This window comes from Eucalyptus grandis, chromosome 1 (assembly GCF_016545825.1).
Source record: "Eucalyptus grandis isolate ANBG69807.140 chromosome 1, ASM1654582v1, whole genome shotgun sequence".
NCBI lineage: Eukaryota > Viridiplantae > Streptophyta > Magnoliopsida > Myrtales > Myrtaceae > Eucalyptus > Eucalyptus grandis.
This window is the reverse complement of record NC_052612.1, coordinates 36,404,806-36,474,367: the sequence shown is the minus strand read 5'-3', so window position 1 is coordinate 36,474,367 and position 69,562 is coordinate 36,404,806. Positions and strand designations below refer to the sequence as shown.

Below are 69,562 nucleotides of genomic sequence, written 5' to 3'. Positions count from 1 at the left end.
TAATTTGAAATTATGTACGCGGTTGTTTACAATAACAACTTAAGCTATGAGAGTATTGCACTTAATATTATCCGTCTTAACACATATATCAATGAAGACCAACATTAAACTCAATATATAGTAATAAATATTTATTTCCAAAGTATGTAATCTATGGTAACACAATAGAGAATTTATACTATGGCACAAGGAAATGCATATTTCTTTTAGAAATATGAAAAAGGAGGGAAGTATAATAATTCCACTCGTCATTAAAAAAAAAATCAAAACATATAGAAGTCATTGTGCTGACTTTTGTAAAAGCATTAATGTCCTTCAACAAGTGGAATGTCAGATAGAGGCCGCAATTATTGACCCGCACGAGATGTCGAACCGAGCGCGAGATGAAGTGGGCAATTGTTGGTTTATGTTTAATCGTATTGTTTCGAAGGTTTGACATGACGAACAGATGATTAGCATTTATAAGTCAACTGATGGAACCAAAATAGACATGGACAACTTTCTTTTTCTTTTCTTTTTTTGTAGAGATCAAATGTCGTCAGAACCAGCTCTTGCATGCCTCGATTGGTCCACGTCCCCATAAGATTATAAGGGCGTGCCCTGCATGGATGTGGTGATAAAGGTTAAATTCAAAACTGTAAGGAGATGAGCAAACTTTCTTATCATCTAAGCCAACACTTCGCCGTGAATGACATATTTAATCGAGCAGGCTTGAGAAACAAAATATTTTTCAGCAACCTTAGTTGCCTTTTTTAGCACTTCATGATCCTTTACTATATACCACTAGCTACATTATAACATGAGAAAATTGGTATTAATTACTCTTGTGATAATACCATGATAAATCTCAAGATGGTGCAATTGTTACAAATGACACTCAAACTAATTTTTTGACTATCAAATACTCCAAACTAATACATTTGTAACGAATTTACTCTCTATTAATTTTCTTAAAATTTTACCAACAAATTGATGAATTGAATGGCACATAATAGTTGATGGGTATACTAGGTTGTGATTTTTTCGTGATATTAATCCAATTTAATGGAAATTAATGGGGATAAATTTGTCATAAATATATCAATTTAGAGTTTTTTGTAATAAAAAATTAATTTAAAGTAAATTTGTTACGAGTATACCAATTTGAGATTTTTCCTGGTATTAACCAATTATTCTTTTACTTATTTATTTGTTAAATTGTCCAGGAAGCGCTTTTCAACATAATCTATAAAGGAATTAAGTTCATGATAGTCTGTAGGGTGAAAGGTTCTTTGTTCTTTTTAAGTAACTCGTGGATTTTTTCCTGAACAATCCTAACCTAAATTCACCATACACTTTTCAGCGTCGAATTTGACCATAGCTGTCGTCATATCTGGTGTTTTACCAAGTGCAAAATAGTACATATCCTCACAATTTTTACCGTATCTCATCCCATCATATTATATCATAATCAAGCTTGAAGGAAATTATTCACGGAGAGAGAGAGAGAGAGACAGACAGACAGACAGACAGAGAGAGAGCTCGTAAGTGAGCCAAGCCTAGCAGAATAAAGTTGCAGCTTGATTTCTAATAAAAGGATATGATGCCACCACCCATCGTTGCAGCGTGGATGGTAGGGCTGCTGGACTCCACGCAGGAGGTCCCAGTTTCGAAATCCCTGCGAAGCAGGGAGACTGAAGCGTTGCATGATGTCTTGCCCGGGATGCGTGGGTGGTGGTTTCTTGCGTGCCTCCCCAGGGTTTATTCCCCGGCTGTCGGCCATGCGGTGAATTCCCTGGGTCACAAAAAAAAAAAAAAATATGATGCCATGTGCTAATGTACCGTATTCAGTAAGCTCATCACTGAGCTGGATCTGACAGAACCAAGTTGCAAGATAATTTCAAATAGAAGTACACGACGCATGCACTGATGTACGCATGGTACTCAACCTCCAACGCCGAGCAGATTCGCTCGCTGACCAGTACCTCCCGATGGACGACTATCAACTGCAACAAGGCAAAGGAAAAACCTTCAAACGAAAGAGAATGACAAACAGAACGAAGGAATAACGAGGTTATGCAGTTGTCGGCAAGGGAAAAACCCGGAACGTCGAAATTCAATCTGGCGCAAGTTAAAAGAAAAAAAAAAAACCGTGCCCGTTGCTTATACCAATCACAATTGTTTGTACTTTCAAGGGCATCCCGCGTGTTTTTTCTTCCTGTTTTCTTGATTTCTCAGGTCGTTTTCTGCAACGCTCTGCAGCTTCAGTTTCACGAGACTCGTGTACTGGCGGTGGACCATGCGTAGTGTCCCTCAGCTCTCTCATCCCAGTGCGTGCAAAGCAACAGTACGCACGGTAAACCCTTTCCTCTTTGCATTTTTTATTTACTTTTAAGAGCCCGAGAATGTAACGACGCCTGATCGTGCCAACTCGATCGCATCTTGGTTTGCACCGCATGGAATCAGTTACATGCGAGTTCGCGGCATACAAAACTATGTAATCTCCAAATATCTACAAAAATATATCGGGGTAAGTACACGAAGTCTCTCCGTTTGGTTTTCTGATCAGTCGGTCACGCGTGCAAAGCAACAGATCAGTTTATGAAACCGAAAGGTCGTGATCATGTTAACGCTGACGGCACGCCAGCATTGGATCCTATTTCTGTGGTGAAAATGGGAGAGTACGTTGAGATGGACAAACGCGAGAGTGCGCGAACAAAGGGCGCCCCAATTATGGTGATTTCAAGCGATGTGAAACCGGTTGCTTTTGAGCTAATCAGATAATGAGAATCCATCGTAATCTCGCTCGACGAGTGCGAGGAGGGGTGTCGGTTCCTATATGGGACGTGGAGAGCACAGCTAGTGCTGTCTCCTTCGCAGGAGAAAAGCTGGAGACAACAATGTTGACCCTGGCCTCCCTCTCTCTCTCTCTCTCTCTCTCTCTCGCAGCGTCGGTGTCGAAGCTGACCTGTCTTCGAACTTTTTCTCGCCTGTTTTCTATTGACATTCGCAATCCCGACAGGACGATTCAAGTCGAAGAAACAGCTTCTACAGAAAACGGGCGGGCTTTGACTTTTTCTTCCTCCCATCTTTTTTTTCTCTTGGACGGAGAAAGCCAGCTACGATCTTTTAAAACCGGGTGGCCAATGCATGGCGTCCGTTCGAGACACGTCCCTCGCAGGCGTTCTGTACCGTCTTGTCCTACCTAATGCCTCGTCGGGAATACAAAAAAACACGTGGTGTGTATGAATCGACCTTGGATCCCCCAGAAAGATGTCAGTGATACAGGAGTCGGTCCGCAAAATCGATTCACAGAGTGACATGAGCGTTTCAACGTGGCCAGGAGATTATTTGAGTACTATAACTTAGAATTAGTCGCGCGCCACTTTATACATTAACTTATCAAACTAGTCTTGGCATATGCTGCAACTTTAGCTGGGGATCCAAGGTCGATTCCTTTGGTTTTGCTTCGGCCTATGACTCGTGAGGTTTTGGTCCAACTCAAAAAAAGGAAAAGACGGCCCAAATCTTGGAATAAATGGACTAAGACGAGTATTGTGAATTGGACGAAGGGGAAGCACGAGGCCGATACTCCATTCCGGACTATAGGCCAGGCCAAATTTGACCCAACCCACGAGAAAAGATGGTGCCCCGAGTCAAATTGGAAAAGTGGGGTTTGTTTCTGTGTTTTGATGAGTAAGCGCAATTGATCGATCGAATGGGCTAGTAAAATTATAGGAACCACTCTCTTTCCCTCGTTGTCATTCATCTCCTTTCATAATGCTACAACTACTGTGTAACACGATAATTAGCCTCTCGCCCGTCGGTGAATGATTCTTTGACCATCTATGATTATGTATGTGTAACGACATATATTATCTTAATTTTTACAATACAGAATGTCATTGTATGAGTACTTCCCAAGTATTCAAATGATGGATTGAGATTCATTTGCCACCAGCGAGGAGAAAAAATTGTTCAAAAATCTTAAATTTTATTTTATCAATTCAATTATAAATCCTTCAATGTTACTAAAGTCCCAAACATTTTCACTTTTTCTTAATTGAATCCATTTAGTCAATTTTGTCTAAAATTTGCTGACGTGGATATTGACCATCCTATGTAACATGGCAACACTAACGTGGACAAAATTTATTACTTTTTAAATATTTTTTCGAATTTGTTTCTTGTCTTTTTTTTGCCCTCTCTCTCTCCCTTCTTCCTCTCTACTAGTTGCCCAACCTCTAACAACCGGCTAGAGGCTACGATGAAGGAGGGTCAACCTCGCCAGCCTCACACGAGATTGCCCTTATTGAGATCTGGCAAGGGACAACCTCACGGCCTTAAGCGAGGCTTGTGGCCGGCAAGGCCAATCTTGCCCTCACTCAAAGTACACGAGGGTTGGCCTTGCCAACCATAAGCAAGGCTCACCCTTGTAGATCTAGTGAAGGCAAGCCTCATTCAAGGCCCGTGAGGTCATCCCTCACCAGATCTTGGCAAGGGCGACCTCACGTAAGATCGGCAAGGCTAACCCTCGCGGGCCGACCTTGCATGAGGAGCTTGCATGAGGCCAAGGTCGACCCTCGTTTGTCACTAGAGGCTAGGTGATCGGCAGAGGGGAAGAGAAGAGAGAGAAGGAAAAAAAAAAAAGACAAAAGAATTTAAAAAATTAAAAATAATAAATTGGATTAATACTACTGAAAAACCTAAATCGGTATACTTGTAACAAATTTACCACAAACTATTTTTGACCACCAAAAACCTCAAATTAGTATATATTAGACAACTTTACCCCAAAACTGGTACATTTGTGACAAATTTACCCTATATTAGTTTTCGTTAAATTTTATTGTCAAATTATTAAGTTGTTTGATTGGTATACTAATTTTGGATTTTATGCTCAATTTGTCACGGTTTACAATTTTTTTGATTTTTTTGTGGAATTAATCAAATTTAACATAGTGTATATTTGTCACAAATTTACCGTTTGGGGTTTTTTTTGGTTGAATAAATTAGTTTAAGGTAAATTTGTCATAAATGCACCCGGTTTAGGGTTTTATGGTCGGTCGGGGTAAGTTTAGGGTTTTTATGGTCGGTCGGGGTAAGTTTGTCACAGTGTACCGGTTTGGGGTTTTTTATGGTCAAAAAAATAGTTTTGGATAAATTTGTCACAAATATACCGGTTTTGGGTTTTTCAAGGTATTAACCCTAATAAATTTTATCCTTGTTAATGAATTCCCGCCAAAATTGGTCGAACGGATTTAATTGATAAAAAGTGAAAATGTTTATAGCTCAATTAGTAAAATCGAAAGGTTTAAGACTCATTGGGCTCTATTGATCAACTCATGTTGATTCTACATGCTAGTTATCGATGTGCAAGAATGATCGCCAATTATGTGGGAAAGCTATCAATTCGACGGATAACTTGTCTATTTCTTGATTGTCAATTGACAACCTAAATATCGATTTACAAGTTTACTGTCGATTCCAAGACTACTAATCACCTACCTAGCAACTGGAGATTGTTTTGGACAATTTCCTTTGTTGTTTGGTGATCATTCAAGATGTGTATTCTTGCCCAAGCTAGAGAACAAATTTAGAGTCTAAGTATATGCTCAAATGTCATTAGTCCTAATTTTAAGAGTCTTAATCGTGTTTTAATGTATTTTCTAGTTCCGACGTCTTATTCTTGCTTTCTAGTTCCCATGACATGGATATCATCATGCAGCACCCGTGTCTTCAATATTTAGTTTATTTCACATGCAATAATCCCTTTATATAACAAGGCAAATTATCAAATGTAAGACAGCTGAATATTAAGAATATATGAGATATGTCTTTATGTGAGCAAATATCGATACTTAAGTCTCTATAATATTGGAAAATAAATTCTTCCTTGGTGGTGAGCCAAAAAGCACTATATCCTCAATTGGTGATTTTTTGTAAGCTATGTTGGTGATTTTTCTATCTGAAGTCTTGTGTCCCTGTCGATTGGTTTGTACCCTAAGTCTCGGTGGTGAATTTCATCAATCTTAATTTTGATTCTCGGTTGGTGATGGGTCCTATATGCCTTGATTTTGATTGTACTCTATCCTTCATTTGTTTCTACCCATGACATCTATTCCCACACACTCTAATTACATCCATTGTCACTCAAAACAACGCTCGTCCACCCCACGCATTCATCAACCGTGGTGGACCTAGGAAAGTTCTTCATGATTGGAAATAATGTTTTATATATATATATATATAAGGGTGAGCATGATTCCAGGGTAGAACCTAGAACTTAAGAACCAGATCGTTAGGAACCTATAGGTTTCAAATTTCAAGGTATGTAGGATAGGTTTTAGATTCCAAAAAATAATGAACTTATTTCAACGAGATAAGTTCCAAGTTCTTGGTTTGAAGAATCTGGAACTCGTAACATAGAACCTAAAATAAGTTTTAATATTTTTCTTGATTCATGCCTTCATGTGATCTTCCGATATTCCATGTTATTCGATAATGAATCTATAATCTGGAAGCATCAGTCTGAGTCTCCATTTTATAGTTAAGATTTTTACTTTATTAATGTTCATATTTTTCGTATATCTAAATATAAGTTATGATTAATGAATTGTAATCTTTCAAATAATAATATAAGTGAGACTTGAGTAGACCTTGGAACCTATGACATGATAAGTTTTAATTTTAGGGTATGCAATGGTAGATTTCAAGTTCTAAAAAATGAAAAACCTCTTCCAAATTCCAAATGAAAACTATACAGAACTTAGAACCACTCATATTTACTTTTATCTAATTGAATTCCTTGTCAATAATTCATTTTCTTCTATTAATAGCTTTTTTTTTTTTTGACAAGCTATTATTATTGCTTTTTTTGTTAAAAAAAAAAAAAAAACCTATTAGATCTTAGATTTTAAGCGAAACTGATAATGAATTCAAAACCGCTCACCCTTAATATATATTAAGCGGTATGTCAAATTTTTTTTTTACCAAGTATAAAATATGGTGCACTTATTTAACTTTACCAAAAAAAGAAAAAGAAAATATGGTGCACTTATTTAAACGTTGACTTACGCGACGCTCTGTCGTTCGAAGCATTTTGATTGCAGCTAGCTGTCACTGGTTGCTTTTGTCTCCTAGCGTTCGAATGGCAGTGAGAAGTTGAATCCAACGAGGCAAGGAGCGATTTCCCGCGCAGCGTCAGCCTGCTGATCCTTCGCCTCCTCCCCTCCCCTCCCTGCACGTAACTCCAGAAAGAAAGCCCGTGCATCATCATCAAGATCAACGACAAGAAAGCTATGCGCACGTACCCGAATCCCGATGAGAAGGAAGAAAGCTTTGTCTTTTCTCCTGTCTTCGAAAGAGAGGTTGAAAAGGCAGACGTACCTCTTTTTCTTGGATTCACATTTGCCACATCTATTGCATCGTCTTTTAGCCAAGGCAATTCAAATCGGATTGGTACAGTTTGATATTCAAACTCGACTCGATCCAAAGGTTTAGCGCTCAATATGGCTTGAGTTTGAGCTCTTGATGGTTTTGATTTTTTCAAGTCATGACTTGACTTGAATAGATTTTCGATTAAGTCGAACTTGCCTTAATTATGTAAGTTAGAATGAGCTAAAGTCTAAAGCTAAAATCCAACCCCAGCTCAAATTTTTGCCAATGCACTACAGTTGGAAAAAGGCTATTTTTTTTTTCTTACCATGTGTGTACGTACAACAAATTAATTAGGCTCGCAAACTATTCGGATTGAAGTACATTTTATGTTTGAATTTGATTCGTTTGTGCACTCAGCTCGAACTTGAAAAGAACCGAGAGTCGCATCCAAGTCGGATTCGTGTGGGCTACCGATTGAACAAGAACATCTTTACAATGGCGAAATGCTAGGCTCATATTTATGGGGTGCAACGAAAGATTTCGATTACAGAAAGATGAAGCACTCCAACGAGACAAGAGGGTTGTCAACGGACTCGTTGCCCTGCTTCGAATCGCCGGTGTCTCCTCCCTCTCCGGCCGTGTCCGAAACCTTCTCTTCCACGTCGCCGGCCGACGTGGCCGAGGACGCGCCGCCGGCATTCCCGGCCTTCTTCATCGGGCTACCCCCGCCCCGCTCTTCCTCCCTCCCCCGCCGTTCCTGGTCGCCGGCGACCTCGACCGCCGACCGAGGCCATCCCTCTGGTCTCGACGCAACGCGGCGGTTGTAGTCCCCATGCGGCTCCGTTGCTGCGTCGCCGGCGACGCCGTCGTCTTCTTCGCCAGCTCCGGCTTCTTCGCCGGAGACCTCGCCGCTCGCCTCGCCGTCTGCTCCCCGGAGTAGGGGCGGTTCCTCTGCACCTTCATCGGAGATCTCTTGATCACTCTCTGCGTGACTTCTCCTCTATCTCTGCTCGTAACTTCGGTCTCCCTCTTCTCGGCGACGGTAGTAGCGGTGGTCGCCGTGGTGGCACTGGCGGTGGAGAAGCTCTCCCCGACGCTGCACAGCTCGGAACACTCCGAAACGACTTCGGCGACATCCTCTCCCTCGTTTCGGGTCGGAGTTCGAGCTTCCAGCGCACGTTCTTCAGGCTTAGGCGAGAAACCAGCATCGGCTTTTGCGCTGTCGTCGATCGTTGTTTGAGGCGGAGGGAGAGGCTTCGGCAGAGGCGTTTCGGAGAGAACTTCCTTGACGGTTTCCTCTTCCTCCTCCTCTTCTTCAGCGAGCGGGGCCGCGGCGCGGGTCACGCCGGTGTTGCTGCAGCATGGCCTCGCTGGAGGGCGTGGCGGAGAAAGGTCGGGTCTTGAGGGGTTTTGGGCATGTGGGTCGCCGCGCTCGGCGGAGCTGAAACAGCAACCCATCTCTCGGGGAGGGCTCGCGAGAGCGTTGCTGCGAGCGTTTGGGGAGGAGGGTGGACGCGAGAGAGAGAGAGAGTATAAAGAAGAATTCAAATGCGAAAACGGTCAAGAAAGGAGCGCCATTAGGGTCGGAGTGATTAGGAGCTGAACATGGGAGACAGACAAATTGACCGGTGATTCCGATTATTCGGACGAGGAAAGAGAGGCGGTCCGAGAGGGGGAAAGGATGGTGCTTGAGAACGTTTGAATTCTGCTGGAAGCGACAGCTTTTTTGGGGGTTTGATAGGCTTTTGCTCTAGGCAGATAGGCACCAGGTGCTGCTCATCTCGTTGCAATACTCTCTGGCGGACGGGATTCCGTTCGGGCCCAAGCCCATTTCTCTTCTTTTTCCTCTCTCGAAGTTTTCAAAATGGGCAGGCTTCGGTGCTTCGGAAGATGGACCACAGAGAGATCGCTAGCTACCGAAGCTGATCGTCCGCCCCCACGGCAGCCGCCAAAAACAGCGCCGCTGGTGAAGGAACTAAAGCCAGTCTGGCTCTGTCTTTGTCTCTAGCTGCGGATATTTATGTGATTCTGCACCGGAAAGCAATTCTTCGATTGGACCTCTTTCTCCTTTGTTTTTGTTTCTATAGGATTTGATATGTTTAGTCTATTGTAAGAATCTGAGTGAAAGAGTATTATATGCAAGAGAAGTTAGTAACGTGGAGCGACGTCTAATATTTATGTAATATAGCAACAAGAAGCGAGGGATAGTTGAACAAGGTCAACATCGTTATAGTTTGGTCCGGCAATACTATGGTAGTTAGAGTTTATTCTCATCGTGTCACACGGCATGACACTTGGGAATGGCTGGGGAGTTAAAGCCACCATTGGATGACTCAACTTGAAATTGCTTTTGAGGAGTACAAGCTTTAACTATTAGACCGTGCAACGGGATTGAATTTCAGAAACACTTGCTGCGGGCTTCTAAAGAGGGCCCGGCCGTAAAAGCAGTCCGTATTGAAGAAAGGGTACTAGGAATCGAACCCGTGAACAATACGATTCGGACTGATTTTCAAAAGAGGACCAACGATTCGAATTGGCTTAGAAGCGAATAGTACTCTAGTCAATCCGTTGGGTCAAAAGAGTAACACGATACACGTTTCTTTTTTTTCTTTTTTTTAAGGGGTGACACGGTATATGTTTTTTTAAATCGCAAAAAGATTAATCCAATAATTTTTAACCCTTCCTACATTGGTAAAGGCCAATCCCAATCTGGTTCCACTTCCTGGAGGCAACGAGGAGAAAGTGACAAAAGGCTCAAGAAGTGGCAGCCTGGAAAGTTAGATCTTTTTCCTCGTCGCCATGAAAAAGAGAGCTCCTCAACAACGACGCTCATAATCATTCCTGTCTCTCTCCTTGTCGTCGACCCTCTTGCGTGATTCGACGATGATAATCAATCAGCGGACGGTGTAATCATTCCAGAGATATTTATCGTGCGCGATTGATCTGCACAGTGCTCCTCCCATCGCCATGCACCCATCAATCAGCTCCACAATCATGGTGGTGCTCGTTATTTTCCACTTCCTAGGTAGGGGCTTACGGCCCGATTGAAAAGGACAGTTCGTGCACTCATTTCCATGGAAGCGCTCGCCATGATTTTATAAAATATGATTAGGGTGACCATCCTTTGTCCTTTATTCGACTGTGCTAATGTCCGAAAGGCAAATTGATGGGTGCAGTTAAAACTAATGGAATGGAATCTCCAAGCCCGACACGGCGTTGTTTGGAAATTATCTCCTCTCTCTTTTTCGTTTTTGAGATAAATGGGAATTTCCTAGCCACCCGATTTAACTAAGCTTGAGAAGAAGGGATGTGGATTCACTGAGTATATCAATTATCTTAAGTTTCAAGCCTAAGGTTTCGCATTTCATTAAGACCTCCTCATCAGTGTTTCCAAATAGTTCGAACTTTAAAAACATTTCCTTAATATCGATATATCGCAAAAGTTAGTTTCGAGGTCCCTTTTTTCTCATAAAAATTGTTGACACTAAAAGCTAACCCGTGATATAACGAGAGGCGTTGGCGTTAAGTTGTTGATGGGATAGTCGGGTGGCGTGATTGAAAATCAATTAGTAGCTGATGTGAGATCGGCGTCATGTGACTTAAAGTGCTATCCACGAAGAGTGACGGCAAGCCAACGAAATTTAAACAGACAACGATAGGCAATCAACCACATCAGGAGAAAGTCAAGCTGGAATAAATCTTGAAAGTTATAATTGTTTATGGATAGGATCATGCGATTGGAGAGTGAGCAAACATCGACAATTACACTTCATGTGAGGCTGCATATGGACGAGTAGAACCAGTAGAATCATTTATAAGGAGTCCACGATCAACAACACTTGACAAATTTCTATGGTTCAATTGACTAATTTATCATTCTCATTTGCAATTCTTTATCCTTTCAGTTCAGTTAGCATTAGTGATTTATTTTATACAAATTGTTTCTTGTCTTTATTGCCAAGGGACCCAATTCACTTTTAAAAAAACCAAAGATCGTTTGTCAACAAGCATATTTGTCAAAAAAAAAAAAAAAAGGAAAGTATCGTCCTCTCCATGACTATAAGATAGGATGCCAAGAAATTAGTAAGACTTGCAGGCTTATTTATTTCATGGAAAAAAATTCTTAAATGATAATTGTTTATATCGTTTGCAAATGAACAAACAAAAAATATTTCCATCGTTCATAAAGATCTTTAAACGTAAATTGTTGTTGATACAAAAGCATTTTTTATTAAATGACTATTTCAATTAATACAAGCGAATTTCATGAAAAAATATATTTTAAATTGTTCATTTCTCTCAAAAGAACTTGGCATGGTAGACATAATCATTTTGGTAAGAATATGGCAGACTTATTGTAAAACTTACAACATCTCACACTTTATTACAATGAAACGTCGTAAACATTGTAATAGAAATCATAAGTGACGAGGCATCATTATTATTTTTTCGCTAATTTCGTCCTTTACAAAATTATTCAAGAAGAAATTTTTCCTTAATTTTCTCTTGTGATGAGAAAAATTGAGACACTTACTTTGAGCAATGCTAGGAGCTAGAAAATTCGGTCTAGTGCTAGTGTAAACAACCTTTTGAAACATGTATCATCGAACAAGTTAAATGTGTAGTTAGATATAATTTCATAATCACATCCATCAAAACGTCATTCATCCAACGGTGAATATACAGTTCTCTACATCGACAACAAACACAGTATTAATCAATTTCCTCCCCATACTAAATTCGCAAAATCATATAAACCATATAGTTATTCGTAGTTCGAGCCGTCCTCTGTGTTTTTTTTAAACGTAAACTATCATACTCATTTTAAGGATCACATTCAAAATGCTTATCCGAAAGGGCTTTAGGTAGGTCTTTTTAAGAGGTCAGATTCCCGTGAAGGAAACGACAAGATGTTGAGTGATGGCAATGCATTATCATCTTAACGTAATAAACTTCAATAACTTTGCTTGGCGTCGTTAATTTAATCAGTTCCCCTCCAATCCACCTAACCGCAACGTAGGCGTGCCTAGCAAGAGGCAAAACACAACATAATAAAAGTGAAAAAAAGGAAAATGTCATTTTCGGCTAGGCAATAAGCATTTCGTTGCGAAGTCAAATGAGATAAAATCAAAAACACGTCTTTCGTGCCCGCTAAGGATAGAATACAAAGAAGATGATGCTGCTGCTGCTTCGTCAGGAATTGGGAGTCCGATGATGACTTAAGCATCGGTCTAGATTCGATGTTTACTTAAACTAATGATTTCGCACATATCCCCACGTCATGCCCGCTCGGCAACCCGAACTTGTTCTCTTCCACCACACAATCCAATCCTGGATTTTTCCTTCTTCTTCTTTTTTTTTTCCTTTTTTTATTTGGGAATATTCAAATTGGTAATCTTTGGATAATATTCTATCGAGAATTTTTCCGGGTAATGTCCAAGTACACAGATCCATTCGCTTTCCCAGTATTTCGGTAATATTCTATTGACTATGAATATGACTCTTTTCTCATCCTCACTCTTGTTTATTCTGTGCCATCGCCTCAATTTGAATATTAATTTTTCTAATTTGAGTTAAAAAAAAATTACATTAGCAATATAGGTCGGGTTGAGCATGGATAAAATCGAGCACAAGTTACTACATTTTATTACATAAAAATGGGTCAAAACGGGTCAAATAAGTCCTATTAGATCAAATCATTTTTTACTCGATCCAAACTCAATCTGACATACCTATTGCAATTGCCTAGTACATGGGTGCATAGATGGCATCGTAAGGTTTCACGACCGATTAGCCTAGGGGTGAGATATTCCAAGTTTCATTCTACTTGAAATTTATCTATCCAAAGAGGTTTTCCATTTTTTGAAATCGCAAACCTATCCTGACATAGATCCTAAGATCTATCTCGGAAATTGGCCATTTTTTTTTTTCATTTTTAGTTAAGCCTAATTTGCCGTTTTTTTTCTGATTTTAACACGAAAAAGGGCTTAAGTTATCCAGTTTTCCAATTTTTTTAAGTACGCAACCACCAAACTAGAACTCGGTGGCTATATCATAACTTTTTGCTTCGACTTCAACAAATCAATTCAAGTTTAAGTAGCAAAAGAATATTTATAAATGTGGATGGACAATTATAGGTTCTACTAAAATCTTATTTGCCGGAATAAATTTCTTATTTTTTAGAATTTAAAACCTACTTTGTATATCCTAAAATCGGATCAACCAATTTCTAGCAATCTGGATTTCTAATTTCAGATCTTACCTTAAAATCATAATCATGCTCATCTCAAAATTAGCCAAGGTCAGGATTCCATTCGGGACGCAATTGGAAAAAGGACCGGGGCAAAACCGCATCGCCCCTGGCCCGAAGCGACGCGCCTCCACGGGTCCGTTCTCCCACGGCCACACGGGGAATAGTACGACCCGAGAACGTGCGCCTCTGAGCAAGCAAGAGGTCAGGAAAAAGCCATGGGCTGACGCGAGGGAGGGAGGGGCCCGCGCCCGCCCGCCCGGGCCCCACGGGAGACCGGGCGGGCTCCACCGACAACCCTCGCATGGAACAGCGCACTAAGGAAAAAGATTCACTCGGTTCCGACACGCAGAATTGCCCACCGTCTCCCAACGGCTCGACGAGAGCGACACTCACCACCCACGAGTCACGACTGCAACTCGCGAGGACTGTCGAGTGGCTGACCCCCGCGGGCCTTTTCGAATTTATTATTATTCCTTCCCCCATCTTCGAACGCCCACCCCCCGCTCTCTTTTTCCAAAAGGGCCTCATCCTGTTACCAAATGACCTCTCGAGACGAGAGAGACCGCAAGATACGATGCTTCGGTTGACCTCGAACCTCCGTGGCCGCCACGCTTGACGACGACGTCCGACCCAACCGCCCGGGGTCCGTCCCGTTCTGCCCCCGAACCCTTTGCGAAAAGGCCTCCGTCGCGGACCTATCTGGTGCAGTCCGATTGGCGAATATAAAGATCATGAGTCCAGCTAGGCGGGGGGTGCTTTTTCGCGGGATGGGTTGGTGCGGTGAGGCTAGGATGGGCAGGGATAAGGGGGGCGATAGCGAAAGGGCCGCTTCTTTTTCGAACCGATTTTTCCTCCGCCGTCGAAAGGATAACTTAAAGGAGGGGGAAATGTTTGTTTTGTATGCCTCATGCCTTTTCCAAAAGCAGCTTTTTTTGGGGCCAAAAGGGAATTTTGACGAACGGTTTTTTTATCCAGAACGAATTATTAATTTTGCTAAATATATCTCTATTTTCCACATTTGAAATACCATTTTTGTGAAAAGACGAGGTGATGTCGATGATCACTTTTTTTTTTTCTTTTTCGGAATTTATTTTGTGACGTTTTCGTAGCATGTGTAAGAGGGAGATGATTCTATTGATTGACGACGGTTAAAGGAGAAGATTAGTGGTTGGAAGACCTCGCAAATGTCTTGGTCGTCCCAAAAAACCAAAACAAAGGGGAAATGAATAAATTAAGAAAAGGTGAACTGGTAGGAATCTGGGAGTATTTTTAGTTCATATATGAGATTGGGGAATATTCCTAATTAACCGAAAAAAGGGCCCCTTTATTTATGGCAAAAAGATAAAAAAAGAAAAGCACAATTGACAAATCTGAGGCTACCTTTCAACGGAAAGAAGAAAACGTACCGCCTTTTTCTTTATCACCAAAAATTTAACATGGCCTTTCAAATTCATAAAAGTAATATACATCATTTAAACCGTATTACGGAAATTACATATTTCGCTTATAATCGAAAGGTCCAAGCATTTGTTTTAGGAAGATAATCTTTCGACGTGTGCTTCGAGAAGACAACATGATTTTAGTGTCGATGCGGCACCATGAAATCGATATTAAGGTGCAAGTTATGTTTGAAAGATTAAGAATATGCCATTACTAGTTGCCTATAGCCGTGTGGGTTGAAACTGAGGAGTATTAGATAAGGCTATTTTTGTTATAATGGTAAGTTGCTGTGTATTTTTTGGCACGTTTCAAAGGGCACGGATAATTTACCATGTCGATTTAATATCGTGTTTGTCGTATTAAATTTATGTTAGTGAATTTTTTTAAACTTTATTCTTATCTGGTCAGGACGGAAAAAAAAAAGAAAAAGAGAAGGTGGGTAGGCTCGCGGTAAGAAATGACCGTTCATTGGAATAATCTCGCACGTGATGATCCCCTTTTTTAGACGGAACCCGCAGCTATTATTGACAAAAACGAAATCTAGTATGATCCTTCCACCGTTTCCCCCACGCGCCGCCGCATGGCGCTTGATCCGCACTCCCCCGTCTTCTTCTAAATAAATAATTCCAATTAACCAGAGCCTAATCCAATTACGGCGAGTTGACGAGGGTTGACCCAGTCGTTGACCGGGAAGAGGGAGAGTAGGGATGAGATTTGTACTCTCGCGAGTTCGCTCTTCTTGGCCCGCGAAGTTGTTGTAGGGGGGCGAGCGACCGACCGACCGACGTATCTATTTGGGACCCGACTATTATGCAAGCATAGCTTTCATAATTTATTTAGCTCTTAATTTGAATTTTTCTGTCTGGTGTTGTAGATTTTGCCACCATGATACCATCTATGAACATCTTTGGATATCAAAAGTGAATTTATTGAGCATCTGCATGTGTAATGAACAATATTTTTCCCGATCAATGTTTTGATTCGCGCTTTCGGTTGGTTTTATAAAATTTGATTTGAGATTTTTTACCTTTTACTATTAAACTTATATTTGCATTTAAGAAGATTCCATCTCGTACTAAATGTGTCGACTTTTTTTTGTTTGGTCCGAAAACTCCTCCGTTAGATATTGCAATTTAGCAAGTTTAAATTGTCAACTATATGATTGCTTAAAAAATATATTCGTTTTATATCATTACACTTTGTGATATATGATGCTTATTTATGGCAATATAAATGCGAGGGGAAAACAAAAGATTGTTCCCAGCATGAAGTAAGTGAAGTTTGGTCTATGTTAATTGCATTCTTGTTCGAAATCAAGTTAGCTCGCTTGATATTGTTATTAATTAGTTTGGATTTGAGTTTGCGCATAAAGCCCGACATTGATTGATGTAACAACTTTAACTAACGGAACAATTTGATTTTTTATTGAAGTTATGTGAATAGCACATTTAAGTTAACCTCGCTTAATTTGTTTTGAGTCATATAATTACCTCCAACCATATGAAATAAGACGGCATTGGACTTTTCATTTTTAATGCTTTGATATATGGACAGAAACCTATTACTTAGCTACATTTGATATACGAAATTTTCAATTTTTAGGTTGGTTTGATGCTATTTTTTATTCTTAAATGAATGATATCTCGCAATTAAAATAACTATTCACCTTACCATATATACATTCTTTATCCTTTTGTTGCTAATAAATAAAAGGGTAAACCCAAAAATTATTGTTACTAACATAAATCAATATGATCCCATAACAACAAAGAAAGAAACCTATCGATAGCATATCTAATACTAATCATCATTCATATTGTTGGGTTGGATAACTCAATTTGCTAGCCAATCTACACATGTATTTTCATTCTTAAAATTATGGAGGATATTGATCTATTGAAAATATTTGAGCATACTTCTAATTTGAGAAGCTTGTCACCAAAATTAAGTGATGAAATTGATTTTTGAAGTAGATAAATGGTTGCATGCAAGCTTGTCTCTACAATAAGTCTTGGCAACACTTGAAGAAATTGTCCAGAGTTTTGCTTTGCTCTACCGTTTGTGTGAACCCAACAAGCCAGTTACTTGAGTCATCATGAACAAGTCCACTTAGTGAAGCTGGACCCGAGTTGCCTTTAAAGGTCGTGTCAAAATTAATTTAATCTAAGAAGAAGGGGGTTCCAACCCACAAACTAGCTCTTTTTTCTTTTTAGGTAGATAGTCAATTTTCTACTAATAGTACAGATAGGATATTATTGACATATATCCTAAGATTACATTCACATGTGTGCTTGGAATGAAAAAGTTTGTCTAGAATAATCTTTGATCCCTCAAATTACACAAATGCCAGCAACCTACACCAAATAATAGTTGCTTGTCCTTTATTTTTTTACCAATATTGTTGCATCAAACTGGTTTGCTAACAATCACTTATGCAAATCAAGATTGAAGAAACGACCCCTAATGTGTAGGAATTTTTTTTTATCAAAGGCAAGTTCAATGTCCATTGTGGCTTTGTAAGTCGCTATCTCTGCCCAAGTTCTTCGTTGGATAGACGCTTTAATAACCGTGATGAAGATATCAAGACATAAAAAGATCATAAGCTTTTTTTAGGAGGAGGAGGAGGAATAGCCGTTAGAAAAAGATTAATAAAATCAATCTTATAAGGCGAGAACACTCGAATAAATAATTTATTTAGTCTAATCGTACACCTGTGAATTCATCGTATTCATCAAATCTGTTGAACCGTCTGGCCTTACTGGGAAAAAATAACACGAACTGAGGGGAAACGAATCGCAAACTCGCAAATTAACTCAACCCGCACGATTCGGTGGACTTGTCGGAAAAAGGGCGCAGCAGAATTCGTGGGAATCGAGAATGTACCAGGTAACGTACCAGCCGCCCACGCCACGTGACGCCTCCCGGGGCGAGGAAGATTACCAACCGTGCCCTTCCCTCAAATAGAAAGACTTTTACCGCGGCGGGGGGAGCGGGTAAAAACCCCGCGGGGGCCCGCACGGGCCGAGCACGCGCGTGGGGGGCCCGGCGCTGGCCGGAGGCGTTCGGACTGACGTCAAACGGACGACTGACTGGGACTTTCCTCGGAGGAGATGTGCATGTGTACACGCGACTCAACTCGCCTCGCTCGTGGTCTTGGTCCTTCTTCCTCCATCGACTTTCCTTGCGGTTTTCTAGAGAGAGAAAGTGGTGGTGGTGGTGGTGGTGGTGGTGGTCATCGTGGTGGTGGGGGCTGGTGAGGAAGAAAGGACCCGGAAGGAAGCCAGCCAGCACAGCAGGAGGCGAACCTCTCTCTCCCGGTTTCTCTCTCTAAGGCTCGTCGGACCTTTTTCTACGTCGTACCTTTTTTCCTTCTCTCTCTTTCTTTGAAATGTTGCTGCTTAACTTCGGTCACCATGGTTAGGCTTGATTTATCTCTGTACTCTCTTTTTGTCATTTTTTATTCATTCTTGGGCTGTCCTTTCGTTTTTTAATCTCTCGAGTCCGAGGGGCATTTTCTTGATGCCCTTATTCTCAGACCCATCTCTCTCTCTCTCTCTCGCTCTCCCATTATCTGAACTCGGCGAATCTTAACACTTAAGACTCGCCCTTTCCTTTTCTTTTTTTGGCCTTTGATCTTTGGGTTAAACCGCACACAAACGCCTCCGCCTTTTTTTCCCCCTGCCCTTTTCCCGTTCGCTTGGTAGCTGGTTGCGACGGTCGAGCTTCGGATTTCCTCTCTGCATTTTGCGTAATTCCGTGGCCATTTCGGTTCTCCGTAAGTTCTTCGTGATTCTTGAGCCGACCCGGTTGGTTTTGTGTCGTGGGCATTTGGTCCGCTGGGGGGCGACTATGCGGATGGTGTTTTGAGCCGTTCGAGATTTCGGAATGCCGTTTTTCGTCTGCCTTCTTTTTCTGTCGCGTCGCGTCCGCGAGCTTTTGAGTACTTGAGGGAGTTGATTTTTGTGGTCCGAGGATGGTAGATCGTTGTCTTGATAGCTCTTGGTGATTTTTCTCTGCTGATTGTGCAGATTGGAGAGTGAGGTACACGTTCTTGTGAGAGAACAGAGAGGAGATAGAGGGATGAAGGTGGCGGGGAGATCAAGGGGGATAAGAAGATCCGCATCTGTTGTGGATGGGGTGGACTTGAAGATCTACGTGCAGTTCTTGCTGGGCTTTCTGTTTATTTTTGCAGCTCGCATTTCGCTTGGCGATACTAATCCTGGCGATGGTATGGCTGGATTTTAAACATCTCTCTCCCTCTCTCTTCTTCTTCTGCTTCTTTTTTTTTTTTTTTGGGGGGGGGAGCGATTCTTTTCTGGGTTGCTGAAGAAGTGGAGGAACCGGGGAGCAATTACTTCTTCTGCTTTTTTTTTTTTTTTTTTTTTTTGGGGGGGGAGCGACTCTTTTCTGGGTTGCTGAAGAAGTGGAGGAACCGGGGAGCAATTACTGTTTCGATGTACGAATTACTTCAGTTCGATCGGTTAGACCAGGACAGGTCGTTAACTGTTCATCTCAGTTAGGGTAGCTAGCTGATTATAGCGTTGAACAGTTTGGACTCTTTAACTATGTCGCTTCCAATTATGAAATCTCTCTGAAGTTAATTGAAGATGGATTTCAAGTTTATCTTTGCATTTGGTTAATCTTGATTGCAGACCCGGGGGGGTGTTGGGTTGTTTATGGTAATGGTAGATGGAAGATGCCAGTTTTTGTTAAATTGCTTTTCATTCGATTTTTTCGCTTCTCCATCACACTTCCTGTTTGCTTTTTTTTTTTTGGAAAGTAAAGTTGCTTAACGGAACTTAATCATCTGCATTGTTGTTTGCTGCTATAGTTACTGCGATAAATAACTTGTATGTGTCTCTGGGGTCCCCTGCTCTCCCTGGGTGGGTTGCTAGCGGAGGAGACCCGTGTGGAGGCTCATGGCAAGGAGTTTCTTGCAATAATACCGAAATACAATCAATGTAAGTTCGCATTATTTAACTCTCGAGAATTTCTGCGGATGTTCGCGTAACTCATTTTCCATTTTTATTTGACTGCATGACTTCACAGTACTATTAATGGAGCCAATTTGGGAGGCGAACTGGGGGATAGCTTGGGGTCATTTGCTTCCATCAAAACTATGTATGTCCATCTCCTCTCTCTGTCTTTGCACAAGCATCTGTTTGCATGCAAATGAGGCATTCGTGTCTCCGTGAATGACTCCAATAATGTTTCCCATTTCTGCGTGATTGCTCTTGTCACTGTATTATGAAGTGGCCTTCATTGAAGGAAACTTAGCTGAGTGAATCACCTTACATGGAGTTTGGGAAGTATTGATGCTGAAGTGGCATTATTACTGATAGGTTTGTTCTGTTCAAGTGTATAATGTACTAATTTTATCTCACTGAGATGCTACGTTATCATTTAGTAGGTGATTGTGCTATAAAATTGGCTGAAAATAGTCATTCCACCTAGATGACATACTGTGGCATTTGTGCTAAACTTCAGGCCCGTTATGTTTCTCTCTAGGCATTCTCGCATAGTATCGTTGACATTTATTCATTTTCTCATTGCAGAGATCTGAGCAACAACCACATAGGCGGCAGCATTCCATCAAACTTGCCTGTTACCTTGCAAACCTTGTATGTTATTTCACAATTGCCGGAGGAAAAGAACTTTTGCTATTTTCAGTGTGTTCCTCCTTGTATGAAAGATGTAATAGTTGTCACTTCTGGCAGATTTCTTTCAGCTAATCAGTTCACTGGAAGCATCCCAAGTTCTTTGTCTTCTCTGACTGAACTGTCAGCCATGTAATCACTGCTTTCTTAACTATGGCGTTTCCTTTCAGCTAAAACTTGATTTCCTTTGCTATTATTTCTTCTGAGGTTAATCTTTCTTTGTATTTCAGGTCTCTAAATGACAATCTTTTGAGTGGTGAAATTCCAGATGCTTTCCAAAATCTTATAGGATTAATCAATCTGTAGGGTTTTGTTATCTGCTTAACGAAAGCCTTGTTTCCATATGACTTTCCTTGACCTATGTCGTGATAGAAAGTGTTCCTGTGCAGCGACTTATCCAGTAACAATTTGAGTGGGCATCTTCCTCCTTCTTTGGGAAATGTATCGTCTTTGACCACCCTGTGAGTGCTTACTGTCCACTGAAGATGCATATATGCTCATGAATTTCTTCTCTGTTATCTGATTTTACTCCTAAATTTGCAGACGCATACAGAACAACCAGTTATCGGGAACCCTTGATGTTCTACAAAACCTTCCCATGAGAGATCTGTACTTTTCTTACTTTGCTTCAAATTACTTTAATATTTTTATTGAAATTTATAGTGCTTCGTCTGGAGTTCTGCTTTTTCATAGCCCTCCACTTATTTGCATCTTTTGATGTGTTCTGTTGCACAGGAATATAGAGAATAACCTTTTCTCTGGACCTATACCTGATAAATTACTGAGTATACCGAACTTCAGGTGAGAGCTACTTTTAAATGCACTCTGCTACTTCATTAATTTATTCTCCATCATACTTAATCAATTTTGCCCACCTTCCCATCATTTTTTGTCATTCTAATATGATAGCAGAGGAAATGGTAATAATCTGTGGAATTTATGTTGCTATTGCACTATGTGATCTTCATGGGAAGATTTTTTGTTGCATAAGTTTGGTGATTCTGTGATTGCTGTTATTGAATTTCAAGAGGCCGTGATGGCATAATTCTTTGGACTCTTTTAAGTCTGTCAAAATGAAGCCAAAGAACTTATTGCTACTCTCTCGAAACTGTTTTCTTACTCAAATAAGTCACAATGAATGCTAGCCTTTTCCTCCTTATGCATGCGAGGTAGTTGATATATTTTGTCCTCTTCTTTTTATGCTCTGCTTCTTTTGAAGTTTTTCTTAGGGTAGAAATCACAAGCTTTACCAGCCTTCCTGTTCCAGCTTTTTGAAAGTAAAAAAAGAAAGAAAGAAAAAAAAAAAGTCTTGTTCTTCCTTGGGGCCATTTATATTTGACTGTGGGAACTGTTTGCTAATCACTTTGTAATCTGCAGAAAAGATGGAAATCCTTTCAATTCCAGTGCTCCGTTACCTTCACCTTCACCTTCGACCCCAACGGCACCGTCATCACCAGGAACTCCTTTTTTCGTGGGCGGTGGGCCACCATCTTCCACCAAAGCACCTCCAAAACAGGCGGATGGACCGTCTGCGAGAGAGCAATCAAAATCTGGTTCCTCGAAAAAGTCATCCACCAAAAGAATCGTTTGGATAGTAATAGCGGTAGTCATATCATTTATAATTTTGGTTTTAGCACTCGTCCTTCTCATACCTGCATGTATTCAAAGAAGACATGAGATTGACAGACTTTCCAAGAGCCACAATACTGGTGCATATAATGGCAAAAGAGAGAATCCTCGGGAAAATCCTTCTTTAGGCCCTCCACCGAGTCATCTGGATAAAGGCAAGTAAACTAGTCCAGTCTTTTGTGCTGTATAACTCACATTTTAAATGTGTCAATTTTTGTCAAAGCTTGGTCACTAAGATGGAGTTTTCTTCCTGCAGTACCTAAGGAGACAGCTGTGGTGAAGCTGTCGGAGGATCATCAACCTGAGAGCAGGAAAGTGTGGGCTGTTCCGAGGACACAAAATGAGCGAGAAAGAAATGCACAGAGAACTGGTCTGATGCCTGATCGGGAAGATCAGGAGAGTGACGTGAGTGCACTTGAGGCGTACTTGATGCCTCCTCCCCCTCCCCCGCCCCCTCCTCCAACTCCTCCACCGCCTCCTCCACCACCTCTTGAAATTATTGTGAAGCCCACTGTGCCTGAACAAACAATGGCCACAAAGCCTTCCGTGAGAACTCGTATTCCTCTGGTTTCTGCCAAGTCCTTCACCATTGCATATCTTCAGCAATACACGAACAGCTTTTCTCAAGAAAATCTAATTGGACAAAGTGGAATGCTTGGTCGTGTGTATAGGGCAGAGCTTCCTAATGGCAAGGTAACAGTTTGTATGGCTAATATTTTCAGAATCAGTTCTTTTGCTGCTGAGCTTTTGATATGTGATTCCTTTTTTTAATGTTAAGCTGAAAATTCAGTTTTTAAATCCTAGACTTTTCACTTATTCTGATAAGCTCCTATATACGATTGATGGTGCAATGTGTGCTCTTGAGTATGGACCTTCTGAAGATTGCTCCCAGTTCAGTACATTTTCATTGAAATCGATTCAAGTTAGGAAAGGCAAAGAGAAACATAACTTTGTTTCCAGGCGTACCTTCTGGTTGGACTATACTGCCTTGTTTTTTTTATATTTATTATTAGGGGTTTGGGTTGCTCTATCACGTTGTCTCATTGACTATTGCTTTGTTGGTTGAGACTGTCTTCTTTGTCTTCTAAATTCTTTGTAATGCCATGGTATGACATGGGGAATCAGCTAAGCCCCAGCACGATGCACCATAAAATCCATAAGACGAAGTATACAAATACATGGGATGCAGCATTTTCAAATTTTGCTGTGTGAACTTTAGACAAATACATGGGCATTATCTTGCTTGAGTGGCTTGAAAGTTGTTTTGTCTTGCAAATGTATACTTACTCGTAGTTTTCTGGTTGGTTGCGCAGTTGCTGGCTGTCAAGAAATTGGACAAGAAGGCTCCCAGTCAGCAGAAGGACGTCGAGTTTTTGGAATTGGTGAACAATATTGACAAGATTCGACATGCAAACATTGTGGAACTCATGGGTTACTGTGCTGAGCATGGCGAAAGGCTTCTAATATATGAGTACTGCAGTAATGGGACATTACAGGATGCGCTTCATTCGGATGATGATTTAAAGAAGAATTTTAGTTGGAATTCCCGCGTTAGGATGGCTCTTGATGCTGCCAGAGCCTTGGAGTAAGTCGATCCATATTCAGGCACAATTAGAGTGGTGTTTCTTTTAATTCTGTCTGATTATCATGTAGAAGCATTTGTTGTACAATGAGCTAATAGTGTAGTCACTTTGTGTGCACAGGTACTTGCATGGGGTCTGTCAGCCACCTATCGTGCATAGGAACTTCAAGTCCTCAAATATTCTCCTTGATGATGATCTTTCCGTGCGTATTTCTGATTGTGGTTTAGATGCATTGATCTCTTCAGGTTCAGTTAGCCAGGTAAGCTATTTTTGTGAGTTTTTGAAAATTAACTTGGTGGGATGTCTAGCTGCAGCAATCCATCCCATTACATGCTAAACCACCCATAAAAAGTTCTCTCTAAAACAACCTCTTATTAACCATTTGGAACAATTGTAATGGGAATTGAAGCTGTGGGAATTCACTCATCCGTGTCATGCTCGTTTGTCATCCAAAATTTTCAGTATGAAGTGCTAAGTAGCAGGTTGTTTTTGTGGTAGTACTACTGTTGCTTGAAATTTAAATAGGTCTGTTTCTTTGTCAGTTGTCGGGGCAACTTCAATCTACTTATGGATATGGAGCTCCCGAGTTCGAGTCCGGAATTTATACAATCAAAAGTGATGTCTACAGCTTTGGGGTAGTCATGTTGGAACTTCTGACTGGCCGAAAATCCTATGATAAGTAAGACCTGAAAGTACATATTGGTTCGATAACTGGGGTTCCAAATCCGTTTCCAGCTGTGGCTTTTATCCAACGTCAATTTTTATGTTCCCTTGATGAATCATTTTCAGGTCACGAAATCGGGGAGAGCAATTTCTTGTCAGATGGGCAGTCCCTCAACTCCATGACATTGATGCATTGTCCAGAATGGTCGATCCTTCTGTTGAGGGACAGTACCCTGTCAAATCGCTGTCACGGTTTGCTGATATTATATCTAGCTGCGTAAAGGTGAGAGCTCTCGCGCTTCAAAGTGTTTATATTATGCTTTCTCACTGTCCCATGTTATGCTTTCAGAGGAGGATCAGTCATATTTTTTCTTGTTTTCACAGGCGGAGCCAAGTTTCAGGCCGCAGATGTCGGAAGTAGTCCAAGACCTCTCAGATATGATCAGGAGGGACCCTCATCCATGAGATCATGGCTCAAGACCACCATCAAACAATCAGTCAAGGAATGGTGACCTCTACCTTGTTAATGCCATTGAATTGTGAAAGTGATCTGCTGTGCACCATGAAGAATTCTTTTGTCAGCAGGCAAAGCTGAGAAGGAATGGCCCTAATAACATAAGTAATGTTCTGATTCGTATCCTCGACGATTCGAGCGGGCGATCTGATGGTGCCATATTCCAGAGGGTAGGGAACTCAAAGATCTGGCCCCAGTTTGTTTTGCGATTGTTGCTGTTGTGTGCTAAGCATCGAGAGATGATGTGGGAACGAAGAATGTCCCTATAACCCCAATCGTTTTGGAAATTATTGTTTTTAGCCAACTTGATAAGCGAGGTTCTTTCTACTCGCCTTCCGTCGTGTGTAAAAGGCTCTATCGGTTTGCCTTGTCTAGTATATGCACTCTGTAGAACTGCTCTTTGCCTACGTAATTCTTCTTCTTCAGAAAAAAAAAAAAAAAAAAAAAATCTCTCTCTCTCTCTCTATTTCTATAATTGCCTACAAAAACTGAAGAGTAGTTAAGGCTCCGTTTATTTCATGAAAAAACTGTGATGTTTTTAGAAAACTTTTCAAGTAGCTATTTTTTAGGAAAACAATAATATTTTTCGGTATCTGGTTGAAACTTGAAAATTAGCTATTTCTATTGATTAGTAAGGAAAATATTTTCCTATGTGCACTTTTTTTTTTCATTTTTTTAAAATTGTTTTTTAATTATGTTTTTTTTTCTATTTTTCTTCTTCCTTGGTTGGCATAGGTGAGCTTGAGTTTGCTAAATTCCTCACCTGAGCCAGTGAAATTGAACTCACTTGAGGCTGGCAAGCTCGAGTCTCGCTACATCGAGCGAGCTAGGCAAGACTTGAGCCTTACCCGAGGTCGTTGATTGCCACTCGGCGTCGACTGTAGCCGACGATCTGCTGATTAAGAAGATCTAGGAAAAGAAAGGAAAGGAAGAAAAAGAACATAAAAAATAAATAAAAACTTGATTTTTCAACAAAATATATAAAAAATAGAAGTAAAAGGAATTTGTGTTTTATGAAAAGAAGTGGGGCGAAAGAAGATACGAGAAATTTCTTTTCCTTATTTGAAAGATAGAAAATATATTTTCAAATTTTAGAAGGTTTTTATTATTGATGAAAAATGCATTTTCTTATCGGTTCATTTTCGTGAAACGAATATTGAAAAATGCGAAAATTTTGTTTCCGAAAGTTTTTCTTCGTGAAACGAAGGAAGCTTGGCAATTTGGACACATCAAGAAAAAAAGCGACCTTCCTTTGATTATTCGTTTTATTCCTAAGTACGGTCTACTTTTTGAGTTCCTATTCTGTCGAAACAAGACCGTCATTTTCCAGAGGAAAATCAGCCAATCACCGACCGTCCTTGGCACGGGCCTGGGTGTGGTGGGGGGCGGGGATCCAGCGGTTCCCCACGTGCGGGCCCTACCAGGAGTTCCCGCGAGTCGTGGGGGCCACGTGCGGATTCCGCACCGTTTTTTCTTTTTGAATTTTGGGAACCTCGAAAAACGGATAAAAGGAGTGCAGGCCCACTTCGCAAAATCAATTTCGGAAAAGACGCGACGGGTGTTTTTTTAAAAAAAAAATACATTCGTTTATCAAATTAGAGTTTCATCGAGAAAGAAAAGAAAAAGAGAGCAGAAATTAGAGAATGCCTAGTGCCAACTCCCGCACACCGACAGAGCAGCGCGAGACGACATAAATTTAGAAGCAAAAATGTACACTTGTGTCTGTCGCCTTTTTTGTTTTTTTTTGTTTTTTGGGTGGACTCCCACGATGCTACCGAAAGACAAAAAAAATATTGTACTCCAAAATGTAATTGACGCCATCATTTCCACACTATTCACTCCTACCACTCGCACCCACCGGGACGTGCTAACCACGCGCCGCCGTGCCCTCCATCTCTCTCTGTTTTCAAATCTCGTATAATCCCCATCTCTTCACATATATATACACCATCTACATTTATGTTTCTCTTTTTTTTTTTTTTTGAATAAATAGGGCAGAGGTGGGGGTGCTGGGTACAAACTTTCATTCAGCAGTTATTAAGAATCTCACTTTCAATACAAAGTTTTTTTTTTTTTATCGAAATAAAACGACATAAATGATCCTTCAATTTTGACATATTATTTAATATGATATTTCAATTTTTAATATATTTGTATAATTCCTGAACTTTTGATACATGTTTAATTTATTCTATGAATTATAAATATGTTAAATGCTATTTTCCCATTAATTCGAATTCAAGATAATAATATTGAATATATACAAAAGTTCAAAAACCATATCGAATAAGTTAAAAGTTCGAGGACAATATTGTACATTAATTAAAGTTCATGAATCACATTGAACAAAATAAAAGTTGAGAAATCACATTGTATATAGAACCAAAATTATAGATCATTTGTATCAAATTCTTTTTTTTTTTTTTTTTGTCGAGCCCTTTTCCATACTCAAAGTTATAAAAGAATCATCTCTCTTGACACCCATTCGCCATCTATAGGATTAGAGTTCGACGAGCCTCACATAAGAAAACCCACCAAAATGCTACGACAAGTTCATAAGCTATTGTCATCCTTCACTTAGGCTTCACCAAGGAAGAGAAGAGGGGCCGAGTCGAGTCGAGCCGGCCATCACGGGGCCGCCCACCGCCACAGTGCGGCTGGTATTTTCCAACTTTCTGTCACCTCTTTTTCTCTTCTCATCAGAGCTTTCTACCTTTCGTTTTGAAAAGAGGACCAGATCTGCACTCCTTTCCCCCGCGTCCGCGCGTGTCGTCTTTGTCCCGTTCGCGCGTGACTTTCGATTTCAAACGTAAGATCAATCCAGTTAATAAATAAATAAAAAAACACACCAAATCTTTGCTTTTTTTAATCGTGTGTTTTTTGCCCGCAATTCACGTAAACATCCATTAAACCCACCAGGGCGGTCGATCCTCTCCGCCTCCACCTTCTCCACCTTCTCCACCTTCTTCATCAAGCTCCCGTCATCTTCCCCGAATATCTCTTTCTCTTTCCGAGAGAGGCAGGGAATCCCCGTCTGAAGAAAGCCCTGAATCTCTCTCAAGACCCTTAAAGGCGTCATCTTTATCCTCGTAATCTCTCCCCGGTTGTCACCATCCTTTGGATTTCTTAATCCAAATCTCTCGGGTTCCAACGCCAAAGTACCCTTTTGGTTTCCTTTCCTTCGAATGCCAGAAAGTCTCTTCCTTTTCGACTCTCTCCTTCCCAATCCTCCGATTCTTTATCGGGGAGCTCGCATCTCTCGGCTCCGCCACTGTCTTGCGTCCGAAGCATTTCGAACGTGCACTCCAAGTGTTCGTTTTCCCTCGCTTTCTCCGCCAAGAAGCTGTTTCTTGATGTGCTAGTTTCATTCGACCCGTAACAGTTTTATTCGGCTGACCGTGCGTTCCATTAAATGCCTAGCTTGTCGTATCCTAACCTATCGTTCTTATTTACTCGACCAGTTCATTGACTGTTATGAGATCGTTACTCGAATCACCCCATTTTTCCTGATTGCAAAATGGCCGTTTTGTGTTGAAAACTGTCGGGCATTCTGCTTAAATGCTGTTCGTAAGCCCCAAGAAGCGACTTTGGTCACGCTTTCGAACCTCCTTGCTTCTCTTCGAGTCAATATTCGGCTACCCTGAGCTTTTCCTTTAGCCAGGAGTCTTGGGGGTAACTTTCACGGGCACCCTTTTGAAGAGCATGAGGAAAAATGCTAATCCTCACCTGGTAAGGATTTTCAGTGATCGAAAATGGATCCCTCCGTTTTTCGCGAGTTTACTCGTGTTGGTCACGCTGTTGTTTTCTGCTGTTTTCGGGTTGTTTGGATCTCCTTACGGTGAATATCAATCCGCATTTGAGGAGAAGTTGGATGATCGAAATGGGCTCTTTGTAGAATCAGAGATAGACAAATCGGCCAATGCCAATGGCCGTTTAGCAGGGGATGCACCCAGATTTGCGTATCTTATTTCGGGTACAAAAGGCGATAGTCAGAGGATGATGAGAACTTTACAAGCTATTTATCATCCTAGAAACCAGTATATTCTGCATCTGGACCTTGAGGCGTCACCTCGCGAACGGATGGATTTGACCCTGTCTGTAAAGAATGATCCGACATTCCGTGAAGTAGAGAATGTCAGAGTAATGGCTCAGTCGAATTTGGTTACTTATAAGGGACCTACGATGATTGCATGTACACTTCAGGCCATTGCAATTATGTTGAGGGAGAATTTGCGATGGGACTGGTTTATAAATCTTAGCGCTGCAGATTATCCTCTTATGACACAGGATGGTCAGTATGAGATTCTTCTTTTTGAGTTTTACTCGCTCCTGTTAAATTGGTATTCTCGATCAAGTAATGTTGCCCCGTTCGGCAGAGCTTTTGTTTTGAGCTAGTCTTGATATTTACTCTGACAACCTAGGCATGAGGATGTCTTCACTGTGCTGAACTACTTAACTGCTTGTGTACTTGATGTGTCTGAATTTGCAAGTTGCATTTCAAAATGATTTAGAAGTGATGGCTTTTCTTTTCTCTTTCAAGGCACATAGTTTAGGACGATTAGGAGTATGTTGTGGGCCTTTCTGAATTCTTGAGATGCCGTGAAGATATTGCTGATGTAGTCATCCACGTTTTTGAAGTTTACTTTGGCAATGGATTGGAAAACGTGTACATGTCTGTCGGTGGTGCTTCCTGGGTTGTTTGCATTTGAATACTCCTCTGGTTTACACAGCTGATGCACCTTTCAACTTCAGACATTTTAAATGTTTAAAATGTTTCCTGATTGTTGTGTGTGTTTGGGATGCACAAGCTGAACTTAGTTCTTTTCACCAGTCAGGTTTTCTTCGCTTGGCTATAACTTTCAGATGTTCATGTTCTTTCCAAATTGGTAACAGCATCAATTAGGAAACTTTTAGCATCTTGCTCCATCTGATAGACCTGCTCATGTCTCCACCATGGCTTCTGATCTATGAAGAGGAAAATTTTGGTTGCCAGTCCTGCTCATTAGGAGAAGAGATTTCCTTTTCTAGATCGATAAATAATTCTCTTTCTCTCCAATTTCTTTTCCTTCTAGTCAGCATTTTCCTTTTCTTGTGTTTCACACTGTCAGAAGTCAATTTTCCTTCAAATCTCCTCTCTCTCTCCAGTTACGCATCAACTAACTAGTTGTGGCATAACCTTTTTTTCGTTAGAGCATTTCCTTTTGAAGTCAAGTTCTATAGTGGGTTGGTCTTTGCAAATAAAGTTTTGTTTTCCCTCTCTTTGTGCAGATCTGCTATTTGTATTTACCAATTTGTCCAGAAGCCTGAATTTTATTGAACATGCTCAGTTTGCTGGGTGGAAATTGTACGTAATTCAAAGTCGTGTAATTTTTCTGGTGAAAACTCTTTATGTTCATGTTTCCATCTTTTATGTCAACTATGGTTCAACAATCTGTGGCTATACTTTCAGGGACCAACGGGCGAAACCAATCATCATTGATCCAGGGCTCTACTTGTCAAAAAAGTCTGACATATCTTTGACCACTCAACGTCGATCACTGCCAACATCCTTTAAGTTGTTTACTGGTGAGTACATGGGTTACCGCACTTCAGAGTTCGTACATTCACAACCATCATGCTCGAACCTTATTTCCAGTGAATTGTTATGCACCTAAGATGTAGGAGTCATGCAAAGGACGTTCAAAATAGGTTGTCTTGGGATGAGCTTCATTAACTTATTGACAAGCATGGGAATGGTCTGTTTTCTGCTGTAGAGGCAAAACAGATGAGGGAAGGGAGTATAAGGAGACGCTTTCTGAAGAGAATAGTCCTACCATGCCCAATTTTGCTCGGCCTTGCACTTTTGATAGGACTGATGTAATAAATGAGGGTTGACTTCGGGAAATGTGCTAGTGATCATGATTAATATGGATTTGACAATATTCAACATTAATCAGAAATTGCATCTCCATAATTATGAACATTAGTCCAACTCCCCTGGATGTATGTAATCCCTGTTTTGACCTTTTCTGTCTGCTCTTCACTAAACAGGATCTGCTTGGGTGATGCTAACCCGTGATTTTCTCGAGTACTGCATTTGGGGATGGGACAACCTTCCTAGAACCATTCTCATGTACTACACAAACTTTATATCTTCTCCAGAAGGTTATTTTCACACCGTCATTTGTAATGCCAAAGAGTACCGCAAGACTGCTATAAGCCACGACCTTCACTACATTGCTTGGGCTGAGCCACCAGGGCAGCATCCTCTTGATCTCTCCCTCAGGCATTTCGATAAAATGATTAAAAGCAATGCACCATTTGCGAGAAAGTTCCGGAAAGATGATCCAGTCTTGCATTTGATTGACAGCGAGCTTTTAGGTAGGAAAAAAGGCCGGTTCACACCTGGAGGGTGGTGCATTGGCAACTCAGATGGTGAGGCCGACCCTTGCTCCTTGCGGGGTGACGAGTCAGTATTTAAGCCAGGACCTGGAGCTGAGAGATTGCTGGAGTTGCTTCAGGAACTTTTGTCTGAAGGATTCCGGAGCAAGCAGTGCTCTTAAATGGTGAGTACGATCTTACGCAACCTCAAGTGTAAATTTTTGCGTTTGTAGATCTTACAGTTGATGTAATCATTACAACTTAGTTCATCATAATGAAACTGAATGTAGCTTTTTGATTGTGGTATGCTCTTATGATTTTCAATTGGTCTTAGCTAACTGCTTTCTCTTTTTATCAACACGTCGGTTATGAAGATATCCTCTTCTGGTATTGGCTTTAGTTGCTTCTAAAGATACTCGTGGTCAAAAGTTATTACTGTCATCAGTCATAAAATTCACAGTTCCACCATTGTGAGCATAATATGCAGATAATGTTGATATCACTGGAAGCCCATCTTGGCTTAGTCTTCCCTGGAAGACACTAATTTCACATACTTTTCTATTATCATTTCTGGTGAGAAGTCGGTAAAATATCCTCTCTCCACATCCAGTCCTTCCTGGGCTGCTAGCATTTCGACTCGGTTCTGGACCCGGTCTGCTCCAATCTGGTTGGGCTCCAGCAGCATGCAAGCGATCTCAGTCGCATCTTCGCCATGAACCAAGCCCAGCGTTTGCACCGTCGGTAACCCTCCTCCCCGAGCGCTCACCATACGGGCTATTCGCCGGGTGGCTGACACATCAGTTGACAGGATGGGGACATTGTACAGGGCAACCCACGGCCGGGCCCCAATCATGGTGATGCCTCTCGTTCGAGATACATGTGTCGGGCCCTCATCCGGCCTTTCGGGGAGGACTTCGGGCATCGTCCATCCTGCCCATTGGTTGCCCATGAAATTGGGCCGGAAGTAGCCAAGCTCCCGCCTGATGGTGTCTAGTGCCTTTCCGGTTGGGTGGGCAGCAGCATACAGGAACACTGGCACTGAAAGTGTGAAAGAGAGTAAGTAATCAGGGAAAGGACAGTGACCTAGAGATTGAAGGATTCGTTGTCTTTCCATGCTCAGAAGAAACGAGTCATATGACCTATAATATAATTATACTGAAATAAGTGGAAAAAGTATAGGCAGATTCTTTTTAGGGATGAGATGGAAGAGACAAGTTTTAAGTTGGTGCCCCAGAAATAATTTTACTGTGTTATACAGGTGACTCCAAACATGGAATTGCAGTGTTAGGGATGCTATTTGTTCATGCTTTATCTTCACACCATTACTACCTCTTTGTGCCTTTTTATATGGATTAGAATTTATTAGGTATGTTGATGGTAAAGCCCTCCCAGTTTTGAACATTCCACGAGAATATGCGGACGGCTAAACTGATGTATCAAGCATGGTATAGTCCACTGTTGATAGACTAAATAGAAGTCAAAAGCGTACAAATGCAAGAGGAACCAAACCTTGGAGTTTGAGGCCAATGTCAGCAGCCACAGCTTTGGCAAGCCAAGCTGCTTCATCGAGAGAAGCTCGGGCAAGCGGATGGAAGACGATGTCATCCACCACCCCTAGCCGAGGGTGGGCTCCCGAGTGCAGTTCCAAGTTTATTGCCTCAAAAGCTGCTTCGGCCATGGCCATGACAGTTTGTTGCAAAGGGCTGTACACAGCCTGGCCTGTGCAGTCATGGACGACGTGGGACACCAGAGTGTACCGGACACGGTTGTAAGCCCGATCCTCAAACTTATTCACGATGATGGTCTCAGGGTCGAGGTGGGCCGCCCGTTCGATGGAGTCGAGCACAGCGCGGTTTCTTGATTCAGATATGAAGAGCTTGCAGCACAGAAGCATGCTGGTGCTGCTGATCTTCTTGTTCTCCTTGACGAAGGCAAGCAAATAACAGAATAAAAGCTGTTTCTTTATTTATTTAAGTAAATAAGTGAACGAAGATCATGGAGCTAATTCATACGATTTAAAAGTACACGCCTCACATCTAGTGCACTGTATGTGAAAAGATTGTTAAAATTACGTCCTTTGACAATCAAGACTATGACATCTTATATAAAAGAAATTAAAACAGAGTCAATTCAACTAAGCTTAAGGAAAGTTCTTTGCAGTCCTGGTTTTCGACCTCCTTCGTCCTAAATGGGAAGAAAGTTTCTGAGCAATGTCCCTTGCGTATGAGAATCTTAATCAAGCTGAATGTACAGAGAGATGATCTCAGGAAAATGAATACAAAAAGACATAAAATTTAAGTCAACTTTCCGGGTTATTTGTCGCACGACGTCGACTCTTCAAAATGTAATAAACTGGGTAGGTATTGTTCGTTTTTGATATCTTTTCAATATTATCTGGAATGATCTCACATAAATACTTTGAAAACCCAGATAGAAGGTAACGTCCCATCCAGCAAAATAAATGGGATTTTCTTGATTTTTCCGAAGAGATGAAGCTCGAACAATGGATAAGATTTTAACCCTGAAATCACGATATCTCCACGACCGACACGTTAGAGAAGCAGCCACCAAACAGGTGTGAGGCTGTCCCTCGTCTGCTTTTATTGTATTTTTGACACGTGGACTCTTTTGTGGGTCTCCATCTTCGCCTCTGCTCTCTTGAAGTGAGATTAGTTTCAGCAGAATGATTCCTTGAAGCATTTCAGTATTTGCTTTGCTATATCCTTTTCTTCGTTAGTTTATTTTTGCTCGTTCATTCAAGCTTTCGCTTGGTACAGAGGATTTTGTCGTCGGGGAAGAAAAGGGTCTGAAGAACAGAGCTTCGCGCTCTGTGATCGTCTCGCTCGAAGCGACTTGAGTTTCACGAAAGAGGAGGAGAAGGAGGAGAAGAAGGGAATCGACCCTTCTAATGTACTTCTATAGCAGAAAGTAGAAACAGAAGCAGCAGAAGATTTCTCCATGGAGCCAGAAGCCTCCCATTTCAAGAACAAGAACAAAACTTGCCTCTAAAAGCACACAAACACAGGAGAGAGAGAGAGAGAGAGAGAGAGAGAGAGAGTACCTTGCAGCCATCGTTGGAAGCGGCGAGGTCACCTTCTGATCTTCTTCGCATTGCTTACTTTGAAAGCGGTGGATAATCCAAGCATGCACAAGACACAGAGAGAGAGAGAAAGAGAGGAGAGAGAGAGAGAGAGAGAGAGAGAGGAAAATGCGTCAGAGCATTAAAACTTGTCGATTGCTTTCCTTTTTGGGCTTTTATATGCTTCTGCAACTGTTGCTGCAATTAGTTCGAAAGTAATCAGAAAGACAATCAAGCGTAAAAATGTAAAACTGTAAAGGGGAAGCGCGAGAGAACCCAAAACCCATCGCGTCACTGTAAATTCGCAAAACTCGCGTGCGGACAAGGGATCTTTTCCGCCATTCAAAGCTCAAGCTTTACACGTCTATATGCCTACCCTTCTATGGACCGATTTGCTCTGTTTCCTATGACTGCCGATCACTCCCGCGCCCACAGAAACAGATGGTATGCTAAGAACACAACGTTTCGAACGAATGAGTGCGTGCCATTTCATTATAACGGGTCAGATTGAGCGAGACTGCCGCAAGCATATTCAGAGCAAAACGTTAATCTGCCGATGCGATCTCGAGCTGTTGGATGAGTTGTCATGCTTGGCTCCAAACGAAGAGAGGAGAACACGACGAGCGGAGATGAGGCGACCAAAGGGAAAGGAACAAGACATCAAAAGACGGGGACGAAAGAGATGGGACGCTTTGGACACTTCACTCGAAAGCGACCAACAGAGAGAGCTCACCTAAACCAGATAAAAGCAAAAAGTAACCTGTTCCCACGAGCCCTAAACCAATTTTGGTATTACCGACCCATGCATCTATGTCCCATTTTTTAATTTTAGTCGGAAGGCGTAGGGCGAGACACATACACATTAAATATAAATATATATATATATATATATATATATATATATATATATATAACATATAAATTGAAGATAAATAGTACAAAGTATTTTAACACAATTCTCATGCGTAAGTTAGATTAGAAACGGTAAATTGGGTCATAAGTGAGCAATAAGTTGGTACAGAACCTGACTTTTGTAGATTCCAGGTCTGGTTCGATCCGGTTTCCAGGCGAGTGGAACCAGTTGAGTTCAAATAAGAGAATGCCTTGAACTCCATGACAGGTGAAGGAAAACCAAAAAAGGGCAAAATCGAAAGAGGAAAGTAGGCTTGAGCATTGTGGGGGTGAATATGAAAGATCGAAAGAGGAGAGGAGGTGTATGTGAGAAGTTTAAAAAGTAATAATAAATAAATAAAAAACAATCAATCCTCTTTGGAACTAAGAACCGAATCACCTGTTTGAATACTAGCTCCACTTTTAGAAATTGAGAACTGGATTGGCACTCCTGGGAATCGAGTTTGGTCTGGTTTGGATGGTTTCCGATTTGGTCAGTCTATCTAGCTCATGCCTATCCAAAAGATCAAATTATGAATGGAGGGAAATCGCATGTATATAAAGAACATATGCTGCCTATAAACAAATGGCCTGACCTAAGGGAGTTTAATAAAATTGATTCTCTTTGTTTTCAATAGGACAAAAGCAGGTTCGTGGGGCTTGGTTGAGTTAATATTTTTATTTTTATAGAATTCTATTTTATAATGAAGATCTATTTCGGATAAGTACGACCCATTAAATCAATTTCGGTGGATCTCCACGCAAGAGAAGACTTCAATTATTGCATTGTCATGTTACGCATGCACATCACATTTTGTCTTATTATTCTAAAGATACACGTGAAACCTTTCATTATTCCTTATAAATTTGTGGAAAACGAACACACTAGTGGATCGCTAATTAAATCTGAAAAGGGAACACACTTATTAATCATGTTTCGAAATGCTGTATTCACGTTCAACTGCTTCGATCAAAAATCAAGATCGAGTGATTGCGTTGGATTTTTCTGGCATGAGTTTGAACGTTGCGGGACTTCCAAATCGCGTCAATTGTCTGGCGACATGTTGCTGGAATTATCCTTCGCGACGACTTTGATGAAATGAAAATGCAGTCATCTCAGGTCATGCTGGTTATTGAACTGATACAGCAGAATCATTTCCAGTCTCAAATTCGATCGTCCAAAATGTCAGGAGACACAAGCCGCGTCGCGTATGTTTGCATTTTGAGCCTTAGTTGACACATTTCTTAGTTCAACCTGCTACATGAACAGGTGAACCCAGTTTTCCTAAGTCGTACTGCTTCGAGCAAGCAGTGAATTGAATCGTCTCGGCATCTAACACGTCGGTCCAACTGCTAGATCTTCATCTCGACCCTCGACGGAAGCCACCTATTGACAGTTTTGTTGTCGTTGTAGTTGTACTTGTTCCTCCTGCTGCTGCTGCTGCCACCATAGATTCATTTGAATCATGCTACATGTTAAACTCCTCTCTTGGATCTGCGAAACCACAAATCAGAAGTTATAACCATGTGCGATGCATATTCATGACAAGATTTATCTAACTAGACCTTTACTTATCAGCAGCTAACAAAAAAGTTTCTGCAGTAACAGCAACTGCTAGTTTTTACAGAACTGCAAATTCAATTTCTCCGTATTAACATGGGCTTGTGCGCAGTACAGAGTCAAATTGTTCTACTTGAGAAAATGTTTAACCTGACTAGCAAAATCAAGCATTACTATCCAAGTTTACCAATGCTCTGGTTTAAGTATATGCGATTCAGATGAGAATGCAGCGAAACACTTCGCATGATATTCAATGCGAATGCTCAGGTTCAGTAGTCATGTTTTCTCTAAGAAACCGCAGCAAACGTGCGACATATTGTCCGAGGGCATTAAACACTTCCTTGGAATTAGAGACTAAAGCTTTCACCTCTAGCGTGGATATGGTCCTAAGATACTCCAGGCACTCCTCCAAGAGCAGCTTTTCTTGCCCAACCACATTCGCCAACTCCGAGAGCAACGAAACAGTGCCATCTCCCTGTAAGGACCTGAAATCTCAGATTGCGGTAGACCAAACAAAAGCAACTGATGAGGAGTTTGACTTTAGTAGTTGGTTCTCACCAATGGGGAGATATCGCTTATTGCTGACTTGATAGAGGTCGTGAGATCCAAAGCATGTCGAAGAGCGAATGAAGTAGATCGTGGCTTGACCTGTACAAAATTAGTCTCCATTTAGGCCTACCTCTAGAGATATGCACGCGTTTTACAAAGCATCTAATTGAAGATGATCATCATACCTCTGCACCTTCTATAAGTGGTAATCTGCAGACAATAGATTGCAAGGACTCGGTTGTCTTGGAAATTGCTAGCAAGTGTTGCCTTTCCACGTCTCCCCAAGTTTCCAGTGGTCTAATCTACAAAAAGTGATGTATGTTTCAGTCAGACTGGCTTAATTCAGATAGATGCATAGTAAAACGGTCCTATCGCGAACTTTTGTGCGAGATTACTACAAGATTCCATACTGACTTGGGAATAGAGTATCAGGTTCAGCTTCATTTGGAACTTTTCTTTCTCCATCTGTAATTTCTTCTGGAGCACAGAATGTTGCAGTTTTGTGAGGCTGCTCCAAGCACATGCTAAATTTCTCTGAAAGGACAGGAAATTAGCAATAAATCAGTACAAGACTTTCACATCTCTATTGGTCCAGCCATGAGATTGACCTATGTACTCCTAACTTCATATTTATAATCAACTGAGAAAATACTATCCATGTCTCAATCCTTATGCGTATGCAGATGCTGCAGACGTACGTATGCTTCAGCTTTCTAAATATTAATCATGGAAGAACGTGTTATGCTTAAAACCCGCATGCTTGAGGAAGATTCCCCAGTTAATCTCCTCATCATCAGCATGATTAATGTAATCTCGAAAGTCTTATTGTTGGAATGAATTAACAATATGCAGCTTTGACCTTGAGACTTTCATGAATTCACAGAAATTTGATTTGGAGTAACCCACACACCTCGGCCTGGCTAGTGATCTTTGAGTTCGCAGCATTGGCTTTAGCATTCACATACTGCCATTGTATCAACCGATTATGAAGCAGACGAAGTTGATGAACATGTTCCGCACCAGCAGGACTTAGAGGAGATGAATGAGATGAGGGTTTCTTAATTTTGAACAGATCAAGTCCCATATTAAGCAACTTCTCCACACCATTATGCCTAGAGGGACTTGACGGTGGCTTCAAGCTCGAAAAAGACAACGGCCTCTCATAATTTTCTACAGACACTGGAGATGAACCTGACCTGCCGGGTGACAGAGCCCATTGCGATGTTGCACTTCTGTACCCAGCGAGTGAACTAGCCCTCTTGATCGCGCCTTTTACCGTAAACTTGTTCGACCGAGTGGTTTCATCGAACGACAGAGGATGCTGAACATTCGAATCTGAAGTCCGCCTGCTGGACCTTCCTGTTACATCATTCATGTACCTGGAAGAAACCTCTATACCAGCTTTCCCCATTGTTGTCGTGGACGATAAATTGGATGCTGAAGAGGATACATCGCTGCATTCGGATTCGGATTCAAGAGTGTGGTCCGTGAAAGAATCAGATTTCCTGTTGGAAGATTTCTTGTAAAGAGCATTTTCATCAACAGAGAATCTTCCAGGGATTGTTGGGGCAGGACTATCCGACCCCTTGTTCGAAGATGACGATTTTCTGCCAGGAAACAATAATTTACCGGTGTACCTCATGGAACCGCCGATAATGGGCCTGTTGTTCTCTTTACTGCTCCCCTTTACATTCTCGATTCTACTGATCTTGGTGCCACTCCTCTGCCTGCTCAAATGTGCAGAATTCTCAGCACTCGCAACCTTATTTCTGCCTTTGCGGTCCAAATGATCATTCAACCTGTCGTTCCCGAGGTGATCCGCAAGAGTGTCCAGTTTCTTGCTTGAGGACCGTGAAGGGGACGAGATCGCAGTCGCCGAAGGCCACAGCGACCCTCTTGCAAAGCCCAACTCCTCAAGGCTCTGGTGCTTCCTAGAATCATGGGAGCTCGCGCTGGGCTTACGCCGCATTGGCGACGAGCCTTGGGTCGGCGACGGGATCCCACTGTCATGAGTGGGAGTCGATGGCGGGGAGAGGTAGCGTGAGCTCACTTCGCGGGACTTGGGGCGTCGAGGCTTGATGGGTTGATCTGAAGCTGTGATCTCCTTGTCATTCTTCATGCTTTTACTTGCTTGGGCATAGGAGAGAGAGAGAGAGAGATGGAAAGGGGAGAGATTGATGGAGATATGAGGGCTTCTTTGGCGAGCAGCGAGGACGGTTAGTGACAAAGAAACAAACATTTGAAATTGGCGGCAAAGTAGATAAAATAGATACGGCCGGCGAGATTTCATTGGGAAGGATTTCTATAATAGAAAATGGCTTATGAAGCAGGGGCAGTTTAGATTCCCTCCATGTTCATTCGCCACACGAGATAAGCAGGCGTAGTTTTGGCGTTAGCCGTTGAATGAGGGGCGGAAGTTGTGGGACGGTCGAGGGTGCTACCAGGAACAGGAGGAGGAAACGAAGTGGTTTGTCCTTGATGGAGTTGCGCCGGCATGTCTTTTCTAAGTGGCGCCTCGTGCCGCCACGTGGCCCGACATGGCTCGACTGTTCAGGTTTCCAACCTTGGAAGAGACTGAGGTTGTTGGAGCGAGTCCAGGACAAATGGCGACGGTAGCTGAAAGTTATCCATGGTTAGTTGTTGCTTAAAAATCACTCCTTTTTGTGTTTCGGATCTGCCAAATTATGATTCTTTCGACTCCCGCAGATTTCTTTCTTTTTTCAAGTCAGAAGAAAAGTCTCAGAGGCTCAGACCCACAATCTGCCAGGAGCCTCCATGGAGTATAGAAAGGCAACAGTAACTCACCAGCTTGAACGAAATCGAATACAGCAAGCAGAGCAGAGGAGAAACTTATGCACAATTCGTTCTCGAGTGAAACCTTGTAAAGCTGTCGATGCAGATAATGAGCATAAAGGGCGACTCGATCTGTTGTTCAACAGTCTCAGTCAGGGATTCAGGCAAGAAAAACTACGTCTTGCAATGCTCATAGCGATGCTCATAGCCCTAATTCGATGCCTAGTTTGTTCACTCTAAACACCTCCATTCAGATACACTTAGGAGGAAAAAAAAATAGAATGACACAGTAGAAAGTCATCAACCTTTGCCTTATACAGGCTCACTGCAATTTGGTAGGGTGAATACACTTCGATCAGCAAATTGGTCGAAAGTTTCGAGATCTCTAAATACAATATGCTGAACTTAAACAGAATAAACATGGTACAAGGGAAGTAGACAGCAATTGAAAGAATGAAAGCTAACAGGACTGTACTTACTGTTTACAGCTCAATCTGCCTCGTAAACATACAAAAACTAAGCCTTCGCGTGGTCATACAGAATATGTAGATTGATCTACAATGAGAGCAAAAACTATAAATCTGAGCCATGATACAACTACCATCAGCCATGCTAAAATGCTAATGTTGATAGAATATTCAACCTTACTCTGTCACTGAAAAGCCTCATCACATGATGGAAGAAATTGTCGACAATCAGTGAAAATTGCACTGTTGTAATAGAGGGTGAGTGTAATCAACATATTTTTCCCAAAGAGGCTTGTATTTTTCCATCCCAATCTTCAACCACGGCTTTGAGTTGCCGTTATAGTGCAGGACAGCCCCCTTCTCTATTAACTGAGGATTCACATTTGTATAGCCAAGCCCCAACACGTGCCACGAGGGATCCAAGGGCTCGGTAAGCCCATAGAAAGTTAACAACCCTGGTGGGAGAGTCCCGAGTTTCCACAATGTACGATCCACGTTGTTTTCCTGCCAGTAATGGTAGATACCTGTAACGTTCCTCCGCCTCCATTCCACCAAATCAAACACATTCATCCCAAATGCCCATCCGCACGCATCGGGATCAAAGTTCTCTCGTATGAGAGGGTGGGAGTAATTCAAATACTTATGGTACCGATGAAAAGTTTCCATGCATGTTTCTACAGCTCCATTGACATTGCCATTCAAATCGATGGAGAAAAGTCCAGACAGATCTTTCTGCACCACGACATCGTCGTCCAGAAAAACGAGTTTGTTCAGTGCAGGAAATACTTCTGGGATATAGAACCTTAAATGGTTAAGCATGGATAGGTACTTAGGGTTCCGAAACTTGATGGGCGTCTTACTCCCATCATTACTGCCGGAGAAGTAATAGCTTTGAGTTTCAGAGTCCTGGAGCTGCTTTAGAACAGGAACATAGGAAGCATTTAACCAGCTGAAGTCTTCAAACTTTTGGACATCAACAGTGACTCCTCGAAAATCATTCATATTGAACCATGCCTTCATTGGTGCATAATTTATCTCATCAGTCACCAGATGGAAGACAACCTTATCAGGATTTTTTGAATTTACAGAGGTTGAGTTCACCACAACTGAAGTTGCAAGGATATTGTCGGAAAACACGCAGAAATGGAAGAGATTGCTATCCGTAAGTTTTGCATCCATCTTACGTCCTTCATCAAGCTTCTGTAAGTTTGGTCTTTTGAACCATTCGGTTGTTAACCTAACTCCCAGGCAGTATAAGCTTTTCGGTATTTCTTCTGCAGCAATCTGGCCATACTTTGAGCTCTTCTCATTTACTGAACCCATCTGTTCTTCAAGAGCTTGGATTCTAGCTTTAAGTCTCATGATCATGGTTGCACTATCATAGTGAAGTTGTTGGGCTTGGAAAAGCAACAATGCCATATCACGGATTGAAGTTTCTGATTCTTTAACCGTCAGGGTGGTTCGTCTAGTTGCAGCATTAGAGAGGAGGACCTGTGAATTACGAATCTGAGCACTCAATTCCCAAGCAAACTGTAGATTGTTACTTTCTTTTGCAATCACTACAAAAGCTTTTGCCAGAGATATCTGATCACTGATTTGTCTTGTGACGGAATTAGGGCTCAACATTTCATCAGTAATGTTAAGGCCTTCCATGATTTTATCACGCTGGTAATATCTCTGCAACAGAGGAGAAGAAACATGAAGAGTTCTATATTAAATATCAGAGACAAGCTGATAATAGAAGGAGCAGATGAGTAAAGAAAACCTCAATCACAGCCATAGAGCAAACAAGCAGGTTAATGGTTTAACTATCCAAATGAAAGAACAATTCAAAGTCGCACTCACAATATACTGCATGCCGAAAATTAATTGCATTAGAAAAGAAAACACAATCACAAGTTAGTGTCATTCCAAAGTAAGAAGATTATCTGTTTTTCATGGTAGGAACTAGATCTCCTTACCGATGGCCACAAACTACAGTGTTTTGAAATGGTAAAGTCCATGCACAGATTACTAAGTAGAAATGCACTACACAAGCTGATCTGCATGTGGAACATATTACATGGACTACATACACACCAAATCCTCCGTCCTATACTCCTACTTGCAATAGTATTGTCCAAATCGAGTCATAGCTGAGTCATTACATCAGTACTTATATCTCAAAATGGTGCTGACAGAAAAAAGAAAACGGTATATAACCATTTTCAGTGGATCTCCAACATATGCAGTCAAAGTTCCTCAATTGCAAGTCACTAACAGAACATCATTGCATTCGCATTGCAGGCAAACATCTTTTCCTCTTTATTCTATTCTTACATCAGTTTTAACGAAAGAAATCAACATTGTTATGACCTATGGCAACAGAGTCATCCACTACAAATGAGATATAATTCAGCTAATTCAAAAAATGGAAAATCAAACTTATCCTCTGGAACAAAATGAATGCTCATTTGGGTTTTTTTAAAGGAATGACGGATCTGATTCACAATAATTGAACTTGACGGGTATGAATTTCCCCTTGCACAATCATCATATTCGTCCTGTTAGAACATAGACAAGACCTCAAAAGAAATAAGAGCAAACAGAGTACAGCCAGACAGATTAGTCCTCATAAGACATCAAACCATGATATCCATAATCGTGAAGCTTCAAACAATTATAGTGTCCGGTTCTCCATGTATGCCATCTTCTTAGGCAGAGACTGAGCAGTCTATTACCCAAAAAAGTTAAGTCACAAGATATCTAACTAAACTCCTGCAAGATTTAACCCATGCACCAAATTGTTCTGTCAGGTCTCCCCAAGATCTATTATCTAGATAATCACCTTCCCTCCTATGAATAAATCACTGAACTATGTGGTCATATCAGTGCTATATCATTTGCTTCTCAAATTCCAGTCTTTCCATCGAATTGCTTATGCGAGAACCTCTTAGTCAGCATTGAAAAACATAAGTTTCCACTAGTGCTGCTACCATTTTTCCCAATTCAATAAATCAATGCTTTACAAGCTGACTAAGGAGACTCTCTCCCAACAGCAACTACATAACACTTCTTTATTGTATATCCCAAGTACCTGATCACAGATTTCAATTAGTCCTTTCAACACTTCCCAATTCCAAGGTCGAGAAGACCTCAAATTTTCAACAAACATATGAACTATGTAAAGCGATTTCCAAACATATCAATAACAAAATCACAACATCTGGCATGAACGACGTACATTTTCTTTGTTTCTTTTCCCAAAACAAGTGCAATGCAGATTCAGACTGGATGTCGGCAATGGCATAAAAGCACAACTCAGAGACCAGTCTTCACAATATCGTCAGTGAAATAAAGAGATTGACAAAAATTGCGCTGTCGGCAGTTTTCATATCCAGCCCAAGCAATAACATTCGACCGCACAGTGAAAAAAGAGATAGAATGCAACATCTAATTCCAGTCCTCTCGAAACAACCAACCAGGCGGAATCAACCGACCCAGTTCGATTTCGGAAGAGAGAAAGGAAGGGTGGTCGCCAAAATTTTACCTTGGACATGGAAGGCCTGGATTCGATTTGACTGTCCTTGCTCAGGATCACGATGAAGAGCAAGACGAGAATGCCGCACAATGTCCACCACACCACGTTGGGCCACCGCCGCCTCGGGGGCCGCCGGAAATCCGCGGCCCTTCGCCTCATTGCTCCCCCGAATTCCGCTCGAAGCTACGAGGGAAGACGAAGAGCAATCGCTTCTGCGGGCGGCGGGGGCCGAGAATGCGATGCAGATCGGGGGCACCGGCGACGAATGAAGGAGAGATCTGCAGGAAACTTTGGCGATCTCGCGTCGACAATTATGGGGTCGAGTGCTGCGGGGAAGCAGCAATAGCGCCGAGCGGCTGTTCTTGGTTTTTCCTCGACAGATGACTATGTTTCAGCTGCGCTGTTCTTCTGAACCGAGAGACACTCGGTTTTTTGTTATTCCAGTTTGAGATCCATCGTCAACTGTCCTGTTAATTCTCCATTAGTTTCCCTTCAATTCGTCTTTTCCTTGATCTGGATTTTTCCATACTCTGATCTCTTTCTTTTGTCATGTCTCCTATGCACATTATTATATCAGAGAATTTACTACTTCTAAATAATTATACAGTAATTAAAAGTACAGCATGATGTGACGAGGAATTAGTTTTTCCGCCCGTCTCCCCTCCACTTATCAAAATTTGACCTTTCTTGTCTAATTTCGTGCAAAACCAAGTACTATGACCCATTGTTTATTTTCTTATTTGATAAGATTAATAGGCTTCCAAAGGGAAAAAAAAGGTTTTCCGTCTTTATATCCCTACAAGAAATAAACTTAGTTGAGTATTTCATTTCTACAATTTCAGAGTCTAATTGGTGTTCTATTCTATGGCGAGGTAAGAGACCGCCCTAGACTGTTTCAAGATATTTGAATATGAAGAATTTCTAAGAGAATGTCAGTGGTATCGTTATGACGTTGTTTACATAGCTGGATGAGAGATGAAATAAAAGAGGGTGATGTAATGGCCTTGATCCAACGGCTGGTATTTAAGTGACTAAATGATTACAGAATGATAAATAAATAAAAAAACATTTCCTGACCATTGATTGCGTCTATCATTCATGGCAGAATTCTTCTTCAGGAAGTAAGATAAAGAATATACAAAAGTCAACATCGACCATGTACTACTTTGTGCGCTTTCGCTAAGATAGACCTCGAAAATGAACTGATGTGCCTCGAGCCCGAGAAGCAGTAGATCATGGTTAGGACCGGAGGATCGGCAGCTGAGGTCAATCACTGGATCTGAGATCCTTGATTTGGAATTTCTGGCCCCGCGGCTTTCACACGGCAGGACATAAGTGGGAACCGCCTGGTTTTGTACTGCAAAGTCGCTTCTTGACTGAATTGAAGTTGGAGAGCTGCAAGGTGACTGCAAAAATTGACAAGAGGGCGCCTACAGTGCCGTGTCTAAAGGAAACCAAACTACGTGGAATGGCGATTTGATCAACTAACTTTTTAGACGGTGCTGGACGCTCCAGATACTGGCTGTACTGGATTGTTACGGCCTGTGCGAACTAAATTTGTGCTTCCCAGAGAAACTCGGGAGTTCGACAAATCGCTCCGGGTATTCTTGAGGAGTCGAGAGCCGCAGTCGCCTGTCCAAATATCAAGTTACTAAGCATCTCCTAATGGTTAGAGCATCTGGAACCAGAGACAACCTCTCGTCTCTACGAGAGGCATCCGTTGATTTCTGTGATTGTCGCTTCTGTGTGCCTGATGAACATTGTGAGGTCCAAAAGATTCTGGAGGGAACTCCATAGAGTCCGAGTACTCAGAATGCATCAACATCCAGTCTGGGGAGTTGACCTTCGTGTACTCATCTATACCTTGTTACTTTTACAACTGAAGCATCTATCGTCGCTGTTGATCCAAGAACTTGGAGAGACACTTCCAAACATCTCAACATAAAAAGATTCGCTAAAAAACCCTTTTGAGTCAAGGGGCTTCTGTCGCCTTTTTCTCTCTCTTCTTTTCCTCCTCCTACTTGTTGGCGGCGCGGGGGTGGGTAAGGTCTTCAAGCAAATGCCAGAGAGCATGGCTTTGCTTTGTGGTCTTTGCATGGTCTCATCCATGCAGATGTGGCTCCTTTGCAAACTCCTTTTGCTAAATACGCATAGGCGTGGCTTCTTGATTGTCGACATTATTCTAGCCCGGGCTTTAAATTTATATAGCATGATCATTATCTAGGCCTTGAGATCGTGCTAATTCTTTGGATCGCTAGTATAAACTGAGAAGCATCTCACAAAAGACATACTAGCAGCAAAGGGAAAATTATCCTAAAAATCCTAAGCCCTATTACACTTTTACTAATTCAGTCATAAACCTTTTAATTTTGGCAATTCAATCTTAGACATTTTCATTTCTTGCCAATTAAGTTCATCTAGTCAATTTTGGCTAAAATTTGATGACGTGACTTCGGTGCTAATGTGGCGTTTTTTAATAATTTTTTGAATTTTTTTTTTTTTGCTTTTCTTTGTTTTTATTTGGCGCCGGGGGTGGGGGGGGGCGGCGCAAGGGTTGCCAGCCAACCCTCGCCAGCCACAGTCGAGGGCCAGCGGCCCTCACTAGCCACAAGCGAGGGCTGGCCAACCCTCACCAGCCCTAGGCGAGGGCCACTATGCCCTCACTGGATCTGGCGAGGTCACCTGACCTTGCTCGGGGCCCTTGCCTGGTCAGATCCAATCACAAGGGCTCGCACAGGAATGGAATAGCATGAATGGACTTGCACAGGAATGGAGGAATCGGTTCCCATTGGATGAACTCAACTTTGCTTGGAAGTGCAGAGATCTTTATTTACCGATGAAATTCATGCTATTCCATTCCTGTGCGAGCCCTTGTGATTGGATCTGACCAGGCAAGGGCCCCGAGCGAGGTCATTCACAACCAAAATTCACAACTTTGCGGGCATTCACAACCAAAATTCTGACATGGTTATCCTGGATGAGAAGAGAACTCTTACCAATGTGTCAGTAGCAAAGGGATCATTCTCAGCATGCTGTTCTGTTTCCCTGCACATAATGAAGCAGACAGATGGAATTTCAGCAACCAAACCAAAATTTTAGACCACAACCCAGCAATTCCTGTGAAAGTAGGTTAATTAAAAATGGAGTCATAAACGTTATTATGAGTTGAATAATCGTAGAATGGTAGCAAGTTCCTTAATACTTTGCAACTGTCAGAGATTGCCAAGGCAAAGAAGGATGAACCAGCAATATAGTCCTGAGAAGTTTTACAAAGAAGCCAATGACTTCATTAGGCAAAATCGACCATGATATAAATTGCTTCTGCCCAAGAAAGGGTCGCCTCATTACTGGTTTAAACCACAATCTCACAAAAACAAGGTAAAATGTCTAGAATGCACTCTTATTTTAGCCCAGCTTCCACAGATTCCCCCTAGACATTATCTTAGTGATTGTAATTTACCCAGGTTGACATCGCAAGCACGTACCACAGGTCCACAACCATGAAAGCATCAGTACAATATTATGCCACACCGACTGTATTTCACTAGTGCTCCCTCAGTTTGCATGAAATGAAGTTAGTCTTCTTGATTTCTACAAATTAGAAAGATATCGATGACCCTTGCATACAGTCCAAGAGGAAAACAGCCTGCTAAATTTCATGATATTTGGGCGCAAATTAACTGTATAAAGATGACATGGAATGGATGGACACTAAGACATACACTGGAGTCACTTATAGCCTTCTTGTAACATCAAATGGCGATAACTGCGACCACGGAAAACTCGCTGCCACAGGTACTTGAGTGAGCTCTGGAAGCTCAACTGCATTCGCTCCTGCACAAGCCTGTGACTCAAAATGAGCACGCAGAACTCACAACAGGTTCATCTTCTTTAGTAGTCTTACGTAAGAAAATACATCACATACCATCTCACAAGACACCGCTGAATACCACGTGACACAGGGCGAATGAAAGAAGGATCCCTTTGTGTATAGAGCAAGCCAACCTACAAAAAGAAGGGAAAAAAAACTGAACGGAACCAAAGAAAGTACTTGGAGATATCCTTGATACTAAAGCAAGTGAATGGAGAAAAAAAAATTCTGAAAGAAGCATCCAAATCTCGCTATCCAGAGTGGTTATGAAATTTGGTAAAGTCAAAAATCAAATATTTTGTTAATCATTTCAAGAAAATGGTTGCGCGCTCGAAGATGGATATCTTTCGCAAAGACAATACAAGTACCTCAATTAATGCTACGGCAGATGGATCATCAAAGATCTCGAGGCTACAATCAGCAAAGTAATTGACCTGTACAGCCAATGCAAAGTGATTTTCATTTGCAGAACTGAAAAAATTGCTGGGCAAACAAGAAAAGCTGGCAATAGATGTGATCCAATTTGCTCATACATCAATGACAAAACCTACATAGTGATGCACTTTTTTTAAAATAATTGAGAGAGGATGCATGAAAGCGAGAAAAAAAGATACTGTTCTAAGTGCAGAACAAAAGAGTACCCCAAATTCCGCATTAATAAGGGATTGAACAAAGTCCAAAAGCTGAAGCTTTGCCCATTCCAAGTTCAGTGTAGGGTTGTCAGCAGATGGAGGATGCCTCCAAGGAGCACCATTAGGAGTCTATCTTTTGGAAGTCGTCCACATTGCACATCAGCAGCAAACTTCTGAAGTATCTTTACAGCCTTATCCATTCCAGGATTTACCGTGGTAACCTAACAAGAAATATAGGATAAAGTGCCAGGATATGCAGTATACCAGAAAATAGGCAGTTTGAAATGGTAGAAGCAATACCACTCATATACCTACTGATACCTCTAGTTTACATAACTTCTAATACACTCAGATAGTAAGACACCCTGTATAAACTACAAAGCAAAACTGTTCGGTACAATTTGCCATCATTGGTGGTGAAATGCATAGACCCCAGAATGCACATGATACCCACACCAATCACATAGATGAAGATGCTCAGTTAGTTCTTTGAAAGCACAAGAAGGTACTTGTGCTGAACAAAATCGAGAGACCGTTTAATGCAGCACGACAGTCTGTTGAGAATGAGGAAGCTTGAGACATTTTGTGAATATCGAATACTAGATAGTCCCTAATGAAGAACTACCATACATGTGTTTGCGCACAGATAAATACTTATGCACACACGCAACACTAATTCTTTCTCCCGTACAACCAATACGAATGCAGTAACCTAACAGAAGCACTAAGCCTATGTAGTCAGCTGGCCAATTTTACCATCTTCACCATTTGCAATGCTATTGCTTTTTGCAAGCAAATGTAAGTGTGTGAAAGGACAATGGAGGCTCCACTGGGACTGGAAATTTTTTGAAAAATCTGTAAGAGGTCCGACATTCTACAAACAATTGACAAACAGCTCTTATGTCTTTAGTAAGAAATAAGAATAATCAAGGAACTTCAATTTTCTGCAATGGTTCAATGATCCTAAGTAGCTAACAAATTTCCACCAGGGGAAAAGGCAAATATTTGATGAAAAGAGAAGCAAACACACAGCTTATTCAGAAGTTACCTGCAAGTACGCCAAATATGCATCCACAATGTCTTCAAATGTTCTATTCTTCTCACTTATAACCCTGTGTTATTATAGAAGGTACAAATCATTATGCAATGGCAATATAGAAAGATATGGCACTGTTCAATAATCAAAAGCACAAACATGGAAACTACATTTCATGATATGCTTCTTCCACCATATCTTTTCTTTACAAACATGAGCTGCTGCCAGATAGATTTATCTAAGGTGTTGTAAATTTACAAATCATGCAAGAATTCTAAGTTATGTAGTTATACAGCTATTTTGCAGGATCATGACCATTCGCAAGGTGGCCACTTTAGAATAAGGTGACTGGTGATTTCTGACCTCTGATCTATGCACAATGACAGAGAAGTCATCTAATGGAAGGTACAAGAACTTATCAAGCAGAAAACCGACACATGCATTTAAAAGCAGCTGGCAATTAATTACAAGCTGACCACTTGATTATCAACAATTTAAGAGACCGTACAGTCTCAAAACTCCCTTCTCAACATTATTTTACATGTTCCAATTCTCCCAGGTACATCTCAGCTTATCATAAGGCAAAAACCAAAGCATTCCCAGTTTCCACCAGTTCATTCTTTCATCAAAAGACAATCAAGGTTTCCTAATACAATTAGCCATGACCACTTTTGGATATATATTCAGCATAAAATAGATTTTCACATGTCAATGGAACTTGAAGTGTGTGAAATACTCGAACATCCCCCTTATAAATTGATAATATACAATTCCTTGCACTCCTGACAGGTGAGCTGATTCAAGATTTTTATGGTTTAGCAAAGACAGAGAATCAGGAAGCAAAGGTTCATTGAAGAGAAACGAGGCAGGAGCAAACAGCTAGAACAAAAGCAAATATCAATGTTTCAGCCCACGGAAGAGTAGGATATGACAACCTTCGTAGAAGCAGGTAGATCTAACCCATAAATTCACTGCTGGATGCAGCAAGGTTTTTTTTTTTTCAGTAAGGAGATGCAGCAAGGTTGATAGCTTCTAGAACCAGTAGTAAGAACAACTGCCCTAACCGACGAGGATTTTCAAACATGGGCATTCTTCACATGGAGAACCAAGAAAAGTAGCACAAAGGGCACATTGCTTAAGTTTGAGGATGAGCAAAAAGAAATATGAGCCAGACATGTCAAAGAACAAACTCCAAGAACTAAGAGAAATTGCAGGGATTCTTGAACTAGATATGCTTACAGCACAAAATAACGGATACAGCTATTACAAAGACTGTCTCATGCACTATTCTAAGGTGAACAACCGCATGAAGTCAAAGATTATACTTGTGCTCTTTTAGGGAAAAAAATACCTATTATAAAAATGGCTTTGTATGAGTGTGTAGAGCTCAAAGAGATGGCAAGGATTTGACCCGAGAACCTCAGAAATCACCAACCACTACATTTATCACCAAAAAAAAAAAAAAAAAAAAAAGGCTGTTAAAATGGTACACCATGTCATAAGAAATTATGATGATAATACCCGACTTGTGCATTCTAGAACAAACCGTATTGATGTGAATTAATTAGTGACCAACTACTGTCCACATCTGCTATTCTCATTTTGATCTCTAGAGAGTCATTATTTATCACTGTAAAAGTTATCTATAAAGTACATTTACCCATATAGTAATCAGATCTTCTCACCTCTGAATTGTTGAAGAAATTTGCCACCATATGCATTTTAGCTTCTTGCGGAGTCCAGCCAAAGGTCTATAAACAGTAGAAACAAAACAGAGTTGAATCACTCATAATTAAGAGATTTTAATGTACCAACTGTCCTATATGGAAAAGTGTGAGCTCTTGAACCACTTTGTGCAGTGTTTATCAACTAGTGGTAAGTCTAATTCTTAAGAGCTGGAAAAAGGATTGATATGTATAATACTTTCAGAGAATTAGAGTGAGTAAACTAAGCTCTGAGCCGAATATCTTCATTGCTGAAAAGAATTTACGAACTACTTTTCAATTTTTTTTAAGGACATGCGACCAGAAACTTTTGTCAAATGTGGGTTGTGTGAAGTGAACTTTCATAGAGCACTGCTGCTATTTCATGCTTCAGCTAGCACATCTTTCATTTGAAGTCGAAATCATTGGGTTAGTCACAATACTGGAGATTGCAAAAAGAATCCCTTGATAAGACTCATATCAAGTCATGAGAGAGAGAGAGAGAGTAATGTTTAACATTGAGTACCTCACGGGAGATGAATATGTCCGGAAACCCAAAATCCATGAAAGCTCTGTAGGAGTAGTAGCTGAGGCATCACATTACAAGTCAGAATTAAGATAGAAGATAGATAAACAAATTGAAAAGTCAATTAAACTTAATATAGAGTCAAAAAGAATAAAATCAAAACGATCGTATGACAAGAATGATTAGCACCCATCTTAATCAATATAGAGTTCAATGAATTAACATGCCCCGTCTCATGCTCTTGTGAGTCTCGGAACAGCACACAACAGCTTCCAGAAGCCAAAGTGCAAGTACAGGATCCACTGACAGGAACAGAAGTCTGAAGAATGCAGACTCGAATTACCAAAACTTACCTGTTTCTTTTCAATGAACTGTATTGCATATCAGGAAGTACATTTACAAAATCCGAAGCACTAGCAGGCAGGATTATACAAGGCCAAATCTGCCATGTATTCATGTGTCCTATGCAATTCGTGACTTCTAGGGTTGCTTGTTATGAAGAACTTCTGATTGTTTTGCTGGCAATCACAGTATCGGTACTCAACCATGTGAATGAGGATGCTCAACCAGGAGAAAAATCAAACTGAAAATTTTAATATCAAGTGATAGGAAACTTATTATTAACTTCATTGTGACTTGCATTGTACAGACTCTATTTCCAAACATATAAAATGAAAATATGTAAGTTAAATATCATATCATTATTGACATAGGCTGACAAATATATGAACAACAGTCACAGAGGAAGCGATTACCTATCAGAAGTGACAAGTATAACTGGTAGGCATCTCTCATTTGCACCTAAAGCAATTATTCTCCATATCAAACTATCATGGTACATTGATGCACTAACTGATGAATCGTCAGTCAAGATAGCATGTCTTAGCACATCTATGTCGTTTATCACCAACTTGGGCTGCCAAATTTAATGCAACCAAATTGTTAGAGCACAGCACAATCAAAAGTTAAAATTAGGTGCATAGTCAAACTACTAAGTAGACCGTGTTAATGCTCTCATACCATTACACAAAACAACTATCATAGAGGATGTGAAGGTTCACACATACCTGAAAATGATCTAATTCAGCAGCTTGTGACAACAGTTCCAAAAGCAAACATGGCCAATCAGTACAGGACTGTGCTAAAGACCTTGAAAACCCTCCAGTCCAATTCAGATGTGCAATTTCCTTACTCCTCCATCCATGCTGAAGCTTGATCACCTCCTTGGCCAGCTTCAATCCAACAATGGCCTCTCACAAATATGAAGCCTCCTCGACTGACAAGCTCCTTCCCTTCTCCTTCAATCCCAAAATGCCATCAATCTCTTTGGCATTGCATTGAGTAGATAGTGCGAAAGCCACCCAACTCCACAATGCAGAACCAGTAACCTTTTCTGAAACTACAGTCTTCAAGGCACCATTGCTCTCAAGAATCCGTCAAAGCGCTGTGTTTAGGCCATGCCATTTTTTCATAGCTGTGAATATCTGCTGAGAAGTTATGGTACCAAGCTTGACACCCTTTTCGGCCATGGATTCAAGGCATTGTTCAAGCTGATTCTGGAGAGTCACTAAATTGGGTGGATCACAATTCGACCAAGAATACCATGGGAATGAGTTATTGTGTTGCGGATGGTGATCCTTGATCGATTGAGCCAAGTCCACATATCCAGTGACATGAACGCCTTTATTCCACTCACCAAGGAGTCCTGGCAAAAGAGGGAAACCACGAAGCATTAACCAAACACAAATCAATCCCAGTTTTCATCATCGATCACAGCATAAGCTGAAGAAAGACATGACAACCAAATTGCAAATATCGCAATACCCATGTTGAAATAAACGACTTTTGCCCATCAGCTGTACGACAAAAGTTCACAGAGAGAAAGAGAGAGAGACAGAGAGAGAGAGAGAGAGAGAGAGAGAGAGTGGAGGATGACAAATTACTTTCAAGGATGAGAGTTGTCTTGCCGATGCCTCTAGGGCCATGGAGGATGAGAGGCTGCAGGACACGGTGGTGCTGAGCATGGTTGTTGAGGACCGTCTCCATCAAAGGCCTGGGAATTATCTTCCACATCTTGTGCACCATTTCCTCTCTTCCTCTTCTGGGTCGGCAAGATCAAACTAGTGCTGCAGTGTCTTCTTCTCAGTTTCTTAAACCCTGACTGTTCATATGGTTCAGGTGGTGTGAAGGGTTTTGGTGGCTGCGCAGGTCGTCGAGCCAATGCTTGTTGGAGTTAATGCTGCAGCAGTTATCCCCGTTTCTTCCCTCCAACTTTTTATCGTTTACCATTTAGGGAAGATAGATGGCTGAAAAAAGGAATCATAGCGGGTCTGGCAAACTTGAGTGATCCAAAGATAGTTGCTGAATTAATCATTCTAGGGGAGGTTTGTTGGATGTCCACAAACTAAGAAGACTCTTTGATGAGCAAATCCTGACTTTGCCCCTCGATCCTCAGATTACATAGGATAAACTAAGATGGATGGCTACAAAATCAGGTACTTTCTCAGTGAAAAGTGCCTACAGTTTGATCCAAGAAAGGACTTCCCACAGCATAACATGCAAGCGACATCAAATTTCCACCCATGCCACCAACTCTGGCAACAGATTTGGAACCTGAAAACCCCTCCTAAACTTACGACATTTTTACGGAGCATATGTCAAAATGCACTTTCCACAAAAGAGAATCTTTACGAGCGGAAAATCATACCTACGCCAGCATGCCCTTTTTGCATCAAGAAGCAGAAACAATGGAGAATTTATTCCTGCTTTGCTCTTGGGTAAACTCAGTTTGGACAGATGCTGATGTAAAAAATCCAAACTTCGCGTCAAAACATAACGCGAATTGAGGTATGGTTACAACATCAGGTAATACAGCCAGGCAACTCAATTACCTTCGATGAAACCGCGACCCTCTTGCGGTTTATTAGGAAAACAAGGAATGATTTCGTCTTCCAAAGGCAACCCTGAATATTGACTGAGCGAGGACATCACTCAGAAATATCTGCAAGTGGGAACAACCAAAGCTCGAAACTTTACTCAGAAACGACTCAATCGACGAGAAATCGGACACCGCCGAAAGCCCCTTACCTTCAAAATCAACGTCGATGGAGCTTTTCTCGAATGCGAGAGTGAAGGAGTGATTGCAGGGGTCCTCCGAGACGAGGCAGGTGCTTTTTACCGGACGGGTTCGACACGAAAGTGCCATCTTCGTCGGCATTTCGCAACGGAAACCTTGGCTCTGCCCGAAGCCTCGAAGCGCTTCCAGCCGAGGACAGAGAATGTGCTGGGAATCGAGTCCGACTGCGCAGAGCTCGCGGACGAAGTACAGGAAGGAGAAGACTCGCCGCGAAGGAGGAAAGATTCACCTCCGCTGCTGAGGTTGTCACCGGGAATCCGTCACTTGGAGACCTTCCGACGCGGAACAGAGCAGCCGCCGGCGACAGTGCTTTTTTTTTTTTTTTTACCCCCTCCCGCTTTTCTGGCTTCCAATTTTCTTTTTAGCTTAATACCAAACTTATAACAAAATTATTACAAATTATGATTATGACAAATTTATTCTTAATTAGTTTTCGTTATATTTTACAGTTAAATTACTGAATTGAATTATATATAATAATTTACCGTTGTACTAATTTATAATTTTACTTTATATTTATCATAGGTATATCAATATGCGGTGTTTCATGATATAAATTAATAAACGATAAATTTATCAAAATTGTAGCATTTTGAAATTTTTAGGGTCAAAAAATTACTTTATAATAATTTTTTTAAGTGTATTACTTTAAAAAATTTTGCTACCAAAATTAATTTAAAATAAATTTATCATATATAATATTTGTATATCTTATTCATTTATTTATTTATTTAATATTATTTTATACCTTATAAAAAAAAGGATGGTTTAGGGGACTAACAAAATCGATCTCAACACGATTGACATCCTATTGACTGAATTAAAGTTGGTGAGCTGCAAGGTGAGTACGAAAATTGACAAAAGGGCGCTTAAAGTGCTCCAGAGTTTGGCTGTACTAGACTATTAAGGCCTACGTGAAGTAAATTTATGCTTCCCAGAAACTCTGGAGCTTGACACATCGATCCGGGTATCCTCGAGGAGTCGAGAGCTACAGTCGCCTGTCCAAATATCAAGTCCCTAAAGCATCCCATCTCCTAATGGAGCGTCTCAAACTAGAGAACCTGTCGTCTCTACAAGATGATGCATCCGTTGATTTCTGCGATTGTTGCTTCTATGTGCCTGCTGAACTTTGTGAGGTCCAGGAGATTCTGGAGGAGCTCCATCGAGTCCGTGTACTCACCGTGCATCCACATCCTGTCTTTGAGGAGTTCACCTTCCTGTACTCTTCTGTGAATCTGTACCTTGTTAATTATTTCTTACAACCGAAGCATTGACCCTTCAAAACTTCTTAATATAAGGAGGTCCGCCAAACACCCCTTTGAGTCAAGGGGCTTCTGTCGAGCATCGTCGTCGCCTTTTTTTCTCTCTATTCATTTCCTCCTCCTACTCGGTGGCGGCATGGGGGTGGGTAAGCTCCTTCAAGCAAATGCCAGAAAGCGTAGTGTTGGGATTAACAGATTCCCCAAAAACGGATTCGACACAAAATCGAATCCCTAAAACGAATGCGGAAGATAAGCTCGGGAAAATCACGTATTACCGATCGTAAAGCACACCACAGATTCGAGTGTACCTTGTTAGCCACAGATTAAACACCAATGCCGATAAGAGGAAGAGAATTTGGCCCTGTTTGATCCGATGACGCCAATTCGCCTTGAAGGGAAGAAGAAACGTCGCCTTGTGCCTTACTGTTTTTTATTTTTGGGAGAGAGAGAGAGGGAAGGACGTACATATGTTAATGATTCCAAAAAGGTGCGTCCTCCCTCTCTCTTCTCCCTTATATACGTCCCCTCCATCCATGGGCCCTAATTGTGGGCCGGGCTTTTAGGCCCAACATGGGCGGACGGGCCTTAAGCCCATCACAATAATAAAACCATCATCTCCCACTCGCACATGGTGGGCCAAACAGGACCTTTACCTCTCTTCAACATTCATACCGGTGAATAATCCGTGCGATCAGCATACTTTGAGGGCTCGTTGCTATACATCTGTTAAGAATATATAGCAGCTCATAATTAGCATCACACTTTGAGTAGATTTAGTATGCAGTATCATAGATCAATCAATCACATTTATATCTTTATTGATCTCTTTTAAACAATAATATATATATTGTATTCACAATTATAATTATCACAAAGACAGTTATAATTGGTCAACTAGTGAATACAAAACTATAATGTGATTCTCCAAATTCGATCTTCATCTTCCCTTCAAACTCTCAATTTCAGTTCAACTTGCTTTTCTAGAAATATCCCATTAGATCGAATGAGTTAACATCCTAAGATAGCAAACACTAAATAGAAATCTTGAGAATAAGTAAAAGTCATGAGGGCACTAAAATTGAGGAACTCTTTTCCTCAAGAGTCTCACACGGCATAAAAGTTGAGATTAAACTTTTGCCACTCTTATTGGTCGTCTCCTGCATATGTAGTATGAAATACGTATTACAGTATTAACTCATTTCCCATGGAGCGTATGTCTATACTTTCAATACCGTACAGATGATAATTCAGACATACCCAATGTCTAACTTGAGTTCACGTATCTACTCATTCATAAAATTTATCAAAACTCACATCTGACATCATAGACATATAAAGTAAAATATGTGTGTTATTTTACTTTCGGACATAGTAAGTATTATGTCTTCATCTTAACACTCAGTTAAGGCGACAAATATATTTTAAGCTTGAGCTCTTGATTATCACCTAGATAATAAGCTTAAAAACAGTCTCATCTCTATTCACCACACAGTAAATAGAGGCGATTACTCGTGTGAGTGGGCCAATCTTAAATCTATCCGACATACTTTCTCAACTTAAAATAATGCACTGAACATCAAGATGCATAAAGATCAAACAAAGATTCATAGGCATTAATAATAAAAAACACAAGTTCATAAATATGAACAAATCAGGGAAATTACAATCCAGTACATCAGACTCTATGCAATCCTAGAGATTTTACATGACTACAAAACACATCTCTAGGTATTGGCTTTGTCATAGGATTTGCTACCATTTTATGCGTAGATATGTACTGTAAGTTCACATCCTTTCGTGCAACCATATCTTTAACAAAGTTATACTTGGTATCTATATGTTTGGTCTTGCCATGATATTTTGGATCTTTGGTGTACACTATAGCTGTTTGGCTATCACAGTTAACCAATAATGGATTTGCAGCTTTTTCAATAACACTTAAATGATCCAAAACTCTCTTAAGCCAAACTCCTTCTTGTACCGTTGCTAATAATGCCACGAACTCAGCTTCCATTGTGGACAAGGCTATACATGTTTGCTTCTTACTGCTCCATGATATGGAGCCATTGTTCAGTAAGAAAGCAAATCCTGAGATAGATTTTCCTTCATCTAAATTTACTCCCCAATCAGCATCTGAATAGCCTTTAAGTCGCAGATCATTTCCTTGGTAATTCAACTTGTAATCAGCGGTTCAGCCTTCCCTTCGGATACCTCGGTATTCTCTTAACGGCTTTCCAATGTCTTTGGACCTAGATTGGATTGGTATCTACTCACAATTCCAACTGCAAAACATATGTCGGGTCTTGTACACATCATAGTGTACATCAAGCTCCCAATAGCACTAGCATAAGGAACATGTTTCATTTGTCCTTCTCTTGTGGAGTCCTTGGACACAGTCTATGGCTCAATCCTTCACCTTTTGCAATAGGAGTGTCTATAGGTTTACAATCTTGCATACGAAATTATTCAAGAACCTTATTTATATATGTTTCTTGCGAAAGAGACAACGATCTCTTCGAATGATCTCTTAAAATCTTAACTCCAAGAATGTATGCAGCTTCACCCATATCTTTCATCTCAAAGTTGGAAACCACCAACTCTTGACAGTATGAACAAACTCCATATTACTTCCGGCAATTAGTATATCATCAACATATAATGATATGATCACAAATTGATCCTTGGATCTTTTGATATATACACAATGATCATCATCAATCATTGTAAAATCATATGCCATTATGGCATTATGAAAACGTATATACCATTGTCTCGATAACTGCTTAAGGCCGTATATCGATCTCAAAAGTCGACATACATTTTCTTCTTGGCATTTCGCTATGAAACTAGCAGGTTGTTCCATATATATTTCTTCCTATAATTCTCCATCGAGGAAAGCAGTCTTTACATCCATCTGATGTAATTCAAGATCCATACTAGCCACTATTGCCAGAATAATGCGAATCGAGATAAATCTCACTATAGGAGAAAACGTATCTTCATAATCAATTCATTCCTGTTGATTATACCCATTCACCACAAGGCGAGCCTTATGCCTTTCTATCGAACCATCAGCCTTTCGCTTTATTTTGAGAACCCACTTGTTCCCAATAGCTTTGCGTCCTTTTGGAAGATCAACCAGTTCCCAGACTTGGTTTGATTTCATTGACTCAATTTCCTCTTCCATTGCATGAATCCATTTTTCCTTACTAGGGCAATTCAGAGCCTCGTTAATATTTCTTGGTTCATCCTCATCTTGTGGAGAAATCATAAAAGATTCCCCTTCAATGTCAAAACGTCGACGGGGAATATTTTGGCGACTTGTTCGCCATATGGGAAATTGTATACTTTGCACATAATTTCCCATTATACTCCCACTTGGATTAGATAATGATGACGTCATCTCATCATGTAGTTGCAATTGAGAATGAGTTGAATTCAATTCATCACTTCTCATATTACTCCCACTTGGACGAAACCCACTAATATCATTATCTTGATCCAAGGTTTCAAATATGGAGTGATCTTTTCCTATTTCGCCATTCTTAGGAAATTCATCCTCTAAGAATGTGACATCCCGTGATTCAAATTCAGTTATACTCCCACTTTCCTGCTCACCTATGAACACATACCCTTTCGAGTGTTCCGAGTATCTTATGAAAATACTCTTATTTCCTCTGGGACCCAATTTCCCAAACTTGTGAGAGGACTCAAGTACAACCCCATGGCTTAAGAAAACTTAAGTCTGGTTTTCTACCTGTCCATAACTCATATGGAGTGGAAGTAACGATTTGGAAGGCACCCGGTTAAGTATATAGGCGAGCTTAACAATGCATCACTCCAAAAAGTAATAGGTAAGTTAGCATGCGCCATCATGGACCTAACCATTTCCAATAGGGTTATGTTTCTTCTCTCCGCAACACCATTTTGTTGAGGAGTATACGGAATAGACAATTGTCTTTCTATTTCTTTTTCATTACATAATTTTCTGAACTCATCAGATAAATATTCTCGACCTCGATCGGATCTCAATGTTTTTATTTTCTTATCTAATTGATTTTCTACCAGGTTCATAAACCTTTTGAAACAACTTATTGTTTCAGATTTATGAGAAATCAAATAGACATATCCGAATTGAGTATAAATCATCTATAAAAGTGATGAAATAAACAGCCCCATGCCTTCCTCTCACATTCATTGGACCACAGACATTAGAATGGATTAAATGCAAAGGAAATTCAGCTCTTTTACCTTTTCCAAATGGTTTCCTTGTCGTTTTCCCTTCTAGACAATACTTACATATGGGCAAATCGACTTTTTCAATGTTGCCCGACAAGCCCTCTTTGGCTAGTCTATTCATACGTTGTTGACCAATGTGACCAAGTCTAGCATGCCACACATTCACATCATTATCATATGTATTAGGAGACGTGAGAAGGGAATAACAAACATTTGCATTAACATAGTCAATATCTAATACAATGAAACCATCCAGAAAATAACCACAACCATAGTAAATTTGTATCCAAAAACAAATCCACACATCTATTATAGAAGTTCATATTAAAACCTAGTTTAACCAACACTAAAACAGACACTAAATTCCGACGAATCTCCGGAGCATACAACAGATCATGTAGGAACAAAGTGCATCCACCACGCATATTCAGTTGGCATGTGCCAATTCCTTTCACTTCAGCTCTGGAGTTGTTTCCCACATAAATCCACTTAGTTCTAGTTGGTACTCGTCAGAATTCCACGAAGGATCCTCTATCCTTCGCTACATGGTATGTTGCTCATGAATCCACAGTCCACAAAGGATTAGACTCAGTTAAGAACACAGAACTCGACACAAAAGCAAAGTTTTGAAAAGTACAAGGGGTGTTTACCTTCTTTGGCTCACGACAGTCGCGAGCATAGTGACCCTTTTGTCACGCTTTTAACACTTCACCCTTGCTAGCTTCTTCATGCGAGGACGCTTTCCTCTTTCATGTTGGTTAAACTTGGGTTTCTTCCTTAAAGGACCTGCTTCTTTGCCTTTCCCTTTATCAAACCAGTTAGGGCGTTTGCACTTGGAGCTCGAAACTCCATGTGAGCTAGAACTAGCATGATAGAGTTCAACATCCGGTTTAGCCGCCAAGAGGCGGTCCTCTTCCAGCTCAAGATGGCGCACTGCATCCTCAAAGGTTTTGATATTTTCATTATGGGTCAGGTGCACCTTCATATGCTCCCAACTTTGAGGCAAGGAACGAATCACTGCTTGCACTTGCTGCTCATCAGTGAGGACATGGCCAGCATCTTTCAGCTCATTTATCATGTATGATATGATATCTTTCTAAGATGTTGCTTCATGGTCTGACCATGAGGCTTCTTATATGAGTCAAACCTAATAGTGAGCTGCCTCAGTCTAGTCACCGAAGTATAACCAAATCTTGCTGCCAATGCCTCCCACATCTCTTTGGTATTGTCAAAACGCCTAAACTCTCGCATGACATCATTTTCCATGCTGCTCAGCAACGTGATGCGAGCAAAAGAGTTCTTTCTTTTCCATGCAGCAAAAGCTTCCTTATCTCTCTTGTGTTGTGCAGTGTTTCCTTCTTCATGTTCTACCATGGTCAAGTTAAGAGCTTCAAGTGCCTCTTGCTCTTCTAGCACATATTGGATTTTCATGTGTCATATTTCATAGTTGTCACCATTGAGCTTTTCACATTTGTTCAGCTCGGCAACTATGCTCTTCGTGGTCAAGCCATTGATCCGAACACATCGACATATATGCACGAATTATTAATGCCTATCATTTATGCATCCCTTTTGCACAGACCCATCATATTAATGAACAATTTCAAGTAAGGTTTCAAAATCAAAATGTCACTAAGTTTCCAATCATCTTCCAAAAATCCTAACTTAAAACTATCATTAATATAATTGTCTTATACAAAATAAATTCTATGAAGTTACAAAAACTTCTATAACTATCCACAGCAACCAGCAATAATAGAAAGCAAATAATAATTGACATCCAATAAAATAATAATGCTTTCACATAATACAACTAACATATCGGTTGCTACATCAACAACAATCAGGTAGTAAACATTACATAAGATGTCCACAAAGCACACTTAACAAAGATCGGCCAAATACATCTAACACCAAGTCAGCACACGAACTAGGAAAGATTCTCTTTTGTTTAATTTCTTGATCTTTTCCCTTGTAACAATCCTATAATAATCATCTATAAAATCCATCACAATTTTCCTATATGAGGCAGCTCTGTTGACATCCCATATGCGATTCAACACTCCTTGCCATTCTGGTGGAAGGGTGTTTATGAAAAATCACACCATCTCAGACTGTGGCATAGGACGATCATTCCATGACTTTTTGCATTTTCCCGTTGACTTCAAGGACGTGATCAATTAAGTCACCATTCTCCCATCGATGATTCGTCAGCTCAGCTATCAACTTAGAAAGCATTTCCTTTTGTTCATCGGTAATTGCGCGAATAGGTGTGCGCAACCTTAGGGGAGGCATTGTTCCTACAGCGAATGTAGAACAAATAAGGGATCACATATAATCCACATAGACTTAATTGAAAAAAGAAACACATTCTTTTTATTTTTATTTTGTTCAACGGTCAACGGTTAACGGTTGTCGGTCAACGGTCAACGGGTCAACGATCAGGTCGCCGGTGGTCGGACCGGTCGGACCGGTCGAACCGGTCGGATCGGTCGGGCCGGGTCGGATGAACCGACCGGCATGTGCCGCGCGCGTGCGCGGGCTGACGTCAGCCGCACGTGCGCGGCATGCGCCATGCTTCCATGCTGGTCGGGTCGGGTCGGGTCGCCGTCGGGTTGCCGGCCGTCCAACGGTCGTCGGCGATGACGTCATCCCGGCGGTTACCGTGACGTCACGGTGACGTCAGCACGCGTCAGTTCGCTGGCCAGCGGCGCGCACGTGCCCGTTTGCCGACCGGCGCGTGTGGTGCATGCGCTGGCCGAGCCAGTGCTTCCGGCGCGTGGCGCCCACGCGCAGCGGCTTCTAGCCGCGCATGTGGGCGCGTGCGGCGTCGCCCGGCGGCGGTCAACCCGTCGACGGACTCGTTTCGACGAGCCCTTTCACCCCATGCCTTTAGAAATCGATTTCGACTTACGAAAACTTGAAAAAATGGATGAACAAGTGCTCGGGTGTCGGGATTTTGTGCCCGATCTGTGTCGGCCGATTATTTTCGCGAAAAATCAATCAAAAAACATGAAAGGGGTCGGGAAAACATGAACTCGGGCTCGATACCAATGTTGGGATTAACGGATTCCCCAAAAACGGATTCGACACAAAATCGAACCCCTAAAACGAATTTGGAAGATAAGCCCGGGAAAATCACGTATCATCGATCGTAAAGCACACCACGGATTCGAGCGTACCTTATTAGCCACAGATTAAACACCGACGCTGATAAGAGGAAGAGAATTTGGCCATGTTCGATCCGATGACGCCAATTCGCCTTGAAGGGAAGAAGAAACGTCGCCTTGTGCCTTACTGTTTTTTCTTTTTGGGAGAAAGAGAGAGGGAATGACGTACGTACATTAATGATTCCAAAAAGGTGCGTCCTCCCTCTCTCTCCTCCCTTATATACGTCCCCTCCATCCATGGGCCCTAATTTTGTGGGCCGGATTTTTAGGCCCAACATGGGCGAATGGGCCTTAAGCCCATCACAATAATAAAACCATCACGTAGCTTTGCTTTTTCTGTGTTCTATTCATGGTCTAATCCATGCAGGTGTGGCTCCTTTGCAAACTCGTTTTGCTAAAATCCGTATAGGCGTGGCTTCTTGATCGTCGACATTATTCCATCTGGGCAAATTTATATAACACGAATATTGTCTAGGCCTTGAGATCGTGCTATTTCTTTGCACTGCTAGTATGAACTGAGAAGGTCACTCAAATGACATACCCAGCAGCAAAAATCAGCTGCTCTGTTCTTCTTTGATGTAAGGAATGAAAACTTGCTGGTCATTCTACTGAGTTCCGTCCCTTATGGTAGTCAGACAGTGCAGAATTCCACTTTGATAGACTTTTGGTGTAAAAATTTGGTAAAAGTCAGGCTCTTTGCAAAGATTCCTAACTTTCTTTACCTAATTTCCTACCACCAATGTCCCAAATAAAACACCAATGTTCACGTGTAATCTTTACCTTTAGTTTTCTTGTCAACGTGAATTTTTGTTTCTTTGATGAATATCGGAAGTAGATTTTATTATTCCAAAGTTGTAATAGCCAAAAAGAATATATCGACCATTCTAGCAAGTGTCCCTCACCCTAAGCAACTGATTAATACTAACGAAAAATATAATATCATTCCAAGAGATTTTTTAAAATCGAAGAATTGCAACTTTTATTGTATGCTACTTATTTCCCCTGGAATATTTTGCATATCGAATATACATTTAATGAGACTTAGAAAATGCCCTAAGCTAACACAAATGGTCCAAGATTCCCTCCAAAGATGTAATAAAAAATTAAGGCCGTATTAGATTGACCGTTGACTATGCTGACTTGGAGATGTGGGAGGTAGAAAAGGACACGATAGTGACCAAGAACGTGAGGGACTTAAAAAAAAGTAATAAGAGATTAAAATTTGGGGGAATAAATCAAATATTAAGTATGATCTAAGTTTGGACTAAAAAAACCACAAGAACATAAATAAAAGGCAAGAGATTTTGGTGTATTTAATATACAAAACTCTCGAGATGTTTGATAGGATTAAAATTGCATCTCACCTTTAACTAGATAAAGTTCATCATTTAGAGTAGCAACTGCCTAGTTGTATCTAAATATATTGAAAAATGTCAAACTTTCCGATATTTATCAAAAGGGGATTTAAGAAGAGTAATCTAATCATTTCTCAGTAGTGATTCAACTAACTTAGAGAATAGACAAGATATGTATTTAATGGTTGAGATGAAATTTTCTCAAAAGGGAAGTTAAAATCAATATCCCATTCATTAAATTGAGGACCTAACTTATCAAGCTGAAGTCGGCATGCCAAATATGACCAAGAGAATTCAAAGCTAGGTTGGTGTGGGCTTTGTCCTACTTATTCGGCTGACAATAATAGCATAGCATCATCAATTTTTTTTAACAAATGTTTTTTTTTTATTATTATTGTACACCAAAGCAAAGCTGAGCTAGCACGGAAACTGTAAGGATCGTTGAAAAGTGCTAAAAGATATCCTTAGATTTGTCTCTGCACTAAGTAAAACCAAATCAAGTCAACTCTATCGGACACGAATATTTCAAGTCACGTAAATTTCGAAGACAAAAAAAAGTCCGAAAAGTTGTCCTCACGCTAGCTAAATAGAAATTGACAATTCAGTGAAGTAGGTATCCACCACTCACTGTAGAACCGCGAAGCTACAGTTAAAGGGAAAAAAAAATCTCCATTCCCCCCAAAAAAATCTTAAACCTCAGACCAAAAAAGGGTTAAAAATTGAGGGCAGAGAAATTAATTTGTACTTCTGGTAAATTTATCGATTACTCGTGATTCTCTCAAAATAATTTCATTTCATCATATCAAGTTTGATTTGTCCCCAATTACTTCTTGACATTTATATTTTATTCTCGAGCCATTGACTCCACTCTAATAATAGTCTGAAAGCTAACTATGACTTGAGTATATGAGTTACTCACGTCATAATTTGGAAATCTATTTCTTTGCATTAATTGAATCACAATTGAACCCTTGTAAATGTAAATATAGTTATCGACTCTGATTATTGACAAATTATTCTGAGAAATAAATCAAATGTGACTTTCACATTCGAATCATAATCGAACTCTCACTAAAGATAAAATTGTGGAGTGATCTAAGGATGAAAATAAAGTTAATTAACCGCTCGCCTTTAGGCTTACTTAACCAGACAATTTGGTCATTTTATCGATTGCCATGCTCGTTCTTGTTCTTTCTTTTAAGTTTTCAACGCTGCGCGACAGAAAAATCAATATTATTATAGGAATTTTTTTATCACGATTTCACCATTAGATATTCCACGTGGCAGAAACATGCACTTCCATCACCATTCCTTTTTTCTTGATACAAAACTATTTTCGAACTACATGTGTGGCACGTGAAAACCTTTTTTTTTCGTTTTTTTTTTTTTTTTAATGTCGAGATTGGATCTGGCAATTGTTTTAATTAGGACAGGACAGCAATGGAAAGGAGCAAGTCAGAAGAGGAAAACAAGAAGATAAACATCATAAAAATTATGCGAGGTTCAACGATGGCGGACGCACCGAGGGCCCCGAAATCCCAATATTTGTACGCGAGAGCGAGCGAGCGAGCCTTTGGACCATCACTGCCCGGCTTCTCTCCTCCTCCTCCTCCTCCGCTATCCTTCCCCTCTCCCTCCTCGTCCCTCTCTCTCTCTCTGTCGATCGACCGCCATGGCCGACGGTGCCGACGCCGGCATGGACGCCGTCCAGCGGCGCCTCATGTTCGAGGACGAGTACGTATTCCGCCTCCCGCTTTTCCCTCCGTTTCGTGCATCGTCGTCGTCGTCGTCTTCTTCTCTGGGTTTTTTCGTGTTGCGGTTGTTAATGGTCGCAGGATTTTTTTTTATGGTTTGATTTCGATTCGGTTCTACGTTTAATGGGTCCGCGGCCGAATCGAAGGGGGATTCCCTGGTCGTTTCGTCGTCGGAACGTCGCGACACTTCTGTTAGCTGAGCGTCGCCTTCGTATGGATTGCCTGACGTTTATGAATTCGATTAGCAAATTGGTTGTTATATTTCATTTCTATTCGGTCGTTTCATTTCTTCAGATCTGCTGCTTCTTTTCCTTATTATTATTTTTATTTTTGTGTTTGTTGGTTTGCTCACCTTTCGTCCCGTTGTGTTTGTGATGCAGATGCATCTTGGTGGATGAGAACGACAATGTCGTCGGTCACGAATCGAAGTATAACTGTAAGAACGCTTGTCCTGGCTATTATGCGGTTGCTCTTGTCTGGCCGATTTCGGTTGAATCGTTTTCTTTTGTGATTACCCCCCTTTTCGTGCAGTTCAATTTGCTCTTTAAGATTTTCTGACAAAAGAAAAAAAAAAATTGATTCTTTAAGATTCATTTTCTCGGTATCTACATGTATTTGCTGGTTGGCCTTACGTTGTTGACTCGTCCCAGTTTGTCGAAAATGTCGTATGTCGGATCACAAGAATCTATTTATTGAAATTTTTGGCCTTGTTATAACTTCTCAGGGTCTGCCATCCTTGGATTGTGTTTCTGCCGGTTTTTCGTTCTTCATATATCACTAGTCGTTTTCTCTTGGGTGATATTGCAATTGAGTGGTCGGTGGTTCGAAAATCCACAGGTCATTTGATGGAGAAAATCGAGTCCTTGAATCTGTTGCATAGGGCATTCAGTGTGTTTTTGTTCAACTCAAAGTATGAGCTACTGCTTCAGGTATGCATTAAGCATTCACTCGCTGGCTATGATTCTTGTTGTGTTACTGCTCTAGGCTTTTTACCTTTCTTGCTGATATGGGAGTTGTCGTGGGCATATTTAACCTTTTGAGGCTTATCTATTTTTCTGGAACAGCAACGCTCTGCCACAAAGGTAACATTCCCCCTTGTGTGGACAAACACCTGCTGCAGCCATCCATTGTACCGGGAGTCCGAGCTCATTGCTGAGAACGCCCTTGGTATTGGAGCATATTTTACCCATTCCGGGTTTCTTGTTATCTGCATTACTGTGTCTTTCTCATAGTAGCAGGAGACTCCAATTCATGCTTGTCCATGAGGCTAATTAAGTCTGTACTTTGGCATCACTTGCAATCATTTGATGGACAGGGGCGAGGAATGCTGCACAAAGGAAGCTCTTGGACGAACTGGGCATTCCTGCTGAAGATGTGCCGGTTGATGAATTCATTCCTCTGGGTCGAATGCTGTATAAGGCACCTTCTGATGGAAAGTGGGGAGAGCACGAACGTAATAACTTTTTACCTTATACTTCAGGCTTTCCTTTCCTTAGAAATTCTGGGTAGATTCTTAGTGCTGGTTTAGCATATCTTGACTTTGCTAAATAACTGGCATCATTTGTAATTCTTACGGTGTTTTTGAATTTTTAATCTTGGAAAATCCATCATTCTTATGGCACTATGCCGCCTAAGATCTGATGATGCACCTCAATCTACTTGGGAGGAAAGTGGGCAGGAAACCCAGCATGAACCAATTTGATATTTGGTTCCTGGTCTCCTCGAAGACATCAGATAAAATTTACGACTGGTCTATGTTATTTTCTTCTAGATTTTCTATGTTGATGGATGTCGAATATTCTGTGTTAGAACGTAGGACGTGGCATGAGTTGCTTCATGTTCTCTTACTTGTGCTCGTTGATGGCATGCAAGAGTCCTGATGTTTTATGTACTTTTGCAGTTGATTACTTGCTGTTCATCGTTCGAGACGTGAAGGTCAATCCCAACCCCGACGAGGTCGCCGATATCAAGTATGTGAACCAGGAGCAGTTGAAGGAGCTGTTGAGGAAAGCCGATGCGGGCGAGGGGGGCCTGAAGCTGTCGCCCTGGTTCAGATTAGTGGTGGACAACTTCTTGTTCAAGTGGTGGGATCATGTCGAGAAGGGGACACTGAAGGAAGCAGCTGATATGAAAACCATTCACAAGCTGACCTGAGATTTTGTGTCGAGTAGCAGTACAATAAGGACGGAAAATTTGGACTTCAATTGATGTATTTAAGCTGCTCAATCCCAATTATGTCGGACTTAAATTTCAAAATGTAATGGTCAAACTTGTTTTCCGCCAGGGCCATTTTCATTTACTGGGGACCGCCATTGCTTATTGTTGGCAGCAGAGTTGTTCTATGATCCCTGAGACCGCTGCATGATTCGCCTGGAAGTTACTGCTCGATTAAGGAACTTCGTTAGAGCTAAAGTTATAATGCATATCAAGATAGTTACTACCAGATAAATATTTAGGCTCCATCTAATTTGCAAGAGATATGATATTTTTGAAAAATATTTTTCGAGAAGTCATATTTTAGGAAAATGATGATATCTTTTGGTAGTTGATTGAAATTCAA

At 41.0% G+C, this 69,562-nt stretch overlaps 6 protein-coding genes and 1 pseudogene across 8 annotated transcripts; 3 read left to right on the top strand and 4 right to left on the bottom strand.

Annotated features, from left to right (window-relative positions):
• Nucleotides 1–18,275: 18,275 nt before the first annotated feature.
• LOC104456697 (protein STRUBBELIG-RECEPTOR FAMILY 3) lies at nucleotides 18,276–25,523 on the top strand. 2 transcript variants are annotated; one of them, XM_039314751.1, is made up of 17 exons: nucleotides 18,276–18,384; nucleotides 19,081–19,280; nucleotides 19,884–20,013; nucleotides 20,102–20,173; nucleotides 20,608–20,673; nucleotides 20,770–20,841; nucleotides 20,940–21,011; nucleotides 21,099–21,170; nucleotides 21,253–21,318; nucleotides 21,445–21,510; nucleotides 22,087–22,493; nucleotides 22,595–23,031; nucleotides 23,652–23,923; nucleotides 24,042–24,180; nucleotides 24,464–24,600; nucleotides 24,711–24,867; nucleotides 24,969–25,523. In XM_039314751.1, the coding sequence occupies exons 2-17, from the start codon at nucleotides 19,133–19,135 to the stop codon at nucleotides 25,047–25,049; spliced, it is 2,394 nt and encodes a 797-aa protein (XP_039170685.1). In that variant the 5' UTR covers nucleotides 18,276–18,384; nucleotides 19,081–19,132; the 3' UTR covers nucleotides 25,050–25,523. The 2 variants fall into 2 exon arrangements, with proteins under 2 accessions (XP_039170685.1, XP_039170682.1); XM_039314748.1 differs by lacking the exon at nucleotides 18,276–18,384 and adding an exon at nucleotides 18,537–18,827.
• Nucleotides 25,524–28,013: 2,490 nt separating this feature from the next.
• Nucleotides 28,014–31,764, top strand: LOC104440382 (beta-glucuronosyltransferase GlcAT14A). The gene is made up of 4 exons (XM_010053317.3): nucleotides 28,014–29,389; nucleotides 30,367–30,442; nucleotides 30,548–30,663; nucleotides 31,129–31,764. The coding sequence occupies exons 1-4, from the start codon at nucleotides 28,801–28,803 to the stop codon at nucleotides 31,638–31,640; spliced, it is 1,293 nt and encodes a 430-aa protein (XP_010051619.1). The 5' UTR covers nucleotides 28,014–28,800; the 3' UTR covers nucleotides 31,641–31,764.
• Nucleotides 31,765–31,840: 76 nt separating this feature from the next.
• LOC104440413 (glutamate formimidoyltransferase) lies at nucleotides 31,841–35,227 on the bottom strand. Of its 2 annotated transcripts, XM_010053355.3 has the most exons (4): nucleotides 34,914–35,227; nucleotides 34,520–34,735; nucleotides 32,968–33,379; nucleotides 31,841–32,496 (listed from the first exon to the last, which is right to left on the bottom strand). In XM_010053355.3, the coding sequence occupies exons 2-4, from the start codon at nucleotides 34,568–34,570 to the stop codon at nucleotides 31,979–31,981; spliced, it is 981 nt and encodes a 326-aa protein (XP_010051657.2). In that variant the 5' UTR covers nucleotides 34,571–34,735; nucleotides 34,914–35,227; the 3' UTR covers nucleotides 31,841–31,978. The 2 variants fall into 2 exon arrangements, with proteins under 2 accessions (XP_010051657.2, XP_010051646.2); XM_010053344.3 differs by having other exon boundaries at nucleotides 34,520–35,227.
• Nucleotides 35,228–36,578: 1,351 nt separating this feature from the next.
• On the bottom strand, nucleotides 36,579–40,016 carry LOC104456689 (QWRF motif-containing protein 3). Its single transcript, XM_010071545.3, has 6 exons — nucleotides 38,449–40,016; nucleotides 37,953–38,072; nucleotides 37,724–37,840; nucleotides 37,548–37,637; nucleotides 37,357–37,464; nucleotides 36,579–36,923 (listed from the first exon to the last, which is right to left on the bottom strand). The coding sequence occupies exons 1-6, from the start codon at nucleotides 39,826–39,828 to the stop codon at nucleotides 36,816–36,818; spliced, it is 1,923 nt and encodes a 640-aa protein (XP_010069847.3). The 5' UTR covers nucleotides 39,829–40,016; the 3' UTR covers nucleotides 36,579–36,815.
• A 610-nt stretch (nucleotides 40,017–40,626) lies between these two features.
• On the bottom strand, nucleotides 40,627–44,889 carry LOC104440371 (probable galacturonosyltransferase 10). Its single transcript, XM_010053307.3, has 2 exons — nucleotides 44,328–44,889; nucleotides 40,627–42,475 (listed from the first exon to the last, which is right to left on the bottom strand). Exons 1-2 carry the CDS (start codon nucleotides 44,475–44,477, stop codon nucleotides 41,027–41,029), a joined length of 1,599 nt encoding a protein of 532 aa, XP_010051609.1. The 5' UTR covers nucleotides 44,478–44,889; the 3' UTR covers nucleotides 40,627–41,026.
• A 2,365-nt stretch (nucleotides 44,890–47,254) lies between these two features.
• LOC104440353 lies at nucleotides 47,255–55,542 on the bottom strand (annotated as a pseudogene).
• Nucleotides 55,543–66,772: 11,230 nt separating this feature from the next.
• On the top strand, nucleotides 66,773–69,330 carry LOC104440342 (isopentenyl-diphosphate Delta-isomerase I). The gene is made up of 6 exons (XM_010053289.3): nucleotides 66,773–66,982; nucleotides 67,383–67,438; nucleotides 67,840–67,931; nucleotides 68,067–68,169; nucleotides 68,318–68,455; nucleotides 68,903–69,330. Exons 1-6 carry the CDS (start codon nucleotides 66,921–66,923, stop codon nucleotides 69,154–69,156), a joined length of 705 nt encoding a protein of 234 aa, XP_010051591.1. The 5' UTR covers nucleotides 66,773–66,920; the 3' UTR covers nucleotides 69,157–69,330.
• The last annotated feature ends 232 nt before the right edge of the window (nucleotides 69,331–69,562 follow it).

Bases quoted from the DNA above. Each gene is read 5' to 3' on its own strand.
- LOC104456697 (XM_039314751.1), top strand. From the start codon at position 19,133: ATGAAGGTGGCGGGGAGATCAAGGGGGATAAGAAGATCCGCATCTGTT. The intron at 23,924-24,041 runs GTAAGTCGATCC...TTGTGTGCACAG, and splicing joins GATGCTGCCAGAGCCTTGGA to GTACTTGCATGGGGTCTGTC. The intron at 24,601-24,710 runs GTAAGACCTGAA...AATCATTTTCAG, and splicing joins GGCCGAAAATCCTATGATAA to GTCACGAAATCGGGGAGAGC.
- LOC104440382 (XM_010053317.3), top strand. From the start codon at position 28,801: ATGAGGAAAAATGCTAATCCTCACCTGGTAAGGATTTTCAGTGATCGA. The intron at 30,443-30,547 runs GTACGTAATTCA...CTATACTTTCAG, and splicing joins CAGTTTGCTGGGTGGAAATT to GGACCAACGGGCGAAACCAA. The intron at 30,664-31,128 runs GTGAGTACATGG...TTCACTAAACAG, and splicing joins ATCCTTTAAGTTGTTTACTG to GATCTGCTTGGGTGATGCTA.
- LOC104440413 (XM_010053344.3), bottom strand. From the start codon at position 34,570: ATGCGAAGAAGATCAGAAGGTGACCTCGCCGCTTCCAACGATGGCTGC. The intron at 33,380-34,519 runs GTACTCTCTCTC...GCCTTCGTCAAG, and splicing joins CTTCCAACGATGGCTGCAAG to GAGAACAAGAAGATCAGCAG. The intron at 32,497-32,967 runs GTTTGGTTCCTC...TCACACTTTCAG, and splicing joins CATTGGCCTCAAACTCCAAG to TGCCAGTGTTCCTGTATGCT.
- LOC104456689 (XM_010071545.3), bottom strand. From the start codon at position 39,828: ATGAAATCTCGCCGGCCGTATCTATTTTATCTACTTTGCCGCCAATTT. The intron at 37,638-37,723 runs GTATGATGATCA...AATTTTGTACAG, and splicing joins CACTTATAGAAGGTGCAGAG to GTCAAGCCACGATCTACTTC. The intron at 37,465-37,547 runs GTGAGAACCAAC...AGGTCCTTACAG, and splicing joins TAAGCGATATCTCCCCATTG to GGAGATGGCACTGTTTCGTT.
- LOC104440371 (XM_010053307.3), bottom strand. From the start codon at position 44,477: ATGAGGCGAAGGGCCGCGGATTTCCGGCGGCCCCCGAGGCGGCGGTGG. The intron at 42,476-44,327 runs GTAAAATTTTGG...CCTCTGTTGCAG, and splicing joins CCAGGCCTTCCATGTCCAAG to AGATATTACCAGCGTGATAA.
- LOC104440342 (XM_010053289.3), top strand. From the start codon at position 66,921: ATGGCCGACGGTGCCGACGCCGGCATGGACGCCGTCCAGCGGCGCCTC. The intron at 68,170-68,317 runs GTATTGGAGCAT...TTTGATGGACAG, and splicing joins CATTGCTGAGAACGCCCTTG to GGGCGAGGAATGCTGCACAA. The intron at 68,456-68,902 runs GTAATAACTTTT...GTACTTTTGCAG, and splicing joins AAAGTGGGGAGAGCACGAAC to TTGATTACTTGCTGTTCATC.